This window comes from Solea senegalensis, linkage group LG5, assembly GCF_019176455.1.
Source record: "Solea senegalensis isolate Sse05_10M linkage group LG5, IFAPA_SoseM_1, whole genome shotgun sequence".
Taxonomy (NCBI): Eukaryota; Metazoa; Chordata; class Actinopteri; order Pleuronectiformes; family Soleidae; genus Solea; species Solea senegalensis.
In genome coordinates, this window is record NC_058025.1 from 7268715 (window position 1) to 7339363 (window position 70649).

A 70649-nucleotide genomic window follows, 5' to 3' on the forward strand; every position below is an offset into this window, starting at 1 on the left:
TATATGTGTGATACAAGCATTCTATGTCACCTTTAAAACGAATTAATAAATGCTATAAATAAATGTTGAAAATCTCAAAAATGCCACCCTTGCGTTTTCATGTGTGATGTCAGTGCATGACAAAGACTGGCACAGATGGGTCCCCAGAAAAATATGCCGAATCGTCCCAACACTTTTAGTGAAGATTTATGTGTACATGTTTTAGATAACGTGCATAAAATGAAGTTAATTTACCAAACACACAAATACCGATTTAGCTGAAAGTGTGTTGCTACATTGTGATTTGGGTCACGATTGTTTGCCATTTTTAAAAGATATGTAAAATCTGGGAAACCTTATGTGCTCGCCTCTGTTTCTATTTCAAACTGTATGAAAATATTTTGGTTTTGCATCAGTATCAGTCAATCAATGCACGGCAGCAGGCTGGTCTGGGAAAAAGAGACCGGGGTTGAGAGTGAGAGTGTAAGAAGAGAAGCGTCTATGATTATCTCCCAGCTCTCTGACTCACATTAAAGAAAAAAAAAACACACACTCTCCCACTGATCTGACTTCTCTGATGACGCTACATTTCTCCTGAGTGTTTTAAAAGATAAACTGACCACGAGATAAGCGCTCTTGCTTTTCCCACTCTGACACGTTTTACATGGAGGCACCTGAAACCAGCCTCGGCCTCTGTCCCTCTCTGTGTCTCTCTGTGTCTCTCTGTGTGTCTCTTTCTCTGCTTGTAACAGTGGAGAGAATGTGCAGACAAAGGACGGTCTGATAAGACTAAGTCAGGTGAAACATAGCATGATGTTTGGCCAGGGAAAGAAACAGCTATCCAACACGTTATTATAGGATTGGGTTTCCACTTGAGTTATGAGAGGCTGTGATACCGTGATTTTATCTTTGGTGTTATCACCTCACATCATAATATAAACATGTGCGCACACACACACACACACACACACACCTGCACCCACTTAGTTTACCATTTTACTCCCCTGTCTATCTGGGTCAGACTTTGGATGTGTGGGGTTTGTGTTGGTATGCTGCTTCAACTGACACCAACACTGAGCACAGAATAACTGAATATACTATGTTGAGTAGTGTCAAGTGGAAAAATGTAATTTCAATTCAATAAAGAATGACACTTTTCTATTATGTGAAGGCCAATGAGAGAACATCTCTCTATTTTTACTTAGTGAGATTTTTGTTTTTACTTAAAGCTGGAGTTTTAAACATTTGATTGTGATTTCTGTTGCTGTTGATTTAATTATTCTGCCTCTGTTCTTTGTGAACAGACATGATGAATAAATATAATATTATTATATCATATATATTATATATAATATTTATATGTTGTGTCCTTCATATGAAAACGGGCTCTGTCAAGCAAGACTATCAGACCCGACTGAGGGAGCATTTGTGTGTATACAGCAGCAGTGTGTTTGTTTTGAGCAGAAGTCGTTTCTTAAACGTTTTGTGGATACTTCTTTTTTGTTTTCAATCACACTCGAACCTGTTTGCAACAGTCTCACTTTACAAGTGCAATGTTGCAGTTGTCACAATTTGTCTTTCTTGACAACAAAGTGATTCATTTCCTGTGTGGGAATGTTGCTCCGGGAGATCTAAAACTGAGAAACACAGAGAGAGATACTCGCGTAGCGTTGATGGGCTTAATTAAACACACACTGTGAGAACTTCCTCTCAGTACGTTTGAATTTGTATTGTGAACGTTTGACAGATTGTTTATATTCAAAAGTTACACAATGCATCTTTAATTAGGGGATGTGAGTATTCCTGAGTGTATGTGTGTGTGTGTTCTAAAGTTGAGTGTCTGCAGCAATGTAGCCACTCAACGTTCAGACACCGCGGTGCGCGCACACACACACACACACACATGCACACTCACAGGTGTTCCATGGAGTTTGCGAGAGCCATTTGTTGAATGACAGGCCGCGGTGTGGGGGAGGTGGTGAAAGGCAGAAGCGGAGGAGGGAGGCAGAGGTGTGGAGGTGAAGACAAGCTGGAAGCTTTCAAAGAAAGAAACAGACCGTCTTTGTGTCCCAGTTTCTGTGTATGAACGGCTGTGTAACTAAGCAGAGAGGGTCTGCAGTGTGTGTGTGTGTGTGTGTGGCGAGGGGGAATGACAGGGTCCTGTGCGCCCTGTGTCTCAGCTGTGGTGTAATTGATTAAATTAATTAGTATGAAATATAGAATTAAACTCTGTGAATAGAGTCATTATGTTATCTGGGTCTCTCTCTCTGTGTATGTGTGTGTGTGTGTGTCTGTCGGCTGATGTGTGATCATAGTGAAATATGAAATTAGTCATGATCAATAGCGCCATATGCACACATGTAATTGAATTCAGCAGCCTGTGTTTGCATTCAGAGCACTGATGAGTGTGGCTCATCCCTCGGAGGTGTACTTCACTAAATGTACTTAATGACTTTCAACCGCCGCTCATCAGACATTCAACAAACCCTAAAATTCCCCGCACAGAAGCAAAGGCTCACTCATTATCTCCACACGTTCTGTCTCCTGCCCGTATGTTTATGTTTACCTCGTTCAGGCCTGCTATGAATACATGAATGATACAGGTAACATATGCAACATATGTCTTGTATAAAGGGATATCTTACTTGAAAATGAGTTTGGTCACCTTTTACAATATCCATCCATACATCCATCCATCCTACACCAGGGGGCGCTGGCGCTAATCCCAGCTGACATAGGGTGAAACATGGTCTATCACACGGCGGCATAGAGACAAACAACCTCTCACACCTATGGTCAATATCGAGTGTCCTATTTGAGCAAACTCAAACACGCGCGGGGAGAACATGCAAACTCCATTCAGAAAGAGACTTGTTCTGACTGAGGTCGTGAATGCGGGTCTTCTAACAGTGTTAATCATGTCTATGTCTTAACTAAAAATGCATATTTTTGTGGGGGAACCATCTGTGTCAGTCTTTGGGAATCGCTTCATACGTTTACATGCACAGTTGAATCGAGCCAAGGCTGTAGTCTGACTAAGACAGGCAAACGCCACCACTGCATGATTTTGAGCAACAGTACTGCAGTTTATACTTCGTATACTTCCTTCTACTTCCGGGTCCAAGACCTGGAACGACATTTTGGTGGGGCGACTCCAGTCCAACGAAGTGTATACATGCAGGAGTAATCGAACTATGAATGACTTTATCCAGGTATGTTAGTCCGACTAACAGGCTAGCTTGATTTACTAACTCCTATTCTGGTTTTATTTGGTAGTAATGAGTAATGAAGATGGTTAGAGGAAATGTGGTGGAGTAAAAGTAGTTACTAAGTTACTAGAAATATAAATGACAAAGTAAAGCGCAGCACTGTACTGTATATACAAGTGTACAGCGATTCATATGACTTCCTCACTTATGGACTCCACATATCCTCATTGGTGAGATCAGAGGATTCTGGCAGAAACAGGAAGCTAATGTAATCTAATATGAGAGCCTGTGTGAGTCGCACACATCATCTCTCTTACTGTCAAACCCTCGTGAGCTGTGCAGTGACTGTGCGTGTGTGTGTGTGTGTGTGCAGTTGAGTCATGTTGGAGTGAAAACTGTTCAGCTGTGACACACATGGCACATAAAATATCGGACACAGTGAAGCTCTGTTTGCTGCCCCGGCAAAGTTATGGAAACACACAATAAATAACACACACACACACACACGTACTGTAAATATACACACGTAATGCACATACTCACACAAACAAGTTAAGCTATAAGGCTATAAGGATCTGGCACAATGTAGCCAAAGTGCTCTCTCGACAGAGTAAACTGAGCATTAAAAGGAACAAACACTCAGTAGATAAGAACACTCAGTAAAATATTATCTAAATATTAAGCCGCTTCTGTTTCCACTTTAAAACTGGTCAAACTCCACAGCTCTTAACAAAGAGAGAGAAAAAAAGAGCATTTTGGCTCAAGTTCAACTTCGACAAAGTGGATTGTGGGTGTGAAGTTATTGATTTATGATCTGTAGGTGAAAGGAACAATAGTGATAGCAGTTTATGGGCTGTTTTGCATGGTGATCACTGTCTGTCCTCATTCCTGAAACAGTTTTATCTCTTCATAGTCTTCCTTCTGCAGTTTACGTTTTGTTGCTGTTGTGTGTTAAAGAACGTTGATTGACAGATGCATCTGTTTATTTATATGTGTCATGCACTCAATAGTGCCCCGCCCATAAAGGCTTATAAAACACCATGTAGTATCTGACAATATACACATTCCCAAATCCATATTTGTAGTTCTACAAAAAGAAACAGCAACAGAAAGGAGATCATTTTAACTGGACACAATATTCTTATACTCATCTATAATTCTGGCTAAGGCACGTAATAACACATTGTGTTATTATTTTTTAAAATAGATAAGAATTTTGTTGATCTTTGTTAAGCTATGTAAAATATAACCTATTATCTAGTACCTACCTACCTATATAACCTACCTACCTACATATATAACCTACTTATCTAGTACCTACCTACCTATATAACCTACTTATCTAGTACCTGTCTACCTACTTACTACTTATCTAGTACCTGTCTACCTACCTATATAACCTACCTACCTACCTTACACCTACCTACCTACCTACCTACCTACCTACATATATAACCTACTTATCTAGTACCTACCGACCTACCTACCTACCTATATGACCTACCTACCTACATATATAACCTACTTATCTAGTACCTACCAACCTACCTTCCTACCTATATGACCTACTTATCTAGTACCTGTCTACCTACCTATATAACCTACCTACCTACCTACATACATACCTACTATAGTTTTTTTAAAATCCACAACAATAACGTTCACTGACCTACTTCTACGACACAATACAATACAGGACTGTGTCAGACTGTTGATGCTTCTTGCATTTATTACATTTATTATACAATAATAACTATGGACCTGCTGTAAACCAGTCAAACCAGTTTTATCTGTGACTGTTGCTTTTAATCTTTTCATATGCAAAATGAAATCAGAGGACATAAAACAAGAAAACAACCATGGATGTAGCCACTTGGTAGTGAATGTCCTAATTTCCTAAATGTTATGTTCATAACATAAAAAAAGAAAAAAATATATATATTGTATTTTTATGCCCAAAGTTTCATGTAATAATCAAACACTTTCTTCCACTAGTTGAAAAATATGAATTCAATTCATTCACACACTCCAACATGTTGTTGAGTGGCTTGCTCAAGGACACCATTATAGACTAGCAGAGCCAGGAATCGAACCCACAACCTTCCAGTTCAAAAGACAACTCGCCCTACCACTGAGCTGCCATGGCTCAATCCTTACTCCTAGCTTCTTTTAATACTTTTACTTCTAAAACTAATAAAGGAGTATTTTATTTGGAATAAATCTGCCTCCCGTGAAAAAGTGACTTTGATTTTAACGATAATGGTTTTACTTCAACAGCTCAATATTGTCTTACAGGTGGAACTCGGTATAAAGAGTTTGAAAACCACTGATACAAAAATACAAATAATGTGAGCTCTGCTTTGTGTTGTATAGCTTTCAGTCAGTGGCAGTAATATAAGTCAGAGCTTGGCAACACTGCATCGGAAACACATTATTCTCCCCTTTGTACACAGTGATTTAATGGCATCTTACCAACGTTTTACAAGTTTTATATCAGGCCTCTCCACTGTTTCGCAGAATGCTCTCTCTCCCTCTCACTAGAAAGACTTTTGTAGGCGGGTTTTCCGCCAACAGTGTTTGGTTGATTCACTATTGATTTGTTGGTGAGGCAGAGGAGGAGGAGAAGAAAGTGAAAGGGGGAGGAGTGGAGGAGAAACCCCGACCCCGCGAGGCAGAGAGAGACGGAGAGAGAGGTGTGATTGTGCGTAATTTGGAACGAGGGGAGAAAAGCACAGAGTGATCCTGAAACAGGAGTCGTATCGCGCCCTGACTGGATTTACACAGGGGGGGGAAAGTGAAAGTGCTGTCGGAGTGACTTCTGCTTCTACTTTGTTTTGCTCCTCTCTCCTTCTGCCTCTCTCTGTCTCCACTCCTCCGCCCTGCATTCCGCGCTGCAGCTGTGCTTTAATGCGCACCCGAGGAGGAGAGGAAGGAGAGAAGAGTGAGGAAGAAGAGACAGAAGGAGAAGAGGAGGAGGAGGAGGAAGGAGAAGAGGAGGTGAGAGGGCCTGGACACCACCCCTCCTCGCCCTCTGGAGGTCTGACCACTCTCCCCTCCTGGCCCTGCATGGACGGGGATGGGGAGAGCCGGATGCTGTTGCCGCGGGGCTGAGCGCCTCGCCTCCCCGTCTCTGGTGCGCCGTTTCCGGCCACTGCTGCTGCTGATCATCGCTCTCTGCTGCGGTGCTCACATAGGTAACTGTAACACACGCTTTTCTCTGTCAACTGTGATTTTTTTCTTTCTTTCTCGCACTCAGTTTGCGCCACTTTGAACATTTCTGTGCGCCCCTGCAGCGGCAACATTCCCCTTTCCCCTCAGTCTGTTACATTTATTATCCCACAGTCATCAGAGATACTCTATTAGCCCAGTTATTAGCGTTTGTAATCATTGCGTTAGGCCCAGTTCTGCCTGACAATGGCTCTCTCTCCAGCGGCAGTGCAGCAGTCTGAGCACGGATCGAGTTTCTCCTCTCTCCTGGGCCGTCATTCTCCTGTCTGCCCCTTAATGGCTCATGGAGGAGGGGAGGAGAGGAGAGGCATAGAGAGGGTGACTGAATACTTCTCCTTATATCCATACATAACAGATCTCTGCTCTGCTCGGACCACTGCATAGAGAGAAGCAGGGAAGCAGAATATGGTAGAATGTTAATATGATTACAGAAAGTTTGTATTTGAGATTTTACAATGTTGTAAATCTGAATTAATAGAGCAGTTAATGTTCAGTTTTAGAGTGCTAAAAAAATCACATCACAACTGACTTAAGTCTGGGCTGAGATAAGGAATAAACGGATCATGTAAATTAAGTTTTGAATCATTAAAAAAAGCAGCTTCTTAAATTAGAATTTACTGGTTCCTTTGCTCCAAATAACAAAGAAGATTATGATTAAAACTGAATAGTTTTGGTTTGTGGACAAAACATTTGAGAATATCCTCATTTCCAGGTTTTTTTTTGTTGGATCATATAATAATGAACTTTTTTTGGACAGATATATCACCTACCTACATCATATATATCATATCTACTCTACTTGTCTTCCATTATCTTCTATATTCTATCGCAAGGACGAGAACTTAAAGATATGAGCTGTTTCTGACGTGGTGGAGTCACAATTTTGAATCAGCTCAAAGGCAAGAACTGTCCGTCATAGAGGAACTCAATTCCAATTGCATTGTTTTAAACTGCAATTTTGATTCATTGTTCACTTCAGTTTTTGTATTCCTGTTGTTTCTGGAAAGTCACATTCCAGTTTAAATCCACACCAGGTAGGAGAGAGATAAACAAAAGAAGACTGTACTGTGAAAGCCAAAGGTTAATAAGGTGTTTGTAAGGATTACTGACACTAATGTGACTCCTTTTGTGTGTGTGTGTGTCTGTAAATGATTTACTAGCTCCTTATTTACCACTTTGCTTGGACCGGTTTTTGAATTCCTTTGCTTAAGTTTAGTGAAGACACAGATGCACGTCTCATTTGGTGCAAAGAGCAACATGCTCTTATTATCTTTTTCCTGCTCGTGTGTGTGTGTGTGTGTGTGTGTGCGTGCAGGGGTGGGGGAGTTGGCTGTTGTAGCGGCTGTCTGTTGAGCAGTCACACCTTCAGTAATTAGTTTAACACGGCTCGGGCAGCGGGACAAAACGGCCCCTGCACGCAGTCTGACGGGAACAGAGAGACCCACTCTTTAAAGACCCTCTTGGCACCTTCTGCCACGTCTGCGTCAACGCGAAAGAATGTGCATTATTTAGTCTTTGTCGCCCAAACATGAGGTTGTTTTTGTCCAAATGTGTACATTTCAGCAGGTTTATGCCCATTTCATTGTTGCCCCAGCTGTCACCCCCCCATGCGGATGACACACAGGAATGTCTGTATTGTCCACCATTGTTTGCCGCGTCAAGGGAGAGAGAGAGTGCGTGCCCCAATAAGCTCCAGCGAAGCCTCGTATCTCCAAGCTCTCAGGGCAGTTTGTGTGGTTTGAGCTCAGCGTGTGAGAGTGCACACAACAAGGTGATCAATAAGCACTTCTCCAGCCATTCCCTCCTCGCTCGAGAGATGATCCCAGTAGAGGCCTCTCTCTGATCTCCGGAGATCAGAGAAGTTGGAAGCAGCTGGACAGTGAGACGCGAGGAAAATCACTAAACCCGTGGGAGATGCAGCTTGTGGATCTTTTGACCTCTGGCTGACGGTAGAGAAGGTGCCTAAGGATGCAGGGAGGAGAGGGTGAGAGATGACTAGAGGGTGAGGAGCCCGGTCAGGAGATTTGGCTGAAAACAAAGTAGCACTGATGGGGCAAACGATACACGGAAAAAAGAAAAAAAAAAAGCATGACATGAAGAGTTCAGAAGAGAAAACGCTCGGGAGAAAAGAATACATGAGATGATAAAGACACTTTGTGGGGGGATGGAGTGAAAAAGAGGTTGATATAGGGCACGGAGGGAATGGTGTGGGCTTTTTCTGACTGTTTTATTGTGTCTATATTGGATATGTATCCCAGGGGGATGGAACAAACCAGGCTGTGGATGTATTAAACTGCCCTCACATGAGGACTTTATTCTCTTCCTAGCAATACTGTCAAGTCAATTCAGTATTCATGACCCCGGCTTGATTCGATTCCCCACAAATTTCCAATGTAAATGCATAGGTGGGATTCTCCTTTGTACGCGTGGCCATGCATACTCAGAGAGAGAGAGAGGACGTTTTTTTATTAAAGACAGCACACACAAAGCTTAGACGATCAAGAAGTGTGAAGAATTGTCCTTAAAATGACATCATACTTAAATTATGAAGCAGAGTGAGAGAGAGAGCGTGCAGGAGAAGCTGCAGAGCAGCTCTGGTGTGAAACTGCTGACGCTTGTCATTAGCAAGGTTCTAACAAAGACTGAAACAGTTCATTGTTTTTCAATTGAAATCTCAGTTTGAATGAAGGCAATTAGCGGACTGCACAGGCAGCTAGTTATTTTTCGATTATTGTACTTTAGGTCTATGGGGAAAAAGAGCCTAGCTTTTATTTTAGATTTCACTTCCCTGAGGAGTTAATGGTCCTATTTGCTAGTTTCAAGTCTTCATCAACAACACATGACGTCAATTCTTGTGTGATTGACAGCTGGTATTGTTCAATAGGAAAAATGTCCTTTTGCGCTGGCCAAAATACACATCTGGTGACTTCAAGACAGGAGATCAGATTCTTATGGGTGACATAATTACCAGTTGCCACCAGGGCTGCAATGATTTTTTTGATGAATTGATTAATTAGTCAATTACTACATGTCAAACTATTTTGATAAGCAATTAATAGGTTTGAGTGGGGTTTTTTTTTCAATCATTTTAGTTTTCTGCTTCTTAGATGTGAATATTTTCTGGTTTCTTTGCTCCATATAACAAATGGTTATCATTATAACTGAATCATTTTGGTCATTGGAGAACACTGAACAAGAAGATGATCAAAAGATGAATTGATGAAGAAAATTAGCGTAAATTTACAGCCCTAGTTGCCACTTGGATCAAAAATACAATACATAAATGTTATTTCTATCTTTAAGTTCTCATTCTTGCGTGGTGATTTTGATGTTATCTCATGTGGTGATGCACTGAACCCGTATGGAAGATGATGACAAGGTGACTGAACCAGAGCGACACCAGGAGTCAGATCCACTGCCCTCAGAATCAGAACAAGACATTCTGATTAAATTGGACGTGGTCTTCAGGTTCTGCGGGGCAGATAGGAGAGAAAGAAGGAGGCTGTTGGTGCACCAGTCAATCACACAATGTGGCCTCAGTGTTCAGACTGTCTGAGCAGCGGTGGCTGGCATGGAAGGCAGCCTGTGTGTGTGTGTGTGTGTCTGTGGGTTGTGGTGTCAGTTATTTAACAGGCTGGGGAGAGATTCTGAAGCACGATGTGAGTGAGTGGGGGTCCGTGTACCTGCACCCTGATTCCCTAAAACTCAGCGCTCTACTGCCCCCAAATGGTGGCGTCTTGACTCCTCAGTGCCCCACACACACACACACATCTGATCAATGTACAAATACGAGCAGGAATGTGCTGTTTGCGTATGTGTGCGTGTGTTTATGAGCTCGTGGTAACTTCGTAGGCGAGGGTGTGACTTTGAGGGAATCTGTTGATTCAGGCACTGAAATCTTTTTCGCTCGGCCGTGAGATCGTGGCAGCATCTGAAGATTGTGCTCCTTTAATGAAAGCATGACCAGCATTCTTTCTTGGACGGCAAATTGCACGTGTGTGTGTGTGTGTAGCTGCCCATGCACTGCAGGGCCGCTCTCTTTCTCTCTCAGGTCTAATTTAATAGGAGCGTACTGTGACTGATGCATTAGGTCTGGTCTCTAATCTCGCTTTCTCACTCTGTCTCTCTCTCTGATGAGCTATGATATAAAAGGCTGGTTTTTACCCTTGTTACATTCAGAAATGAAGCGACAGTTGGTGCACAAGGATAAAATAGAATAGGATAGAATGCCCTTTATTGTCATTATACAGTTTACAACGAGATTGGAGAGCTTCACACAGTTTGTAAATAACAACAGTTAAAAGAAAGTGCAAATATGCTTTATATACACACACACAGGATAAATATTTAAATATATACGATGTCAAAAAAGAGGATCCATGGTCTGGGGAATCACAATACGACTGTTAACGTACAATAAACACACACGCGCACGCAAGTCAAAGTCGTTTTGATTCCTTTGTTGTCGTTTGTAACACACACTAATGTCTCAACACAGTTTAATCAACAGCTATAATAAGCTTTACACAACCATAGCAGTAGACGTGGATGCCAAGCACTCCCTGTATTGTCTAGTTATCTCTGTCACCATAATAATATACCTGTTAAGGGTTTGTAAATGTCGTTTCACTTGCGTCTTGGCTGTATAAGCAGTATTATCTAACTCCGTGTGGGAAAACGGTCTTTATCTCTTCTCTGGCTGCTCTTTGGTTTATTACACTCGAGATTTATTACACTTACAGAGCGGCACTGCTGATTGATCAAGACTTTGAACGAGCGGCTGCCTCTTTTTCTATTTTTTATTAGGCTGGATTGTAACTAGCTGGTAGCATTGTGCGGTTCACATCAAAGCCTTCACACCGTAACTTTAATTGTCTTCAGTGAGCACATTAAATTTCTGTTATGACGCTTTTCCATTATACAGTTCTAGCATGACTCGGCCCAAATTCTTTTTTGTTTTGCTTTTGCATTAGTGATAGTACCTGGTACCTGGTACTTGTTTTAGTACCTGCTCTGTTGAGGTTCCAAGTGAGCTGAGCTGACACTAAAAATGTGACGTCAACAGACCGCCGGCCACTGAGAGTGTTGTCACCGGCAGAGTCATGAGCGCGACGTCCAACACAAGAATCAAACCGAACAGTGCCGAACTGTAGATCAGTTAAAAAGACAAGGAAATGTCTAAAATGTCAATATTTAACAGAGGAGTCTGGTGTATTTAGCGACAGCATTGCTGAGAGCCGGCGATCGTTAGCCGAATCACAACCCGTTCAGCCGTATATCAGGTCAGTGACTGTGTCAGACACAATCTGCGCTCCGGTCACGCAGGAAGTTCTGAACGATTCAGTGAGCGAATCCTTTTAATTCACTGATTGTAATGATTCAGCTCTAGTGCTAGAACAAATGTATAATGGAAAAGTGCCATTAGTCTCTTAGTCTTAGTGTTAGGTTAGCTCTTAAATGATCAGACATCAACACACCAAGTAACTGGCAACTGATAGTGACCTCATCCATAAAAATCCAAACTCAACATTCTCAATTTTACAAGTGCTGTGTTTAGGTTTTGCAACTGGAAGTTTGCAGACGTCACCAGCTGTCCATCACACTGGTCTCCCCCTCATGTGCTGTACTTTATTAACAACATCCTCAGGAGAGAATTAAACACATTTCCCATAGACCATCATTTAAATTAACCTATTTTTGCAACCAGCTGAGTGGCCCCCCCCGGTGGTTATTTACTATATACTTACTTCGAGCGTATCTTAATCCAGTAAACCCTACATGTGCTCAGTCACCCGCCTAATAAGACTGTCTTGCAGTACTCCTGACCATTTCTTTTGTGTGTGTCCTCTCCAGGTCAGTGTCAAGTGGTCACCCCACAGTGTCGTATCCAGAAGTGCACGACTGACTTTGTCTCCCTGACTACCCACCTGTCACCGGCTGTGGATGGCTTTCACACTGAATTTTGCAAGGCTCTACGCGCGTACTCCGCCTGCACCCAGAGGACAGCCAAGTCCTGCCGGGGCAATCTGGTCTTTCACTCGGCCGTGTTGGGCATCTCAGACCTCATGACCCAGAGGAACTGCTCCAGAGATGGACCCACGTCTTCCACACACCCCGAGGTCCAGCCTGAGCCCTGCAACTACCACAGTCGCACCCAGCACGCGCACACACATGCGCACTCGCACGCGCATGCACATGCACACGCCCACAGCCACAGCCACAGCCACTCTCGGCCTGGGTACCTGTTCTGCGGGCTGTTTGGGGACCCACACCTGAGGACGTTTAAGGACAATTTCCAGACTTGTAAGGTGGAAGGAGCCTGGCCTCTCATTGATAATGACTATCTGTCGGTGCAGGTCACTAACGTTCCTGTGGTGCCGGGCTCCAGTGCGACGGCAACCAATAAGGTAAGAGAAGAACTGGTGCAGAGATAAGTGGGCTTTTTGAGTCCAATTTGCTGTCATTAAGACTCTAGGAGTTACCTAAGTGAGAGCAGCTGCATGTGTGTGTGTGTGTGTGTGCTTGTTTGTGTACCCTTGTGAGGACCGTGACCATAGCCATAGGAAACAAGGACATTTTGGTCCTCACTTTCTGTCACACCTCAGAACGACTGTTCATGGTTAAAGGCCTGGTTTAAGGGTTAGAGTAAGGTTCATATTAGGGCTAGACGTTTAGCTATGATGATGAGGTAAGGGAATGCATTATGTCTGTGAGTGGCCTCACCAAGATGTTCAGCTAAGAAGCCGTACAAACATTACAGCTGAGTGATTAATTATACGATGTAATTAGCAAATCACAATGGCTATAATTTAGGCTTAGGGTTTTTAATTTAGGATACATGTTATGCATCTTATCAGACCCAGACGTGATACTTTACTGTTAAGGGTTTCAGTTATGGTAATTCATATAATTGCAGTATCAGAAATAATGCAATGAGGTATTTTTGCCCGAATCTTTCAGCCGTAACAAATGTGTGTGTGTGTGAGATTGTATTTATATCTTTGTGAGGTCCACAAAACATACAACCCTTTTTTTGTGAGGACATTTTGACCTTGTGGGGACATTTTGTCAAATTTATAGTAGGGTTAAGACCTGGTTTTAGGGTTAGGGTTAGAAATGGGTTTAGGTTTATTGCATTATGTCTATGATGTGTCATGTGCGTCTGTGTGTGTTGAGAGGCCACCATTGATTGTAATGACATAAAAGTTACAGTGTCCCGGGGAAAGAAATGGTATCAACAGATTCGGGAAAACACCCTGACTCTCTCTCTCTCTCTGTGCTCTGCTCTACTTTTCTTTTCTTTCCTCCCCGTCTTTCTTTTGCTCAGAGTGTTTTTCACTCCCTCCTGACTCACAGATGTGAGGCAAAGAGTCAAAGATCTTGTGACTGTCTCCTCTGACTGAATGTTGCAAGTGTTGGAAAACCTATATTTGGCTAATGGCTGCATATTGCATGACCTTTAATAACACGGAGCGAGAGGTGTGAATGGACTCACTGTTTACTAATGCATGTAGTATGTGTGTGTGCGTGTGAGTCACTGTGCGATAAATGTGTGTCCTTATCTGTGCATATGACAACCATTTTCAGCATGACACTTATGGACACACTCCGCCACAAGGATGTCGAGCCACACAAGCGGATCTTTGTGGTGTTAAAGAAGCAATGTTGATGTTTCCCCCGATGGTCTACCCTCTCTAGTTTAGTCGATAGCTTTAATTATTAAAACACATACACACCCATGCATACACTTAGTCATTCACTCACACACACACATGCATGTATATTAAGCAAATAGTTGGGCTGCTACGCTGTGGAGCTGAAGGTCTAACCTTGTGTCAGAGGTGGGGCAAGTTATTAGTCATGATTATTAGAGACACACACACACACTTCTTGCGCACACACACACACACACACATTAACAGTCCTCCAGGCTTAATGGCCTGCCAGGCCTCATTCCTCACAGCTGTCATGTGAACAAAGCAGCCATTCACCGGAACTATGATGTTAGTGCTAACCGTAATGCTCACACCACACCCTGTATCCACCACTGCTTCCACTCACCCACTGGCGCCCTGCGTGTTTTCATGTGTGTACGTATGTACGTGTGTGTGTACGTGTGTGTGTGAGCACACGTGTGTCAGCATGTTTGCATAGCTGTGTCAAATTACAACTTGTTAAAAATCCATTTAGTGATTTCTCAAATGTAGTGTGATGAGAGTCAATAACCTGTGTAATAGGTGCGCGTTTATATACGCGCGTGTGTGTGAGAGGGGGTGGCTCTTTTACTGTGGGCTGTAACCACGGCTACTTTTAGTTATGAATTAATCTGACGAAAATGATTTAACACACATTAACTCGGGACTAATCTTCACCTTTTTTAAAAATCTGTTGCTCAGTTTAACGTCATTGTGTGACTGCACCTACTGTGCTGAACTCTACTTTACAGTGAGTGCACATCGAGCCCAAAGTTATGGCTCCGAGGTCTTATTTTGTTGGACGGAGCGGATTAAAATCACTCAGATTACACAGTGAATATCGGGATGACGCGAGCAAATATTTGAAACAATTAACTGACAATCACACTAGTTCCTTTCACTTCCACCGACTAGTTCTGCAAGTTGTGCGAGCTCCATGTGTTTCTTGGGTGAATGTTGTTTTTGTTCTGTTTGCCTGTGCTTTGTCTTTGTAGCAGTTGTAAACCATTATTTTTCGATTATTCTCTCGATTCATCGACTACTCGTTTGGTCCATAAAATATCCAAAAGGTTTCGAAAAGTGTTGATCAGTGTTTTTATCAGACCTGGAAATGATGATAGTTCTTAAATGTCTTGTTTTGATCCAAAGAATCAGAATGGAGCACATTTAAGAAGCTGGAAAATCAGCAAACATGTTTTACTTATTTAAAAAAAAACACTCAAACAGAATCAGTTAATGATGAAGAAATTCATTCCTACCGCAGTGCACTGTTTCAGGTTTTTTTAGTTTTTCACTGCTGTGCAGTTTTTCTTTAGTTGTTGTTATAATTGTATTATTATACAACAGATACAATGTTACATCATTTATATGCTGCGCCCTTCATCTGAAAACAGGCTCTGTCAAGCAATACTATCAGCCGTGACTGAGGGAGCGTTTCTTTGCATACAGTGGCGGCTCAGGGGCGGACGGGGACAAGAGGTGTTTATCTCATGAAACTGCCAAACAACAGTTTCCAAAACTTTTCGTGGGCACTTCTTTGTGTTGTCTGTCATACTTGACATAAAACAGATCACTTCCTGTGTGCAGTGTGGGGATGTCGACATGGGCGACATGAGAGCTAATCACGTGGAGCTGAAAATAAACTGCTTTAAATCAGCTTTGTGCAAACTTATCTGTCAATGGTTTAAAAGTAACAGACTTTTGTTGATTTTTACAAGTTATACAGTTTCTAGTCCCTATAACCAATGTCTCTCTCTCACGTGCACTACAGATCACCATCATCTTCAAGCCCTATGAGGGCTGCACAGACCAGAGGGTCTACCAGGCCGTCACCGACAACCTGCCCGCTGCGTTTGACGACGGCACCGTGAGCAGCGGCGACCCCATCCACACTTTATCCGACGTAGACGGCGCGACCAGGAGGATGCGAGCTCTGTGGATCTCTGAGCGCACGCCGGGGAACCACGTCGAGCTGCACGCCGGCTACATCGGCGTGACCGTAATTGTCCGCCAACTGGGACGCTACCTGACCCTGGCGGTGCGGATCCCGGAGGAGCTGGCTCAGGCTTACGACGCCACCCAAGACCTGCAGCTGTGTCTGAACGGCTGCCCCAGCGGAGAACGCATCGACCGAGCGGGGCATCTTCCCCTGCCTCTCTCGCCTCCTGCTCTCGGCCTCCAGCTTCAGCAGCAGCGTCGGCCCAGCTTCTCTTCACAGACACAAGCGTACCCCTACGGCACTGCACAGGTTTTCAGTGTGGAAGGGGCGAAGCAACTCTGCAGGGAGAAGCTGGAGGTGCAGGACATTTACTTCCTCTCCTGCGTGTTCGATCTCTTGACCACCGGAGATGCGAATTTCACGGTGGCGGCGTACAGCGCCCAGAAGGACATGGAGAGTCTCCACCCACACCAGGACAGGTGGAGGATCTACCCCAGCGGTTCTGCCACCTCCATTTTACACTCTGATTTTCAGCCTGTCCACCGGTTCCCCCTCCTTCTACTGTGCGCTCTGAGTTTGGCGTTGATGTGAGAGTGGGAGTGGAAATCGTCTTGTGCGCCTGTGTGCGTGTGGGCTTGTGTATGTCTGTGCACTAGCAACAAAAGTGTGTTTTTGGTTTGTTTTGTTTTTGCTGAGCACTGATATAGAGCACTGATTCATCATGCAGATACTAAACAGCAGGCATGACAGGTTCCAGTTTTTGTGGTGGCAGATACGAGTGACACTGACCACGTCTGACCTGCAACAATCAGCCGCCTGGAGGCGACGACGTGATGGAGACGCGACGGCGGCTCGCGCGTCCGTCTTCACCTTTCAATAGGACACGATGTGCAGTGACATGAACACTGGGTGAAGTGTGTGTGTGTGGATAAACACCACAAACTGTAAATATTTCATTTTGTCTTCAGTGCACAGTGTAATGGCGTAGAGTTGTTTTTTTTTGTTGTGCCATTTGATGTGAGTTTTCTTCAATACCTCAGACAGAGGATGTTTGTTTTAATGGAAGCACTTTATTTTGATTTTTTTCTCCTTTTACAAATCCACATCAGTGTTTTCTCCCTTCACTCAAACGCTTTTGCAGACTCGCTTCACTTTTTGGGTTAGAAAAAAAAGTCAGCCGACTTACAGTTTTCTCAAATGAATCATTCTTTCAGTGGCTGATTTGACTCAGCGTCTCAAGTCAATGTGAGTATTTCTGTTGAATGTATTGTGTAAAAGCAAATGCCATCATTACTCTTTTTTTTCTTGCTGTACATATGTGTTGTTTTTCCTCAGTCCTGATTTCAACTGTGCGTGCGTGTGTGTGTGTGTTTTCGTTAAGCAGCTGGTGACATACGTGCTTGAATCTGTTTTAATTTCACCTGAGAATCACATCAGAGGTAACGTTTTCTCTTTGCCAGGAGGCTGTGTGTCAGCACTGCTTCTTTGTTTGGATAGCTTGTGTTATATCATTTGAGCCAAAGATGGATGATAGATGGTTTTTTATGTACAAAGGAAATCACAACTCACCACCAGACCAGCACCCTCCTCCTCCTCCTCACAGTCTCCCACTCTCCCCTCTGTTTTTACACTTAACTACTGTAGACTATTTTTCTCCTTATTGAGGTATGTGTACGAGACTGGAGTGAAGACAAAACACTGCAAATCACAGAAGAAACGTTGGGATACATCTACAGTCCTTCATCACGTTGGTGGGAAGTGATTGTTTTAAATGCCAACCCCTTCAACTGTGAGCTTTCCATACAATATTTGTCATCCCGTAGTACGTACGTACGTACGACGACGATGACGCCTCCCCTCGTTTTTTGCTTTCTAAGCTTAAGTCTGTTTTGTGACCTCGTACATCGCGTGTGAGCGTCAGTTTGGTGAAGAGTTGACTGGTCAGTGTTTGAAATACCTAACTTATTTATGAACGTAGTGTCCTGTAGAGGAAGTTAAGCTCCATATTCTTGCTGTTGGATAATAATTTAAAAAAGAAATGTCAGATGTGATTGTACTGCCACCTAGTGGTGCTCTGTTGCTATGTGTGTTCTGCTCAAAAAAAGGAAAAAAAATGAGGAAACAAAACTGTGTGCAAGTGTTTTTATTTTACTCTCTGTTAGTTATTTTATTAATAGTATGTAATCATTTTATATTAGGGAGTTTTGCTAATGCAATTTCCATCTAGAGCCATGGTTCTCAAACTGTGGTACACAAGCTGCCTCTGGTGGTACTTATCAGAAATACTGTTCCACTGTATAAACCAGGGTGTGTGATTAGAGTGTAGTAAAATTAAATAATAATACATAGAGAGTCACCGTATCTCTCGCTCTGTCTTAATCTGATGTCACTATAGCGGTGTGTGAGGAAGAGGAGGATGATGAGAGAGCAACTTATCTTTTTGGGGAATTTATTTTGTATGATGCAAAATAAATCTATGAATTTCAAAAACAGAATTAAATCTGGACAACTGTAATTAAAACACCAAACAGGCTTTTATATATGCAACTAATAATGTCATTTAATGTTGAAGGCAATACATTTAATACTGTGATAATTACAAGCAAATGTCTTATTACTATTATAAAAACATACTGGTAACAAACACATTTAGTATTAAATTGTTTTTGAACACATGACATTAAGTGGTGGGCCACATGTAATCGATTGGGGGGCCACCAGTTTGACACCGCTGGTGTAAAACCTTCACAGGAAAAAGTATGTGAGAATCTAATCCCTGAGAAATGTAATCCCCGTGTGAAATTGGGTTTTGTTACAGTTACTCTAACAAAGAATAAAAAAACATTTTTATAAACGTTCAATTACCGTAAGCCGTGTTTACACTCTCAATTTTCAGTAAAGATTAGTGGCCATGCTGTACAAACTCACACACACAAACACAAACATGCTGTACATACAATAGACAACGTTGTATTTGTAACCCATTTGTCTGAGGTTAGGTTTTGAACAGATTCCAACGTTAGCTTCTCAAACTGCCACAGCCAGCGCTGTATCACACCTGGCATCATGTCGGTGTGTGTCGACGGCTCTGAAAATGGCGCGATTTAGAGTATTTCACTGTGGGACAGTAGGAGCATCATCATCCTCAATTCCCTCATGTGTCTCGTGTTCCATGTCAGAGGCTCTCCGTCTGAAAAGTCACACAGACTCAAAATGAGTCCAAGAAACCCACGGTTACGTTCATTTGAAGACAAAGCACAAAGCCCCCTCACCACTTAATAACTGCGTACGTCGTCATCAGAGTGTTGAAGACCACGATCTTCATGAGGAGCAGCCTCATTGACAGGACGACCACCGTGTTCGTCCACATGACAACATCTGCAGGTCAAACCACACAGACTGAAGCAGAAGGAACTATTTCTGTGCAACAGGAGTTACAATTTATTTACAGGGGGGGGGAAAAATTAAATGTACCGTTTATCTCTTTCTCTTCAAAGCAAACCTTGCCTTCATGACCTGGAAATATAAAAAAATAAAGAAACATTGATGAAATGAGCTGGGAAATCTAATATATGTGTGTAAAATACTGTATATTATACAGTTATTATGCAATAGCCCTTCATTTCTCTTTATCACAATGTGTGCACCTTCTATAGTTGCAGAGTGTACGGGGTGAAGAAGTTGTGGTTGTGGTAAAAACAGAAAGGAAAATGAGGGATTAAAGGTAAATTACACTGGTAGTTTTTGTCAATGACGAGGCTACTGCTTATTCACTGTTATTTATCCAACATTAATATTGTAGCTATACAAATTAAGTGGTGATTATACAGTAATACTATGTTGTTTCCAATTAAATATCCTGGAAATAACATGGTAACCGTGTGAAAATGAGATTATTTTAGTCCCATTGTTTTTACCACATAATTAAATGTTGATTACATAGGAAAAAGATGGTGTTATGATAATAAAACTTCTTTATTACAAAATACCATTTTGTCCCACCTGACGAGGTGATGTGGTGTCGCCTGTTGACCTTTGGACGTCGTCTCTTAGTCACAGAGCAGCTGTACGACGGCCAGTCCCTGGTCACCACCGTGATTATGGACACGGGGCCGTGGCCGCGGCGCCTCCTGCTGAGAGCCACGCTGTTCGGCGCAGTCTGCGCCAGGTCCTCTGACGGTGACCTCCAGCTGACCTCCAGGTGACCCCGCCGGAAGTCGCTGACCATACAAACCAGCAGAGTCCAACCGAGCCTTTCCCCTGTCAAGTGGACCGGGGGACCCAGCGATGCCAGGACGTGACCTTTCACCCCTCCTGATCACAGGAAGGTGAGGGATTGTGCACATCACTGAACGTTAATGTTTCAAATCTTAATATATAATACCAGAACATTATAGTCCATGATCACATGGAGAAGAATATATTAGTTTTATTGACTTAAAAGTATAAAACATTAACAGCATTAAACAAAATCACAACATCCTCTTTGTATTTATGCTACAATCCCTAACAAGCCCTTAATAGAGATTACTACTTTGTAGATTAGCTCATATCTAACTCTGGGGCAGATGTGCATTGTCCCTATTAATTATAAAAATCAAAATTAATAATTTACACAGTAGTTACTTCAGTCAATTTGGAGGATAAAGTAGAAGATAGGTGGATGGATTCTTAGTTAGTCCCATTCAGAGACCTGGTCAGATTGCAGATTGCAGGAGAACAGTTCCAGTAACGGTCAGAAAACATGAAAACTTGCTCATACACTTGCACACAGAGAACCTGGACTCCCACATCTGTACCAGACGTTTAATCTTGTTCAGACTGCAACATGACGTTCACACAGTGAATTATTCCAAGCACCAGGTGTCAAAAACTGAGACACTTTCTTTCCCAGTCAACATCTTCAGTGTTAGAAACAACAAATCACAAGATCAGGATGACGTGTTAGAGATTTTAAAACTCTTACCGGTCCACAGATAGATAATAGGAAGGTAGAATAGACTCTTTGACGCCTCAGTCATGTTTGTCTCAGTCACACTGGCTTCTGTGGTAACTGTCCCTAGTGTGTGTGTGTGTTTGCACCTTGACTGTGTGAAATGGGGGCATGCCGTTTGGATTTGGCAGGAGCATTGCATTATGGGGGATTGACATTGTTGTGCCCTTTCAGTTACAATGGTATCCCCTCATAGCACACACACACACACGGACAGAGGGAGCAAGTGGGAGAGAAACACAGAGTGAGCTCAAACATAAATGAAGCTCTACCTACATTTAAGAAGAAAGGGGAAAACAAGGCAACAGGACATTCATGTGGACAAGAGACAGTGAGTGACTGGAGACACACCTGTGTGTGTTTGGCTGTTAGATCTGAGGTGAGAAACTGATCATATCAACACACCCACCTGTGCGGCACACACACACACACACACACTCACATGCATGCACACACACACATGCACAAGTTTTCGGGGTTTTGTTGAACGATTGTGAGGATATTCATCGTCCTAATGCATCTCCTAACCCTTTACTCATTTGATCATTCACACATTTAAACAGCTGCCACAAACCTAACCTAGACCTACACTGAATTCTACCCTAAAACCTAACGATAACCACTTAATCCCTAACCCTAAAATTTTAGCCCTAAACTTTACCAGTTCCTCATTGGGATCAGGTTTTGGTATCCATGAGGACTAATGGCCCTTACAAGGTCAGTGTTTATGCCAGAAATTGTCCTAAAGATAAATAAATAATAAATACAAGTACACACATGTCACTATAGGATAGACCCTAACCCTAATCCTGAGGACACATTATCGATACAGTGAAACATGGCAATATTTTGCATGGTGATATATTGCCTTTAAAACACCAAGTATTTCATTGTTTAACTGATGTTACAAATAAACATTAAACCATTTGTGGATTAGCATTAAAAAAAAAAAAATCAAAAATCAATTCATGTTTCAGACCACTAGATAGCGCCAAGTGCACACACTCATGAGAGTTGGTGTAAACGCAATATATGATTTCAAAAATACTCGTGATAATATCGCATCTGTGGTGTCTCTGGCAATTAGGACACATCATAGACATCATGCCTTCCCTAACCCCTTACCCTAACCTTAACCATCACAACTCAGTGTCTAACCCTAACCCTTAACCTCACCCTAATTTAACCTAATTCTAAACTCAAGTCTTTGTGAGGACCAGACACAATGTCCCCACAACCAGTGGCGGAGCTGGAGGGGAGTCAGTTGCATGTTGAATCCTCCTGTACAGTAGTTGGCGCTATGAACCACAGAGAGTTGTAATCCACCTTACTAGGAGGAGAAGAAGAATGAACAGAATTGATGGACAGTGAAGTCTTCATTCTAAGGTAGGTTTTACAGTGGTTGCCTAATGACCCTAACCCTAGGTCAAAGGTCAAACGTCCTCACAAAGATAGGTTTTCTCAGTGAACACACACACACACACACATAAAACCACACAATGGCAGTGGGAGGGAGGAGTTAAAAACAGAAAGTGAAAGTCAACAGCACTCTCTATGAGGAAGTATGATGAGGCCAAACTGACTGAGGTAAAGCTATTTTTTACATTTCTGTGAACACGAGAGCTTTATTTTACTTAACTGTTGTTACCTTTAAAAACGTACGCAACTGTCCTTTTATTGAAAAGCCTCGGGGTGTTTGTGAGGCAGCAGCAGTAGCAGCAGCAGCAGCAGCAGCTTCATTTGTTCTGTGTGACTCCACATGTCATGTACTGCTGCTGCTGCTGCTGCTGCTGCTGCATGTGTCGACCTGCATGTTACAGTTATGCTCGTGCAGCTGTTGTCTCCTCACACTTTTAGCTCTGTCCTCAACTTGTTTTGTTTGCTTTGAAAGTCAAGCAGTTATGAAAGTAAAGCAGTTATTGTATTCATCCATTTATTCATGTCAAAGTTTTACTGTGACCTTAGCGACCGTAAGACAAATCCCGTCTGGAGGAAGCAGTGCATTACATTCAGACTTTTATTAGTTTAAGGAAAGAATTATGAGTGTTTTTAAAGGAATAATGTGTCCTTCATCCTCTGCTAATGTCTTTCAGATTCAAGCAGAAGTCCTGGGTACTTACAGTACGTGCCTGATGCGTTTGCTTCAGCAGTGTCTCTGACGGTCCTCAGTTTCTCTCCCCGAGTCTCAGTTGTGACCTAAGGATTTAAATACCAGCTGTCACACTGTCACATGATAGGTTTGCCTTTTTAAATCAAGCACCGAAAGGACATCACCTCCACAATGGTCTCGGCGAGGCTGTTGGCACTGTCCCTGTTTCACGTGTCTCTGGTTGCGTGTCAGAGTTCACAGCAGGCGTCAAACATTACAGGAGGACAACCTATGGGTACAGATCATCTGTCTTTCCCATGGAGTCGTTTTCGCCTGCCTAGGTACCCTTCACTCTCGTCTAGTTTTACTCCCATATATGCAGGAAATGTACAGAAAACTGATTTAAAAAGGCTCCAAACATTGTTTTGTGTTATGTGTGTGTTACTGTAGGTACATCATCCCTCTTCACTACCGCCTCCTCCTGCACCCCAACCTCACAAGTCTCAGTTTCACTGGCTCAGTGCAGATCCAGATCGATGTCCAGAACAATACAAACTGGGTTGTATTACACAGCAAGGGTCTGAACATCACCAGAGCCACGATACTGAACCAGAACCTCGCTCATCTCTCTGACCAGGTAGTGTATCCTGAACGTCTTCCTGTTTCACACTCACAGAGCATTAAATGACTTCTTCCCTTTTTAGGTTCTTCCAGTTCTTCACAACCCGTCACATGAGCAGATTGGCATTTTCTCTCCCAGAGTGCTCAGCAGTGGGCAAAAGTACTTCCTGTATATTGAGTTTGGGGCAGACCTGGTAGACGGCTTCCATGGGTTTTACATGAGCACGTACAGAACCACCACAGGGGAGACCAGGTAGGACTTCTGATTGATTCTTCCGCAGAGTTTGGTAAAATACCCAACGCAGTACAATGCACAGACAATCTGCTTATGTCTCTTTCTCAGAACCTTAGCTTCAACCCATTTTGAGCCGACAAGCGCTCGGACGGCGTTCCCTTGTTTTGACGAGCCGATCTTCAAAGCCAACTTCTCTGTACGGATTAGGAGAAGCCCAGAGTTTATTGCTCTCTCCAATATGCCCATAGTGAGTGTTACATAGTCCCTGTGCTGTACACAACATATGAAGATGGACATATTCTTCCAGTTTGCAAAATTAAGCCTCAATATTTGCATTTTGACAACCAAAAATTCACCTGCAAACAGGCACATCCTGGATGATCCCAGCTGTCAATCACACTGGGGTCCACACATATGTGCTGCTCTTTAGCGACTGTTTCCCAGATTATGGGAACATCCATCTTCTACCATGTTATCATCCACAGCCATCCATCCATCTTCTACCACTTTACATCCATCCATGCATCCATCTTCTACCACTTTATCCTCCACATCCATCCATCCATCTACTACCACTTTACCCTCCACATCCATCCATGCATCCATCCATCTACTACCACTTTATCCTCCACATCCATCCATCCATCTTCTACCACTTTAACCTCCATCCATCCATCCATCTTCTACCACTTTACCCTCCACATCCGTCCATCCATATTCTACCACTTTATCCTCCATCATCATCTACTCCATCCTCCACATCCATCCATCCACTCCATCCATCCATACACTTTATCATCCATCCATCTTCTACCACTTTATCCATCCATCCATCTACTACCTCTTTATCCTCCACATCCCATCCATCCATCCTCCACATCCATCCATATTCTACATCCCACATCCATGCATCCATATTCTACCACTTTATCCTCCACATCCATCCATCCATCTTTACCCTCCACATCCATGCATGCATCCATCCATCCATCCATCCATCTTCTACCAGTTAATCCTCCACATCCATCCATCCATATTCTCCCACTTTATCCTCCACATCCATCCATCCATCTACTACCTCTTTATCCTCCACATCCATCCATCCATCTTCTACCACTTTATCCTCCACATCCATGCATTCATCTTCTACCACTTTATCCTCCACATCCATGCATCCATCTTTTACCACTTATATTTGAGAATATCATCATTTCCAGGTTCCAAACTAATTTTCTGACATTTTACGGCCCAAACAAGTTTTTGATTAATCAGAAAATGTTCAGTGTTCTCATTTTCATTTTCTCGTAGACTTCTATTCAAACTAAATTATTATCGCCTCTTGGTGTCTAACTGGTACCTCCATTAGACTTCCTTGGCTTCACTTTTCAAACCAGGAGACCACGTCCATATGTGTACGACATGATCCATCGTATATGTTTTAAACGTGCTTGGCAGATATTGTTCCAGTGACATACGTTTGCAATTCAGGTGAACTCGGTCCAGATAAACGCTGACCTGATGGAGGACAGGTTTGCTGTGAGTGTGAAGATGAGCACTTACCTGGTAGCATTTATCATCTGTGACTTCAAATCTGTCACTGCCTCCACATCCTCTGGAGTGAAGGTACAGTAACGCTTTGCTTTTTCATCTCAGTCCTCAGGTCACATTTTATTTCCTCACTCATTTCTTGTGCATTTATAGGTTTCCATCTATGCCTCCCCTGAGAAATGGTCTCAGACCCACTATGCCCTGGAGGTTGCTGTCAAAATGCTGGACTTTTACGAGGACTACTTCAACATCCGTTATCCTTTACCCAAACAAGGTAACATTTCTCTTGTTTCCTTGTCTTTACCCTGTCACTTTTTATTACCTGACCTGTTGTTTTTTTTCTTCTCAGACCTGGTAGCTATCCCAGATTTTCAGTCTGGTGCGATGGAGAACTGGGGTCTGACCACCTACCGAGAGACAAGCCTTCTCTTTGACCCTGCCTCTTCCTCGCTGTCTGACAAACTCTGGGTTACTATGGTGATCGGCCACGAGCTCGCTCATCAGGTGAGAGCATCTACACAGAAGCAAGTTGCCTGTTTATTTACAGCAGCTCAAATGTTTTATTGTATTTATTGTTTTCTAAAGTTATTTGTTGTTGTTTATGTGGTTATTCGTTAAGTGTAAACGGGCAGAGTATTTTTGTGTAACAAATATATAATTTATAATAAATGTAACGTAATAAATGCTCAATAAAAACCTGCACTTTTGCCTGCAGTGGTTTGGTAACTTGGTGACAATGGTGTGGTGGAACGATCTCTGGCTGAATGAAGGATTTGCCAAATACATGGAGTACATCTCAGTGGAAGCCACGTACCCTGACCTCGCAGTGGTAAGAGCGTTATTATTATTATTACTATGAGGATTCACAAGAGGGACAGGTTTTAAAGTGATTTTCTGTGCACAATCTTGCAGGAGGAATATCTTCTGCATGCCTGCTTTGCAGCAATGAGCCACGATTCGCTGAATTCCTCTCGACCGATATCCAGTGCGGCAGAGAACCCCACTCAGATCAAAGAGATGTTCGACACAATCTCTTATGAGAAAGTATGTTTTCCGTCGTGTACGCGTGTTTCACTCTACGAGATTACGAATCTGGACAATCACTGAGAAATTCTCCTGATTTTTCATTGGTCTGTTTAAAATAGAACCACTTGTGATTGTGCATGTTAATCTTTGACATCAGTAATATGACTTGTATACTGTAAATCAGTATGTTCTCTTTCTTCCACCAGGGGGCCTGTGTCCTTCACATGCTGCGACACTTTCTGACCACTGATGTGTTCCAGAGCGGGATAGTGCGATACTTACGCAAATACAGCTACAAAAACGCACGCAACCAGGACCTGTGGGACAGTCTGGCCAATGTATGACCACAAATGACATTTTCCTGTTGTTTGTTTTTGTTTCAGTAAATCAATTTGCAGCCTTCAAGCTATAGTACTTAACTTTTCATTTGAATTTCAAACAGTTGTCAAATGAGTTCAATGCTGCCCAAAGTCTATCAGCTCCACGTGATTCTCCCTGTGTTATGAGTATAGCTGTACATAGGAAGTGATTTGCTTTAAATCAGCAACATTGCATTAGTGAAGTGAGACACCTGGTTACAGGTTGAAATGTGACTGACGATGCCACAAAAACTCTCAGAAGTTAACTTGTAACAAACAAAAAAGGAAGACCACACTGCTTAAGTGTGAGGTCTGCAAAACCTTCCATGCATTTCAACAGGAATGAATTCCGATTCTGTTTTGCAGACATGCTCTGAAGAGGACTTTATGTCAGGAAAACACTGTTACAGCAGCAGCCAGGCTACCAAGAATGCAGTGAGTTAACAGTTCAACAGAAACTCTCTGGTCTCTCTCTCCCGTTCACCTGTGTTGATATCCAGCTGTTTCCTGCAGTACCTGTTTGCAGGGGAACATCTGGACCTCACAGCCATGATGAACACTTGGACTCTGCAGAAAGGCATCCCTCTGGTAACGGTGACAAGGAGCGGTTCTCGTCTACTGCTGAGACAGCACAGGTTCCTGAGGACAGTCCTGCCCTCTGACCCTCAGTGGTCCAAGTTACAGGAGGGGTGAGCGTTGGCCTACAGCTGTGCAACCTTTTCTGGAATTGTCATGATTTCAAATAACTCTCAGACATTATCTGGAACTTATAGTTCTGGGCTGATTTTTTGCTCCTGGTGTGTCACGTGTCAAATCCTGTGCATCATTTTTGATTTTCATATGATAGTAATGACAAAATAACCGATTGTTTTTGTACAGTTTCTTGTGGCACATCCCTCTGACATACAAGACTGACACCTCCAGCACAATGCACAGACACCTGATGACAACATACACAGGTAAAACCATGAGAGAATGTTCAATTCAGCTCTTATCTTCATGTTTTCCTCCTGCATTTAATTGTTTTCCTTCCCATTATTTTGCTTTTTTGTGTGACTTTTAGACAGTATACCCATAGGAGAGGAGGTCAGCTGGGTGAAGGTAAACACTGACATGACCGGCTATTATTTGGTCCACTATGAGGATGGTGGCTGGGATGACATCACCAAACTCCTGAGGGAGAACCACACGGCTCTGAGCTACAAAGACAGGACTGACTTGATACACAACGCCTTTCAGTTGGTCACGTAAGCATCAAATGTGGCTATTTATTATATGTATACTGTATTACTGTATGTATATGTATGTATATATGTATATGTGTGTACATATATATATATATATGTCTTGTTTGTCTCTGAAGTGCAGGTCACCTGCCGATCGATAAAGCCTTAGACCTGATTGGTTATGTGCAAAAGGAGACACACACAGTCCCTCTCCTCCAAGGACTGGGATATCTGGAGACCTTTTACTGGATGATTGAGCACAGGAATGAGCAGGAGTTGACACAAGTCCTGGTGGTGAGAAGACACAGACACAGTGTGATATTTAAGTCCGTGTCAGCACAAAACTGAGGTCTGTGTGCTTCGGTGCAGATGTACATCCTGCGATTTTTCCGCACCGTCATCGACCAGCAGACGTGGAGCGACGACGGCTCTGTGTCAGAGCGGCGGCTGAGGTCGGAGGTCCTCTCTCTGGCTTGTCATCTGGACGACCCTCCCTGTCTCCAAAGGGCCCGTCAGAGCTTCAAGGACTGGCTCGAGTCCAACGGAACTCTCAAGTATTTACATTTCAAACACATTGTTATTAGCCAACATCCACTGGTTTAACTCACATAAACAACAGCTCTCTGATTTTGCATGTTTGTGCTTGTGTTTGCTGTAGTTTACCCACGGATGTTGCAGAGACCGTGTATGCAGTAGGAGCTCAGGAAGACCATGGCTGGGCTTCACTCCTGCACACATACAACACCTCGCTCTCTGAAGCACAGAAAAACAAAATCCTTTTCGCCTTGACCTGCAGCAGAGACATCAGCAAGCTACAATTGTAAGTATTCCCTAAGCTACCTTTTTCCACAAAGATAATGTTGCCACCCTGTGGCTCTCTTGGGGTACTGCTGCCAACACTGTACCATTTTTATTATTGGTCTATATAACAGAAATGAAAAAGCAACTATAGGTAGACAGTAATAGATACATATACTATGTCATAAATGTATTATTTTATCTTTTAAGTCAGGAGCTTGTATGTGTGCTTGTGTTTTTGTGGCAGACTGCTGGAGCTGGGTCTGGAGGGGAAGGTGATTCGAACGCAGGATCTGTCTCATGTCATCCTCATGGTGTCCAGAAACCCACGGGGACAACACTTGGCCTGGAACTTTGTCAAAAACAACTGGGACACACTGGTTAAAAAGTTAGTATAATAAATATGTACATAATACGTTACCTGTTATACAAACCAAGTCTTAAACACAGTTTGATACAAATGCTGTGTGCAAACCATAAGTTGACCTCTTTGTGGGTTTTGTGTATTCTAATACAGAGTTCCCACAGGTCCTTTAAATCCTTGAAAGTTTGTAAATTAATATTTATTTGGAAATTGCCCTAAACTGACATGGGTCATTGAGTGCTTGAATTTTGTGCAAGAAAGAAGTTGAGTTGATATTTAGGTAAACGACTCCCTTGTTTGTTACAACGCCACCTACTGTTTCATGCCCTGCATTGCTCGATGTAGGTAGAATAGGCCTAAGCAGAACAAATAATTACTAGTGGTGTTGTGGACACGGTCCACTGTCTCTCTCCACTGTTGACGTGAGATTCTGTGCAGAACAATGAGCAAGACGGAGCAAAATATGTGATGCCTGAAAAATAAAAAATTCCAAGATTTCAGTCTCACCAAAGAAAATTACAAAGACTGAGGTGAAGTTGTGTCAGCACATTCTGTCCTTGAATTTTAGGGAACTGGTCCTGGAAAGTCCTTAAATTTCATGTCAACTAAGGTGTGAGAACCCGGCAATAACAACTGGAACAGTTTATTTCCCCATTCATGTGAGTCAAGTATCGTTAGTGTGTGTTTGCTCATGCTTGTCCTCACTGTTGTGTCTTTCTGACCTGCAGGCTCCAGTTGGCCTCATCTTGTATTAGACACATCCTCATCGGCACGACCAGACAGTTTTCCTCTGTGGAGGAGCTCACTGATGTGAGTATACTCCTCAATCTTCAATTTGTCTTTATTCTACAAAGAAATGTCTTATGATATCTAAGGTTTGATCATAATTGTTTCCATTTGTGTAAATGTGTGTTTTTGTGTGTTTGACCCGCAGGTACAGCTTTTCTTTGAATCCATCGAAGAACAGGCGTCTCAGCTGAGAGTGACTCAGCTCGTCCTCGACATTGTGCAGAAAAACGTTCGCTGGATGCAGAGGAACCTGGAGACTCTGAGGAACTGGCTGAATGAGCAAGTGAAGTGAATAAAATTCTGCAGGAGCGTTGGTGGTGGCAGTTAACAACAAAGGAAGGGGAAGTTTAAGGTTGAAATCACTGGACTGCTGGTAGTTTTGTATGTTAAAAGTATTTTGTAAACTTTGACAAGATGTGTGTTTGAATACAATTACAGCAACATTACTGATGTTGAAGTGAACTGATAGAACATTTGAATATTTGTCTTTGTGTGTGTGTGTGTAAGAGCGAGAGAGAGTAGTAACACAAACTTTGTGAATGGATTCTTCAGTAAAATGGCTCACTTTACCACATTTGTGTGTAACTTGTGTAACTTGTGTTATTGTGCGTAAGTATAACCTTTTCGTTTGTGTGTGTGCGTTTGGTATTTCTTGTGTTATCTACGGTTAAGATATGATATGGTTTTGAGGCTATAGAATTGTTTTTTTTACACTATTGTATAGTCGACATAAGCTTAACATAACTTAAGTATTAACTAAAATCAACATTAATTATGTTTTTTAATAATTAACTGTTCTATTTACTAATTTAGTTATTTATAAATCAGTTTATTCGTAGTGTATAATTTAAATTTCAGGACACATTGTCAATACAGTCACTTAGAATAAGGGGTCATGTTTTAATATTTATTTATTATTGCCATTTATTGGGTCATGGAGACATTCTTTTCAAGATTTAAACCCGCGATTTATTTAGTAAATATGCATAAAATTAAGTTATGACCCATTTATCTTGGAAATGGCTGGATTGCCATTAAAAAATATTAGTTGCGAAAAGTTGTTTGTTTTAAAAAAAAATGATTTAATATACACAGATTTGCTCTTGTGACGATTTTTATTATGAATTGAGTCACGATAACTTGTTATCTTTTACAGTGGGTTCCTTCAAAATAAAAGTGTTAGTTTTGAGATGGAACGACATATAGTTCACAATAAAAGACATTTATTGTAGAAATAATAAATAATAATAATAATAATAAAACCATACAGAAATAATTTGATTTTAAGCGGTGGACCGAATAAGATTGATTGGGGGCCAGAAATGGCCCATGGTCCGCGAGTTTGAGACCCCTGATTTAAAGGCAACACAAAATTAAAAAAAAGGTGTGTGTTGAGTGCAGCACCCTGGCCCCGCCCCTCCTCAGTATATCACCCAATCCGACGCGAGCATCGTAATATGATGGGAGGTTGTCAACAACTGCTCGCTTTGGAAACAAAGTGACATTCACTCACTCGCTCGCTCTGTCTTCTTGATGTCCGTGTCAGAATGACAGTTGTTTACATGTTTCCGTGCTAAGGCAGACATTTTAAACAAACCCCTTCCGTGATTTGTGTGACTTTCAGTCAACAGTTATGGACGACAAAGTTGTGCGGAGCAGCTAGCGTTAGCTGAATGAATGTCAGCGTGATTTGTTGGAAGTTGGTTGTCTCACCGCTAGCTCGCCTGCCGTTGTGTCCACAGAGACCGTGATTAAAAAGCAGCCACATAACATCTGCGGAGCTGCCGTGAACGTGCGCTTGTTTTGTTTTCGGACGCGAAGAAGCTCTGTGAGATATATACATATATTTTATTTTTTTTATTTTTTTACCATGGATCCATTTGACAACAACAGCACAGGTAAGCAAAGCCTATAAGAATCCTCTCGGTGTGGGTAAGCTAACAGCAGCAGGCCAGCTAATAACTGACGTTAGCTGCCTTCAAGCTCCCACAGAGTGACATTTACCGGAGGACATGTCCACGGACATGTGGCCTCGATTGACTTTAGACAAACCAAACGAAAGCGACGTCTGTGTTTTCAGAGTCATGTGTGTCTTTATTGTTGTCCCTTTACAGTTGAGGAAGTGTCGGAAGCTAACTTAATCGCATTATCAGTCTGTTTACAGTGGCATGATACTGTTTTATTGTACATGAGACTGCTGCCTCTTTACTGTCAAAATCCAAAGCAGGAATCAGAAATCTAAATTAGAGCGCTCCATGACGTATGCCCCTTAAAGTTGAGCAAAACGTCTAATAAGGCTCATGCCCAGATATGAACATTAGCAAGAATGAAATAAACAACCTTGTAATTGTTTTCCTCTCCTCGTTCTTCTTCTTTTGTGTTTTTACGTCACCCCTTCTTATTCCTTATCCTAATATTTACGATTATAATGTAAGCCATAACTGAGAAGCCATATGTTTACATGTAAACACAGCATTTATCATTACAAGAAAGAATATACACACTTTGGGAGGCATTTTAGAAGTGCTTTATATATGTTATGTATATATGTTATTTAAACTGAAGAATGCTTTCTCACTGTTCCAACAGTGGCTGTCTTGGCCCTTCTGTTGTTCTGTTGTAACACAGCAGCACTGTTGTTTTTGTGGTAATAACAATGTTTTGTCTTTGGTGTGGAGCTGCAGATAGCTCGTGCTCGGCCCTGGCTTCCAGCTGCCAGCTGCCATGGCTCCTTTATAACCCATGTTATGGTCCCAGGGCATCAGGGGTTTTATTAAAACAAACACATGCGCTAGTGCACACACTAGAACAGGAACCAGTTGTCTTGAACCAAATAAAGCTAAGACCAAATCACAGTAATCTCACTTCCCTTTTTTTATAACTTGGTGATTTTTTTTTATTGTTGCTGAAGAAACAATCATCCATTTTTACTTTCACTTTTTAGCCCATATGCTTTTCATTATCACAAACTTACAGAGAACTGTAGACTATTTTTTACTAGGCATGAATCAGTGGTCAAAAACTCAGACCGATATGTAAGTGACTTTCAGGAAGAGCACAGCAGCACAGACGATATCCTGCTTCCTGCTGTGTTTACATACAAACTAGACAAAATGCACTGAAGTTGTTTGTTATTCCCATTCACTTAATTGTAGTCTAGATAATAACCGTTACATGAAGCAGCTCTGTCATGGAATTTAACTAGCAACATAACATCTTAACAACATTGTAGAGCAGTAAGAAATAGGTGCGTCTTATATTTATAATGTTATCTGCCCTGGACATTACACATAACCTACTACTTAAACACTAGCCTATTTTTAAACATTCGTACCACAGTAATGAAGTCCAGACATGAGACAATGATAGCCTATATAGTCATATCAGCCACTCGCCTTCCTTTTAGGGAGTTTTAGCTCACGTTTTTGTTGTCATTTTGAATTCTGAGAACAATGTGCTTTCACCTTCTGTTATTTACCAATTCCCAGCCCATCTCCATCACCAAGACTGAAAATGCTTTGTCTTTACCTTGTAGATAATGCAAAAGGAATGTGGTGCAAAATGGGAGACATGCACTGCATAGCATTTCCCCTACTTATTATTAAATCAGGAAGTGGAGCATGCCTCTTATTGTTTCACAAATTACGGAGGAGAGAATCTGGCAGCCAGCAAAACCACGTAGATCGTAGAGGGAGCTCCTCCTATAATGCTGAAGATGCACATTATTTTGTGGAAATGCAGACTTTAAAATGCAGTGTCACAGAAGATGTTTGGAAGATTAACATTCATTATATTCGCCAGGTTTTGAAGCCAATTTCAAAGTTGTTGGTTTTTTTGTTGCACTGTTATAAAATGAGTGTACTCTGCAAGATACTGAATGATTCATCATGTCCAAACAAACTTAGTTTATCATACTTCTTGTGTCTGTTTTACCAGTTATGTAGGTCAAAGTATCAGGAAATATCGCAGGAGGTTTTTCTTACAGGAAACTAACCCAAACACCTCTCCCATCGAAGTAGTTTATGAGTTTTATGTTGTCGTTGTTTTTAGAAAGCACATATACATTCATACTGTAAGTGTGTGTCAGTGTAGTTAAGAATCTGCTCTTTCTCACACCTTTCACTTCCTCTTTCTAAAAGTCCTCTATCTGATTTCTCTGATTTCTCCTTTCTCAGACCGAGCAAACCTGCCGAGAAACATGATTGAGAACAGCATGTTTGAAGAAGAGCCTGATGTCATGGATTTAGCCAAAGACTCTGCAGCATTTCCGGTATGCTCAGTTCCTCTAATGCTGTGTATGTTATGCACATATGCAAACCACTTAAAGGGGCTAGTCTATTAATTTGCATAGCTCTCATTTCATATTTGCTCCACTCTGCACATTTCTCACGGGCACTTTTATTTGTAAATCTTACATATTCATGATTGGCTAAGGATCCGATCATTTGAGGATGGCTTACACCGTGATACTCTGCTCATTTGCAGCTCAGCCCGTTTGTCTATAAATTCATTTTATGGGGTCTTTCATATCTATAATAAACACAGAGTATATTACTTTGAGCTAAAAGGAAAGCGACTTTATTTCAGTGTAGTGAAGGCGCTGGATCCTCACAACGTTTAAATTTGATCTTATCTTTACAATGCACTTGCCCTTGTGTCAATATCTGTTACTTATCAGATATCGGCTTACTGTATCAGTCACCCAACAAAACCTCATATTTAATTTCCCTTTGTGTTCTCTTTGGCCAATATTATTATTTTTGCATTTACTGGATGAAATTACAATAAAAAAACATTAACTTGTCATCTGTGGCCTGCTGTTAGACATTTCTGTCTTGATCATTTTCATTCATGATATGATATACCCCCGTGCTAATTAATGTACCTGGCTGGAAATTAAATCCACTTGAAAGCGTCATACTGCACAGTTTAAAGGTATTACATGTAACATTTCTTTAACTCCATAGAAATTCATATTAATATTGAAGGTACTGGGCTGTTTCATTCATTTTGGTTGTTTTTTTTTTTTAAATGTGGTACTCCTGCTACATTTTGCACGGGGTTTGCCTCTGAAAATCGCCAAAATGACAACATTTTAACAGCTCTAAATGCTGCTCTGTACTCAATATAATACCAGCACTCTTAAGTGTGAAGGTGCACCTCCATTAGTCCTGCAAGTATTTTACAAAATAAGCTTTTATCACAATAAATGATTGGGAACAGAACAGAGACACTTGAATGGTACAAAAATTGGTACGGGATGTGTCACACTGATCAACACAAAAAAAAAGGGTTGTAAAAAAGGAGGATTATTCCCTCAATCAGGAAGTGAGCTGAAGCTCGTGATCACACTCTGCTCCCCAATGTCATCAAACTAGGCCTTATGTTATTATTTAGATTGAGAGAGAGATGAAGTGGCAGAAATGACGTACTGTGCATTTAACTTGAGAAGTAAGGCGTGTGCTTGTGTGTGCTCTCTGCAGACATTTCCCACCCTTGACCCAGACGAGGTGGTGTTTGAGCCCAGTAGTTCACGGCTGCTCGTGCGAGGCCTGGGAGAGCACGACATTGACGAGGACGAGGAGGACTGTGAATCTTCGGCCCGTCTGCTCGGCATGTCCTTCATGAACCGCAGCTCGGCTCATAGGTCCAGCTCCTCCCCGTACACCAGACAGTCTCCACCCAGGTAATGGCCCGAGAAAGGTCATCTTGAGTGCTGTGTAGTAGGTTGGTGTACGAAACATTTTTCCAGCGAGGTATGTCTCAGTAGAGGGTTATGGTTAGGTAAAGTATTTTTTCATGACCCTAGCTTTTACATAGAATTATCATTATTATTAAAGTAACCTGTGGAGGTGTTGGTGTACATCCTGTTTCTAGATCAGCAGAGAAACATTTCTCATCTCCACCTTTCGACATCCTGCCCAAAATCTTGTGGTTACAGTTGCTAAGTAAAACGGAAATTGTGTGGGATTACAAATATAGTGCTTTTGAGACTCTATCTTCATCAGAGTCTCTGATCAAATAAAATGAATGTCTAATGCGTCATGAATTGGCCTAAAAAATGAAGCGCTACTTAATATACAACAGTCCATTTAATCTCTTGAGCAGTTTAAGTGCATGACGATTGTAGCTGGGTAAGATTCAGTTTACTACATCACCATCAATTAAATGTAGTAGTTAAATGCAAACAGTATTAGACAAAGTATTTCGTCTACTACACAGAAACAAAGAAACATTTGCTAGTCTTTATTTGACTGAACATTCTGAAGGATGGTTAGTTTTTTTCCACAGTGTGGCTTCCTCACTAACATCAATTCTAACCGCGTGTGTGGCTTATAGTCAGCCTGTTACTGTCTGTTATCTGTTGAGTTTTATGATGCAGATATGAAAAAACAAACATGCAGGTTTACATATGTGGGGCAATGAGTAACGGAGGACCAATTTTGCACTGCTGATCCTTGTATGTACCTTTTTTTTTCTTTTTTTAAGGTCATGTTCACGTCCCTCTGCCCGGACAATGGTTGTATGTGTGTTATTACTGGTGATAGTTGCATCTATGACTATGGTACTGTACTTTTTACCTGGATGCACCTTTACTAAGGTAAGAAAAATATTCAGTTATTTTTGTCACTTGCTCAATCTCAAAACTATATCCTTGGCTCAAACCAACCCTCTGTCCTCCTGCAGGCAGGCTGTCCTAAGCCAAACAAGGCCGCGCCTCTCGAGCCCGTCTACCCCGTCTCCACAAATGGCGAACCTTTTCCATGGGCCCAGTTCCGGCTGCCTTTCAGTATACATCCTGTTAGCTATGACATCACCCTGAACCCGGACCTGGACAACATGACCTTCACTGGGTGCACCGTCATCACTTTGTCTGTCCATCACAACACTTCGCTCATTGTCTTTCATGGTGCCAACCTCAACATTACCAAAGCTTCCTTCAAGGTGAGGGTGGAAGGTGTTTGTGTTTACAATGACAAACTTAAAGTGGAACTATGCAGGATTTTTACCCTAATATAACCGCTTTGGAGTCCTTGTGACGGTTGTGAACGGCTTGATGTAGGGAGATTGGTCTCCTGTCTTTCAGCCGGAAACCTGGGGAAAGTCTGGGGTCACGTGGCATTACACACACACGGCTCCCAGCTGTAAGATCAAGGCAGCGATAGCATTATTTTGGACATTCATTAAGGCAGAGCCGGGGAAAAAGAAGTATAGAAAACTGTTGTGTGAGAAAGCGATGAATAGGAAATGGCTGTCTGACAGAGCGTGGGGCCACACACGAGTAAACATCAACCAGTTTGCACCAAAGTCATGCCGAAGAGGTCCGGAACAACCTCTTCTGTGATTATTTTAAACTACAAAAATGATTTATCAAAAACTCTCATCCGAATAACAAGAACTAAATAACACGGAAGCATGCAAAGGGGATGCCGACCTGGCGTTTTTGCTATTGCACTTGTAAGTCTCTCTGTTTTCTATGTATTTATGTGTGTTTGCACATGGCTCTTTGTCTTGTGTTTGGCACATGGCCAGGAGGGGGAGTGTCAGCAGTGAGTTTTTACCACAGTGAGGATAACAGAAGACACAAGGGGGAGCTCCATAGAGAAAAGGAGACTTGCAAAGTTCTGCTTTAAGAGTGACTTGAATGTCATTCCTGAATAATTGACACAGCTTTTTGCTTTGGTCATCTTTTTCAGTAGTTGTCAACTGTTCGATCCTCTCTTCCAGGTGGGTGATGGGGAGGCCCATGATGTGACTCTGCTGGAATACAAACCCAGGCAGCAGTTAGCCTTTAAATCGGCTGCAGAGCTGAAGCCGGGCCAGCTCTGCGTTCTGACCCTGGACTACTCTGCCAGCCTCTCACACACTTACGATGGTTTCTACAACAGCTCGTACACGGATAAAGATGGAAACAAAAGGTACGCTTGACTAAACGTCTCTGCTGTGAGTATTTTCACCACTGACTCAAAGCAGTTGCTGTAAGATCTTTTAGCACAATCGTCCTCATGTGCCTGTTGTCACTAGGGTCCTGGCTGCAACCCAGTTTGAACCTCTGTCAGCCAGGAAGGCCTTCCCTTGCTTCGACGAGCCTGCTTTCAAAGCCACCTTTCTGATTAAAATCAACAGGAAAGCAAACTACATGACTCTTTCTAACATGCCCAAGGTACTGTAATAATACTGAATCAAAGAAATGTGCTCAGTGTCTCTATCTCAGGACAGATTTTTTAAATGCTTAATGTGTTGTCAGCAGAATGCTGGTATTTACAGTAGAACAGCATTTTCAGTCTCCCTCTCTCTCTGTATAACGTCTCTTTTTGTCCTGAAGAAGCTGTGTCGTTCCTGTGCCCGATGTCATTTTAAAAGCTTAGATTGAGAAGGATTTTATGAGCACAGTTGAGTGAAAGATGCATGCGTTTCATTTCAGGCCAAATCCACGCCACTTTCAGGAGGCTTCGTGCAAGACGAGTTTGAAAAGACCTCTGTCAACATGAGCACCTACCTGGTGGCGTTCATTGTTGCTAATTTCTCCCCGGTCAGCAAAAATGTCTCAAAAACTAAAGTAAGTCTGACACATATGTAACTCTGTGATGATCTGATGATGATAATATATGTTTTATATTTAGTATTCAGCGATTGTTTGACGGCCGCTTTGCTTCAGGTGTCGGTGTATTCAGTGCCGGAGAAGGAACAGCACACAGGCTACGCTCTGGAGACGGCCGCCAAACTGCTGGAGTTCTACAATAATTTCTTTGAAATAGACTACCCCCTCAAAAAACTAGGTGAGTACACACACAGACATACATATAAACTTGTTGTCATATCTTAGCGAGGACACCTCATAGAAAATAATGCATTCCCTTGCCCCTTACTCTAACCTTAACCATCACAACCAGGTGCCTAAACTGAATCTTATTCTAACCTTAAGCCTAGGAACCAGGTCTTAACCCTGAAAAAGCGCTTTAAAGTTGTGGGTCCCAAATAAAATGTCCTCACAAAGATATAAATACAAGTACACAAACACACAGAGTTAATACAATATGTACTATATGCACATGCTTGTGCTGGCCCCTCTAGGGTTGTGTACTGTTCACATTAGAACCAATAAGTTTAACTAATCAACTTATTTATTAGTTAAAGTTTTTAAACTTTGCCTTTAAACTAAGTTTTTTTTGTTGTTTTTTCATAGATTTAAAGCTTTAAAGTTTAGGTCTCTTTTATTCAATTGATACTTTTATATAATAGTTGGTTTTAAGAAGTTGGTGATTGATGAAGTACTTTCACTCAAAGTGTCTCTTGTAACAGACGGTAAAAAAATGTTAATGTGTTGCATTCTATGACGCCATGAAATGTGTTTTTGTGTGTTGTGTCACGTTAGCCGGTCTTATTATTTGTCTATATCTATGCATATTAATGCTCGTTTGACACAAAAACAGAAACCATGTTAAGAGACAAAGCAGCTCATAATTCTCTGTGACACATGAAGCTTCTCTCTTTCTGTCTCATTCGGAGTTTTGCTCATTCTCTTTGCTCAGATGCACATGTGGTTGGTACAAATGACCAAGTTGGGGACCTTTGTTTTTTCTTTACTCACCCAATATGCTCCGTTTCCCTTTCACCAGATTTGGTAGCCATCCCAGACTTCCTGGCAGGTGCCATGGAGAACTGGGGGCTCATCACTTTCCGAGAGACCACCCTGCTGGTGGGCAAACAATCGTCGCCCCTGGAGAAACAAGTGGTTGCGTCCGTCATAGCGCACGAGCTGGCTCATCAGGTAGCTTTTGTCCTCCTTTTGTGTTTGTGAAAGGAGCAGTGAGTGTGGTTTTAGTGCTAGTTCATGATCTTGTATCTCTCACCTGTTGTGTTTCAGTGGTTTGGAAACCTGGTAACGATGAGGTGGTGGAACGACCTGTGGCTCAATGAAGGCTTTGCCACATACATGCAGTACACGTCCCTGCAGACAGTGTATCCCCAGCTGGACATTGTACGCTGTAGCATCCGTCTCATGCATCACTTGTCACGTACTTTGAAGCAGATAAAAACGTCCTCTCCGCTGTGGACATGCGCAGTTCATTTCTTGTGTTTCTTTGCAGGGTAACTTGTTCCTGGCAGTGCGTTTCAGAGCGTTGGACAAAGACGCTCTTAACTCATCCCATGCTGTGTCAACAGAGGTGAACGCAGCAGAGCAGGTGGAAGAAATGTTTGACTCCGTCTCATATGAAAAGGTGAGGGGGGGACTGCAGGAATTGTTGTTTTAATCACCTTATCAAACTTCCATGTCCTCTGGGCGTCACACTGAGCTTCAGGTGTGACCACAGACTCTTCCGGCCTTTTTCTCTGTGTCTTTAGGGTGCGTCTATACTTTTGATGCTGAATGCTTCGCTGCCAGGGGATCAACAGTTTAAAAAGGGTATCATTCAATACCTAAACCAGTTCCGTGGTTTAAACACAGACACCAATGACCTCTGGAACAGCCTCACACAGGTATGTTTGTGTCGTCTTCACAGTGCTCTTTAAATCTAACTTTTCTCAATCCCGGTCCTCGGCGACCCCTGTCCTCCACGATTTAGATGTTTCTCTGCTCCAACACATCTGATTCGATTAGTCAGCTCATCATCAAGCTCTGCAAAAGCCTGACAACAACCCACTCATTTGAAAACATGCAGGACAGGGGTCCCCGAGGACCAGGATTGGGGAAAAAAAACCTGGTCTCGAGAAATGTCAGTCAACACAGATTTCTCTTCCCATCTTTCAGGTTTCAATGCTGAACCAGAATGTGTCAGAGATGATGAGCTCGTGGACTTCACAGAAAGGCTTCCCATTGGTCACTGTGAGCCTCAAGGGCGACCAAGTGACCTTTACCCAAGAGCACTTTCTACTCACATCTGATAATGCGACACATACGTCCACGTGGGTCGCGTTAGCACAAACTGAGATCAACTCACAGATCATAAAAATGCTGTAATCAACCTGTAATAACCATGGAATGTGCTCTCTCTCTCCAGCTTGTGGAATATTCCACTGACGTACGTAAACGACAGCTGTAGTTCGGCCCCTGAATGCAGACAGGTGTTTACGCTGAAGACCAAGACAGGTTTGACTCAACACTTTGATTCATCTGTTACTTCTCAAGATAAACCGGTGTTGTTGTTTTTTTACAACAAGACACTAAAAGAAGAAAAAGAATGAATGACAACAGTGACGTCACATTTTAAGCAACATATTTAAAGTACTGTCTAATTGCCAGAAGTGGATTATCTTAATCCTGACAAGCTGGCTTCTTGTTTTAAGATCCTATGCCATATTATCGGTTATTGGTTTGCGGCATGCAGACTGCTGTGTGCCCGGGTTAGACTCAAATCTTTAGTCTTCCGTTTTATCGCCGTTTCACCGCCAGAACAATGTGAGTTTCCTGACCGTGTGCGCGTGTGTTTCTCCATGTCTTTGTCATGATTTCAGGCACTCTTAAACTGCCGGGCAGTGTGAAGTGGCTGAAACTGAACTACAGGAACACAGGCTTCTACGTCGTCCACTATGGAGACGAAGGCTGGGCTGCTCTTAGGGAGGCTTTGTCCAACAACGTCGGTGTCCTTACAAGTGATGACCGGGCCTCGCTCATACACAACATCTTTGCTCTCTCCAGGTATGAGAGACAAATTCTCCTTTCCCGTTTTCACTCTTCTCCACCACTTTTCCCCTCACTTGCTTTTGTGTTCATCAGACTGGGACGCGTGTCCTTCCATCAAGTCCTCAACCTTTTATACTACATGTCCAATGAAACGGAGACCTCTCCAGTGATGGAGGCCTTGTTGCAGCTTCAAAACATTTACAGGCTGCTTGACAAGAGACAGGAGGGTGGTCTGGTGGTTCGCATGAAGGTAATAAACACACACGCTCTCCTCATACTCAAATATAATCATTATCGTGGTCAACCAAAAGTGAAATAGGATTTCACTTTTGGTTGATGGGGCAACAGTTCCTGTTGCCCCATATAGTGTTTAAATGATAGTCCATGATAACATTTCTACTGTTTTAATGTTTTTTTGCGTACTAATTTTTTCCTATAACAGAATTACATTCTGCGTCAGTTTGGTTCACTGATGGATAACCAAACGTGGGGAGACGAGAACAGCGTGTCTAAACAGGAGCTGCGCTCAGCCCTGCTGGAGACGGCTTGTCGTCTGAAAGAAGAGAACTGCATCAAGCGAGCCAAGGCGCTGTTCAAACAGCACGTCGAGTCCAACGGGACGATACGGTACGTAAAGACACACAAGGGAAAACCTCCGGGAACAGAGAGGTAACACACGTTCACACGTTTTCCGTTCCTTTGTGTAGGATACCAGGCGATCTGCAGCGAGTTGTGTTCACCGTGGCTGCTCAGTCAGACGAGGACTGGGTGACTCTGCTCAACATGTACGCGAACACCACATATGATGCGGAGAAGCGGAAAATGATACGGGGCCTAGCGTCCACGCAGAACACACGCCAATTAGTATGGTAAGCTAGTGTGTGTGTGTGTGTGTGTGTGTGTGTGTTCCAGGTAATACTCATGTTACTTGTCTTCCTTATGGGGACAATTACATTTTAAGGCAAAGGCATGTTGTATGGTTTGGATAAGGTCAGGGTAAGGTTAAGGTTAAGGAGTTTGTTTAGGTTTCTATATCTTTAGTAGCTAACTGGACTGGCTCAAGTCTACAGCCCAAGTACTGGAGATGGCTAAGACCTGGATGACTGAGAACTGTCACAGACTTCATTTAACTTATTGTTGTTCATTCAACTAAATCTAATCTTGAAAGTAAATGGGACATTTGACACAAGTCTCATCAGTGCTCTCTGATGCACAGTCTATGTAGTGCATGAGTTGTAACTTCTTGGCTGACACATGTAGAACAAAGAATGTTTTTTTTTGTTAAAATGAAAGATTTCTGATTTTTCAGCTCCTTGAATGTGAATATTTTCTGGTTTCTTTGCGCCGTATAACGAAGAAATCATTAAAAGTGAATCATTTTTGGTTTGTGGACAAAAGAAGAAGATCATAATTTCCAGATCTGACATTTTTCAACATTTTATGGACCAAACGATGAATAAAATTGTCGTTAGTTGCAACCCTAGTTTGAACTACAAACGGGCTGTTTTAAAGAAGTTTGACAAATCATTTGAGGCGACGGTAGCGACGTGAAGAGCGCTTGAACAGAGCACTTACTTCATCCTGTGTAGGATTCTGAAGACGGCTCTGAACGGAGACATCATCCAGACACAGGAGTTGCCCTTGGTCATCAGCACTGTGTGCAACAACTTTGCTGGCTACTTGTTTGCCTGGGATTTCATACGAGAAAACTGGGACCGACTCATAGAAAAGTAAGCGTTGGCTCTCTGGCTTCACGTATGTTCTAAAAACGAATGAAAGAACAAGATGAAAGACGCTTTTATTACATTGTTCTCACTCTAGGTTCCCTGTGGGCTCGTATGCCCTCCAGACAATCATCAAATCTTCCACCTCTCAGTTCTCCACACCAGCACACCTCGATCAAGTACGTGCTGTAGCATATGCCACAAAATGAATTGAATCTTTTCATGCACGTAATGAAGTCTGAATTGAACCTGGCCAACGTCGTAACATGTGTTTTTGTGTGCGTGGTGCAGGTGCAGTGTTTCTTCTCCAGTCTGAAGGAGCGCGGCTCTCAGATGAGGAGCGTACAGGAAGCTTTAGAAACCATTAGGCTGAATCAGCGATGGATGGACCAGAACCTGTCTACACTCCGAAAATGGCTCTAATACAGACACTCCACCACGTGTCGGGCTCAATGACAGACGAACGGAGAGAGTGTTGGAATGATAACAGCAGTGTTTGCACTACTGTAGGGACTGTGTCTCCTAACTTTATCCACAGAGAAGTAAACAAACCCAGAGTCTGTCTTTCACCTGGCTGGACAAGGTGTCAGATTTTCTGAGACTGGGACCTGTAGATCACGAGCTCAGGGTGCCAGTCCTGGTATCAGTTTCAGTCCTCATTGAGGATAGCGACTGATCACTGACCACATGAGATCAGTTTGACACCACTTCCCCCCGCCCCCTTCCCTTTACTCAAATATACACATAGACATCAAAACGACAAAATGTTGTCTGTGCACGTGATTGTATGTGTCCATTCAGACCTGTACTTGGTGTAATCCGGATGTGATTTAAATCACTCAGGATGGATGTTCATACCAGGTCTGAACGCGGCTCAGTGCGTTTGACAGCGAAGCCCAATGTCTAACAAAGTGGTACAGTTCGGTTTCGTATGACACCTTTTGCAAAGTATGCGCTCCTTCGATTTTCAGAATTTGTGACGGTACCAAAATGACCATTCTGTACCTCCCCACCTCTCAGTACCCTTCTGCTGGGCTGCCGAGTGCAGAGGTCCAGCACCTGAAGAGTGGAGCTGGAACTGGGAATGTCTGTTTGTCTGTTTGTTTGTTTGTGCGTGTCATTCTGGTGTGATGTCACGCTATTTATATACAGTAGCTGGGTGGAAACACAAGTCAGACCAGGTTTTTGTACCACTGTGAGCTCGAGCGCTCTGAACTGCTTTGTTGAAACGCAGCCAAAACGCAAACTCCTCAGCACTACGTTGACCAAGCTCTCACATAATGCAGTCCTCACGCCTGAGCAGACGATCAAGCTTCTCCCAAACTTGGGCTCAGCTCGCTCTCAGGCATTTCACTCTATGAGCTGTTTGATGGCCACTTCACAAAAGAAAAAAGGAGCAAGTTTGAAGAATGTCTGTGCGTTTGTGTTGTCTGTCAGTCAGTGCTGGACTTTCTCTCAGCTGTGTGAGACGTGTGTAGACGCAGCTGTCGCTGACCCCTCAGTACTCGAGATGTGTTCGTGTTCTTAATTAAGCTACGCTCATGTCACTGTCGTACTACTGGTGGTTTATTTCACCGATAGCTTTATATTTCTGCATCACATGAATGTATTGACAGAACCTCCCCACTGTGTACATTAGATGGCGCGCTGCTCACAACAAGTGCAGATTTGAATCAACAGCCAATGTGTCTTAGACGAGAGAAGGCCGCGCACACTGGAGCCAAATGTTTCCTTCCTGTCTTTCCTCCTTCCTTCCTTTCAGCCCAATTTACCTCAAATTTAAAGCGTATCTATTTTAATTGCTCTCTCGCGGGCATTGCGGTCTCTGTAAACTCATTCTTTACGTCCGCGTGCTTGTATAAACTTGTAATTATGATGTAAATATGCTCAAGCCGACTGTACAACCCTTTCCCATCGCAGTTTTAGATGTTAAACATTTTTAGATATGCTTTATTTTCTGTACGCACACTATATGTGTATATATGAATATATATATATATATATATACATACACATAAATATGTATTTATATATATATATATATATACATACACATATAAATATATATATATACAAATAATTTTGGCGACGAATCCTGGTCCAATACTTCTTACCGTGTTCCCTGATTTTAGAGCACCCACCACAGGGAGGTACGTTGTTGTTGAATGTTTTAGTTTTAAGGGCTCATGTGCAAAGTGTATAGAAGGACATCTGTATTGGCCATAATGAGTCTGTCCAGCTCATTGGCCAATAAAAAATACAGAAGATGAACCCGCTGCATTGCTCCTGATAAAAACAAACAAAAAAACATTCATTTGCTCCGAGATGTTATTTAAACACAGGTGTACTCTCTCACTCCAAGCTTTATGTTAAGTCCGTACTCGTCGACTTCATCCTCTTGCGTTAATGAAGATAATTGCTGTTTTATTTCGATTTTTTTTTGTCACGCTTGTGTTTTGAATTTGTGGTTCTCATATTTGTGTTACAGCCTCTATGTGTGAATAATGTGTTTTATAGAAGGAATACAATCATTAGTGTAAAAGAACCCCTCGTCCACCTGACCATGTGCATTAATGGGATCATTTGCTTATGTGTGCCCTTGTCACTCCTGCAGGTTATTTAGTTAGTTAGTTGGTTAGTTGGGGTGGTTGTAATGTTTTGGCACAGGTTTGCTGGTTGAACCTCAGAGCAGTTCCGTTTTACTGAAGCTGTAAAAGAAACGACTGAGTCCACACTCTCCCTAGGTTAACAGTGGAGCGACTCACTCCAATCTTGTCCGTTATAGTTTCAGAGACTGTGACCCTGTGATCCACGCCTACCTATGCCTTTAAGTGCACATCGAATAGTTTAAAAATCCTGAATGTATAAAGGATTATATTATATACATATATATATGAAGGATTGTACTGTTGTGGAACACATCGTCATTCTAGACACTTTTCCTTTTAAATTGACAGAGGAGATCCCCTTTAACGAGTGGGACATTGCAATTAGCATGGTGGCACATGATGATTTACCCTTTATTTTTCGGTTAGTAAATGAAAATGATCAGGTACAGGGTTCAGTCAGAGCAGAGGTGTAGTAGAGAAGAATACCTTATGTATTCTGCCTTTAATGTTTTCTTTATCCTTGCACTGGGAGAAATACTGCAGATGCTTTGACAATGTGTTGCTTTTCATGTGAATGAAAAATAATATAAATAAAGTTGTTGTTTTTTTCCTGAGAGTGAAACTGAACGCTTCTCAGTCGTACCACTAGATGTCTTTCTTGCTCTTCTAGAAACTTGCATGTTTTGGCTGTTTTCAAATGGTTCACGTGAGAGACGCACAACTACAGTTTAACTAATTGTCCTCTGTCTGTGTGTGTGTGTGTGTGTATACTTGTGGATCGCTGCAGGATCTTGGTCAGGACCAGCAGTCCTCACGGAGACCAAAACCTGACCCTAATGATTTCACAATTAAGATTTGAATTATGATTGAGTGAAGGGTGAAGGAAGTGTTCAGGGTGGAGTGCTTGAGCAAGAGAGCGAGGGAGTGGTGCAGTTTGGTGTGTGTGTGAAGTGGGAGAAGCCGTGAACATCACAGTTTATGTTTGCAGAGCCACAGTAAGGCGGTAATTATGGGTTAGGGTTAAAGTACTTTGACGGAGTGACATCGTAACTAATTGCACACACACACTCGCTGGTAGAGCGCAATGACGCACACACTCCAACAAACTGCCTGAGAGAGAGGATGAGGGGCTTACTTACCCCTCATCCTCAGGTCTGCAGCATTCCAACATCACATCAGTGGCACACTTAAATGATGACGATGGTGGGACGCTTAGAGTGACGTCACTATTGTTTGTAGTTCTAGTAATTATCTATTAATTTTGTTTATTAAAGGTGGAGACAATGTTTATTGTGGCACGGTTAATTTGGGTAAATATTTTGGCTTTGTTTTCATCTGGGTTATTTATTGTAATAATCATGCTTGTGTTCATTTATTGTGTTTTTGGGATAATTGATGTTTGGATGGGAGGGGCAGAAGACATGTGTATAAAGAGTGGGCTACCTCCCACTCAGGCAGAGTATATTGTGTTACGAATGAAGTAACACTTATTTTTGCTCACCAGTAAATTTAATTATTTTGAATTACTTTTGGCAATAGCACTTTGGGACATTTCATGTTTTTTCACCTGTAAATATTTTTTCACTATGCATCTTGGTTTGGACAAATAAACAGAGAAACAATATTAGTCGACTACGCCATCATCTTTGGTCGATTAAGGAGTTGCAGCAGAACCCCGTGACATTTGGTGTCAGAAGTGGGATGGCTAGTCGGAAAAGATTTGTTAATCTCCCAAAACAGCGCACAGGGCTGTGTTCTCAGAGGCGACAGCAGCAGGAGGACGTAGCGGCAGATGAGGCTGACCCGGCCTGGGATACTGTTGAGGAAGATGAGGGAATGGCGGGAGCGTGGGTGGCATCTGCAGCCGAAGCGGCAGCAACAGGTGGACCGGGGCCATGATGAGACACTTCCTGTTAGCACAGGACTGAAGAGAGGAGGATCTATTAGCAGAGATCTGAGGCCTGAGAATGTCTCTTCCACCGTGACCACCACCTGCTCCATCCCTACCGGTCCCAGCAACACCAAGTACAGTGACAGCAAGCAGCCCCAGGCTTCAACTTTTTACGGGGGAACCCAAGATACCACCATATCAGAGAGGTGAAGACATTGAAAATTACTTGTTACGCTTTGAACGCATAGCCAAAACGTGGCAATGGCCAGAGACTGAGTGGGCCTGTAGACTCGTTCCACTGCTCTCAGGGAAGGCATTGGAGGCCTACACAGCCATGGATGAGGAGAGGGCCCACTACTACCATGACTTGAAGGCTGCACTGCTAGCCAAGTTTGACATCTCCCCGGAGACCTATCAGCAGCAGTTCCGGTCGACGATGCTACCGCCTGGAGAGAACCCAACAGAGACCTACCACCGCCTCAAGGGTCTGTACCGACGCTGGATCCGGCCGGAGCAGCGCACCAAGGAGGAGGTTGGCGAGGCTATCATCCTGGAGCAGCTACTCTGCGTGCTACCATCGGAGGTGAGGACCTGGGTGAAGGAGCATGAGCCAGCAGACAGTCTCACAGCGGCCAAGCTGGGTCTACAATACCTCAACGCCTGCAGAGGAGCACCACCTACACGACAGAGTGCAGTGTCCAGACCAGCACTCCTGCCACTACCACCCAGACACGCAAAGAGGGAGAGTCCTTCTGGACTGGGTAACACTAACCAATTCACAGCACATCTGGCAGCTGGTAAGAGCCTTGTTTGTTATTACTGCCAGCAGCCAGGCCACAAAGCTTCTGTGTGCCCCATACGCAAAGCTAAGTTCACCAGTGCTTGCTATGCACCACGGTTGGAGGCTCCACTGGAGACTTCTGGGGAAGGAAGACTCCAATGGTATAAAACTGTTGTCATCAATGGTCAACAAGTAACAGCCCTGTTGGACAGTGGTAGCTTCACCTCATGTATAAGGCAACATCTTGTGCCATTAGCAAGCTGTGATTACATTAGAACTGTGGACATTATGTCTGTACATGTGGATGAACATAAATACCCCACAGCAGATTTGACTGTTAGTATTAATGAACAGCCTTACATGTTGAATGCTAGTGTGATGGAGAAATTATCAGTGGATGCCCTACTAGGTTGGGACCTACCAGTTCTCTTGGATTTACTGCTGGAAACAGAAACACCAGTAGAAACAGACTCTGGGGAAAATGGTGGTGGTGGTGTTGTTGAGGGGAATGTTACTTGCCCAGTAATTACCCAAGCCCAGGCAAAGACTGGTGTCCCACTGCTCACTGACTCTGACAATAGTCTGTGTGAGGGTGGCACTCCAGAGCCAAAAGCTGAGGCCACTGATGACCAACATCTCTCAGACTTTGACAATAGTTTGTTCGAGGGTGGTACAAAGGGCCTAAGAAAATCCAGACGTCAACGACGCTTTGAAAAGCAGCTACGGTCAACAGTGCCTGATAGCAAACAATGTGGGATGTATCTGACAATATTTCTATTTTGCAAAGTGGAGATGGCAAAAAATCTTTTTGCTAAGGTAACAAATGGAAACAGTGTGGGGGAAAAATTTATGGTTGATGAGGGGGTGTTGTACACCATTGACAATGATCAGAAGCATCTAGTAGTGCCTGTCCAATGTAGAGACATCATTATGCACCTTGCAAATTCACTACCATGGGCTGGACATCTTGGCCGCCACAAAACATATCTGCGCATCAGTTCACGTTTTTACTGGCCCTCCATGTACACTGATATTCAGAAATACTGCGCTACATACCCCACCTGTCAGAAATCATGCACTACCCGTAGACCTGGTATGACCAAAAGGCTCGACACCGGGAGTTCCAGCCAGGCCTGAAAGTCTTGCTACTTCTGCCATCATCGAATAACAAACATTTGGCCAAATGGCAAGGCCCATATGTCATTACATGGAAGATGGGCCCAGTCACATATGAGGTACATCATCCTGGGAAGAAGAAGCCAAGGCAAAAGTACCATGTCAACCTTCTGAAGGAGTGGAAGGAGCGTCCAGCCTCCATTTCCAGCCAGGTCCTGATGGTAAGGAAGGTGGAGACAGAAGAAGAGCCGGACACAGGATTGGAAACCCTGGCAACATCTGCTTCTCCTGTGCTAATTCATCTCGAACAGCAACAAGCCAACTCCTCCAGGTTTTCAAGGAGACCCCTACCTTGTTCACTGCCAACCCTGGAAAGACGACATATGTAGAACATGCCATCCGTTTAAAGGATGGACAACCCGTACGCCAGCGTCCCTACCGGATTCCACAGCATCTGGTGGGAATTACAGCAGGAGGTGGAGGAGATGCTTAGACTCCAAGTGATTGAGCCATCCAACTCAGAGTGGTGCGGTCCGGTGGTCATCGTTTTCAAAAAGGATGGATCGCTGCGGATATGCATTGACTTTAGGAAGCTTAATTCAATTTCTGAGTTTGATGCCTACCCTATGCCAAGGATTGACGATCTACTTGAGAAGATCGGAGCAGCTAAGTACATCACTACCTTGGACTTGTGCAAAGGATACTGGCAAGTGCCATTGGCGAGGTCATGTCGACCATACACTGCCTTCCGAACTCCAGCAGGAAATAAACAGAGAAACAATATCAGTCGACTACGCCATCATCTTTGGTCGAGTAAGGAGTTGCAGCAGAACCCCGTGACAAGTACCTTAAAGGGAGTGAAAGTACAAGTATCTTACCAGAAAATGACTTCGGTAGAAGTTGATGTCACTTTTTTTGTAATATTACTTAAATCTCAATCTCAAGTGTTGCTTTATCTTTAAAATCTTTAAAATTTCCCCATGCATTATATTTTACATTGCCACAAATATAAAGTTTAACCTCAGTAATCCTTGACCAGTACCAATCAGCTTACCTCTCGTGGACATAAACCATAATATGCAGCAGCAGCAGCCTTTATCAGGTACTCTCAGTTCTGGCTCTTGTTTATCAGTGAAGAAAAATCATTTGATGCTCTCTTCAAAATGTCTTTAGTCTTTCTTTTCCAGGACCTAGGCATACTGAAATTTAAAGAAAGCATGAAATATAAAGAAAACGTTGTTTGGGGGTCGGTCGTAACATTTAAGAATGTTGTTCCAACTGACCCACACTCTTGTATCCATGAACTAGCATACCTTACAGCTAACATTTTAGCATGAGCAACTTGCATGAGAAATCTCTAAATAGACAAAGAATGAACATGAATTGAGTTTGATGAGTTGAAATATAACACAGGTAATGCCTTTACCAAAGTAAATGGCGTAAAGTGGAGTTTTCTTTACCCTCAAAATTAGTTTTTTTCTATATTTTATTTGAAGTTTGCTACATGGTGCTAAATCTTCTCATGTGGTATAAGTACTGAAAAGAGCTTGTGGAAAGTGAATCAGGTGATTCCTAACTTCAATGTGTTACAGCTCACCCATGTTACAACTATCCCCGGTCTCCCCTCATCATTTTTAAATATGTTTTTCAAATGGAAATGAGGAAAAATTATGTAATTTCACCCTAATCCTGAGACTAACCTTAACCCTAACCTCACTTTAAAAAGTAGTAATTTACATTTACTTTTTGTGTGTGTGGGTTTTCTCCGGGTTCCTCCCACAGTCCAAAAACATGCGATATGGGGGTTAGGTAAATTGGTCACTCTAAATTGACCGTAGGTGTGAATGTGAGAGTGAATGGTTGTTTGTCCCTTGTTGTGTGGTCCTGCGATGGACTGCCGGACTGTCCAGAGTGTACCCCGCCTCTCGCCTTATGTCAGCTGAGATTGGCACAGCACCCCCCGCAACCCTCCAGTGGAGGATAGATAATGAATGGATGGATGGATGAGTCCCCACAACATGAGGAATACCAGGAACACACAACACATGCAAGTTCTTGCAGCTATTCTTTAAAAAAACACTGTTGACTTCTTCTGATTTGGACAGCATGACTGAAACACCTCCCCTAACCTTTACCACAACAAGTTGTTGCTTAACCCTATCATTAACCTAACCACATTATAAATCTTTGCCTTAAATTTAAACAGATTCTCAGATATGGACCACAATTTTTCTCCAACGGTGTCGTGTTCTTAACATAGTGTTTGCAGGACAAAACTGTGTCTGAACACAAGCGACAACTTTATTATCCTGCCTCACCCACACATCGGCCTGTCATCACCGGACACCAATACAAAAAGTGGTACTTTCCTTTTTAAAAAGAAAGTACCACTTTTTTCTCTCGCTCTGTCTCTTTTCACTCCAAACGTGAACGGAACAACAGAGTAAAGACTGTAACTTTCCAAAACAACAGCTCTTTTCTGCATACTCCAGGACATATTCAGGGGTATCAAGTGTCCACGGTTGTGTCTCACTACTTCCTGAGGTAAATCCACAATGTAGGATCTTGGCGTGGAATGGCTCTGGACCACAATTCCTGATGTTTTTACTGTTGGTGACCCATGCTTGCTCTCCTGGAGACAGGTCACTGAGATTTCTTTGCCACGAGCAGCATCAAACATCCTCCTCTCCCTTTCCTGGCGAGACGGCGAGCTGCACTCTGGCAGCGCATGATCCAGCTGTGAGGCACTGTGGTGCGCAGACGTGGACCCATGAGGAGTCGAGCGGGGCTGCAACCATCCTGAAGAGGTGTGGCCCCGTAGGCAAGTAGAGCCATATAAGGTTCATCCGCCTTTTGCAGGAGATTCATCACTGTTGGGGCCCGCTCATTCCGCCTCACCCTTACCTTGTGGAACCTGTGGCTGCTGTGGCTGCTGGTGACATGTTTGAAACCATATGAGGCTGCAAAGGACGTGAAAGCTTGAGGACATCAAAGTCTCAGGAATGCCATGACGAAAAATTGAAGTGTGTGATTACATTAGTGAATACCTGGAATAGTCCACTACAAGCGCATACATTTTGAGATTTATGCCAAGGCCTGTAAGGGTATTGTGATGGAATGAATGAGCGGCTCCCTGTAATGGTGTTTCTCTTGGTGTTTCTCTCACGTCACACGTCTTCTACCGCTTTATCCTCCCTGTGAGGGTTGTGGAGGTCAATGGTGCCAATCTCAGCTTGACGTAGTGCGAAAGACGGGGTTGCAATCAGCGGTCCATCACAGGGACACAGAGACAAACAACCTTCCACTTTCAATTTTGAGTGTCCATACCCTCATTTTTGGACTGTGGTTGGAAACTGAGAACCCAGAAAAAAACCCACGCACACATGGGGAGAACATGCAAACTCCATGCAGAAAGACCCTTGTTCCGACCGGGTCGTGGACCCCGGTCTTCTTTCTGCAAAGTCAAGAGTGCTAACCGCTCCGCCAACCCTGTGGCCCCTAATTGTTATTATTAATGTTATTACATTTTTGAAATGCACCTCGTCTCTCCGTCTCTCCTCTCATGTTAGCTGCCGTCGTCATGCCTTCTGAACATTCTGCGAGATTGACACAAAAATGTGAATCTTCAACTTCAGTGTCAGTTCTACTCAATGGTTCAAGGACCTGGAGGGAAACCAGAACAATGCAACAAATGTCAAGATTCTTTCTTCATGCAGGTCCAGATTCTGTCTTCACGCAGGTCAAGATTCTTTCTTCATGCAGGTCCAGATTCTGTCTTCACGCAGGTCAAGATTCTTTCTTCATGCAGGTCCAGATTTTGTCTTCATGCAGGCCCAGATTCTGTCTTCACACAGGTCCAGATTCTGTCTTCACGCAGGTCCTGATTCTTTCTTCATGCAGGTCCAGATTCTGTCTTCAGGTCCAGATTCTGTCTTCACGCCAGATTCTGTCTTCACGCAGGTCTTCTGTCTTCACGCAGGTCTAGATTCTGTCTTCATGCAGGTCTATATTCTGTCTTCACGCAGGTCCCATTCTTTCTTCATGCAGGTCCAGATTCTGTCTTCACACAGGTCCCGATTCTTTCTTCATGCAGGTCCAGATTCTGTCTTCACGCAGGTCAAGATTCTTTATTCATGCAGGTCTAGATTCTGTCTTCACGCAGGTCCTGATTCTTTCTTCATGCAGGTCCAGATTCTGTCTTCATGCAGGTCCAGATTCCGCCTTCACGCAGGTCCCGATTCTTTCTTCATGCAGGTCCCATTCTTTCTTCATGCAGGTCCAGATTCTGTCTTCACGCAGGTCAAGATTCTTTATTCATGCAGGTCTAGATTCTGTCTTCACGCAGGTCCCGATTCTTTATTCATGCAGGTCCAGATTCTGTCTTCACGCAGGTCCCGATTCTGTCTTCACGCAGATCCAGACACGTAACATAAATAATAATAAACAATATGCATGACCAGTGTACCCTCACAAAGACACATACAAACATACACAAAGATACATTTTCGCTACAATTTAGTTTCAGTTAGTTATCGTGTAAGTGTCCGCATCTGGAGTTTGAAGAGTGGGTGCTGGAAAGTAGGTGTTATTACGTGATACAACTGTTGTATATCTGCTCCTCTCTCTTCTGTCCCCCATTTTTCCTTTCACCCCAACCGGGCGAGGCAGATGGCCGCACATATTTGTGTCTGGTTCTGTCAGAGATTTCTTCCTTTGTGATTGGGTGCTATACAAATAAAATTGAACTGAATAGAATTGAATTGAATTGAATCAGAAAGAAAATAAATGCCGGGAGGAGTTGGCCACATGCATGGTTACATAATATGAAATTCAGGGAGGGAATCACCAGCGACAGCTGACGAGACCTACACCCAAGACTCTGCATGAGCCACGCTGATTGTAAACTCTCCGAGACAACAATGGCCAGTAGGAAGGACAGGCACAAGGCAGTATGTGAGACACATGCTGGTTGATAACACACAGGTATTACAGCATTTTAGACTATGATTAGACCCTGATTAGTAGGAGGGGATGAGGGATGCGTGACACACACGCGCACATGCTGGCCAAAATCTTAACAGGTGTGAAGAAAGAAAACCGACCTACATGCAGATAAAAATCTCCACCTGCACCTGCAATGTGTAACATTTGCTCCAATACTCCATAATAATGAAAAGAAAAGAGGAGGAAGTACTGCATGCAGAGATAATCCGTCGTTTAATCAAAGAGGAAGGAAGGGTGGGTTTCATTTATTTGTAAGTCGCCAGTGAGTCTCCATTTGTTTTTTGTATTTTTGGTTCATTGCTGCAGGAAGGAAAAAACAAACTGTGGAAAATTTTGAGTCCAGCTGCAGAATGTTAGTGTCAGGAGTGAGGAGCAGGTGCCGCGGGCCTCGAAAACAGGTGCTCTTTTGAGAAACAGTATGCAAAAACCAAATTCCTACCTGGTCCGACAAGCAGCAGGTGTCGGAAAGCTATTTTGGAAAGGAACTATTTGCACACTCGGTTGAAACGACAATCGGATCAGCTCACCCCCGCTTTATAATAGTGTGGAATACTTCACACGATTTTCTTGAGGCACAAGACAACGCAGATAAATACCTTGTCGTCAAGCCGTGATTGATGTGGATCATTTGTTAATGGAGTTATAATTACCCGCCGCGTTTCTAACCAATGTTGCTCTCAAAGAGACTCACACTCTCACACTGTCTTCATCTTTTGAATTCTTCTGCTGAAGAACAGAGGATGCATTATGTTGGAAGGGCTGTATGTGCAACTGTAAAAAAAAAGAAAAAAAAAGTGTAATAATAATGTAATAATGCAGCAGTGGAAATGGTGCCAATCCCACCTGACAAAAGGTCACACCCTGGACACATCGCAGGAAAACATATAGAGACAAACAACCATTCACTCTCACACCTACTGGCAATTTAGTCCAGTTTATCTAATCCCCAAAATCTGCATGTTTTTGGACTGTGGGAGGAAACGGGAGAACCTGCAAACTCCATGTAGAAAAACCCTTGTTCTGACCGGGTCGAGAATCTGGGTCTTCTTGCTGCAAAGGCAAGAGTGTGCCAGGAACTATTTATGTCATTAAACTACTGAATGACCCGGTTTTTAAGGGCAGCGTCTTTGTGTTTGCAGTCGTCTCGCTTTACTAGCGCAATGTTGCCGTTTCCTATTGTCTGTCATTACATAAACAAATTGCATTTCAAAGGTCAATTTAGAGTGCCTACTCAAATCTGAATGTTTTTGGGTTTTTTGGACTGGGGGAAGGAAACCGGGAGCCTCACGAACAGTACGAATAACTAATTCGTACACAGGGCATGGGCAAATACTCTTTTTCTAGGATTACATAATTCTCTCGCCATATTGCGTTGTTGAATTTAGCACAGAATTTGACCAAGTTCAGACTCACGTTCACTTTTATCTATCACATGTGAATAGCACTTATGTAACATTGTTCACCTGGTATGATGATGCGTCATGGATGTGTCCCATGTGACCACACGAGATCACATCTGACTTTCCTGCCTCTTTGTGGGCGTCTGCACTAGTCAATCGTTTATACTCTGATTTGGAGTTTATCAACCATCTGTTGCAACCTGCATGACGCACTGCAGTGATGGAAGGATACCACAAACTTTCCTCCCTAACTGAATTCTCTTTGCATCACATTTTTATTAGACAGTTCTAGCACTACTCTGCTCGCCTCGACTCGACCACAGCAGATTCCGGCAATGTCTGATTTACAAGTTAAGAACTGTAGTGTGTAACTTATACACGTTATCATTAACATTATATACACTCAAACCTCTGTCACAAAAGTTCACATAATTCTGATAGAAGCCTTTCAGCTCCAAAACGACTTTATGCAGTTTTCTCTCTCTCACGAAAGCCCGGCAACACTCCTGCACTGCGCACAGGAAGTGATAGAAAGACGGAGGTGACAGCAACAGTGTGCCGGTAAAGCTAGAGGACAGCAAAGAGGATGCAGTGAGACAGAAAGAAGAAGTGAATTCTCCTGCTCCGAAAACTAAGCATTGTATCAAATGGCATTAAATACTTTGATAAACTTTCCTTTTCCCTTTCCTGATTCCCAAAAAATGCAGCATAAAAATCACAATTCCTAATTTCTGTTGACCAAGACCAAACAGAGGCAAAATAACACCAAAAATAATCAAAGGTTATGCTTCAGGCAAATGCTGCAACCCGTCATGCTCCTGTGTCAGTTCTTTCAGTTGTTTCACAAACCTGTGACTGCCTTACCGCCAAGCTCCCAGAGAGCGAGTCACGTCCATTGTTAGAATACTTTTCAGGTCATATTGCTTGAGGTTAAAACTGTGAACACTGTACACGGTGATTTCGTTTTCTAAACAAGTAGCAGGAAGGAATCTGGATGACACAGGATCGGTTATCTGATCTACGCAGAGTGTAGTTGACACGTATTGACATAGAAAGAAAGGCCTATAGAAGCTTATGACATGATTCTTGTCTAAACACAGCATCAAAAAACCATTACTGTAACAGCTACTTAAACTTTGCATGGCTTCATCTCGTGAATCTTAAAATAAAATAGGCACGGGGCCAATCGAGATAGTCTCCGCGTGAACCTCTCAAAACACAGACTTAACAGCGTTTTTAACTAACCGTAACCAAGTGTTTCTGTTTAAGTTAAGCATTTTCTGACTGTGGGAGTATTGATGATGACGGATGTGCTGAGATCTGTTATTACATTGTGAAGCAAGCAAAAATAGGTTTCTCCTAATCATTTTATTACATCGTGGAGTGAGTCAGCATGGAATGACGAGGCTTGTGGAATGACATTCAAACCTTTATTTCTTTTTCAGTGAATGTTATGGCAACATTTGATAGAAGAAGTAGTAAAAAGTCAGAAGTCAGTGGCTCTTATTTTGAAAGCCAGGTTGAAAGGAAGTGGTGCTAAGTAAGTAAGGTTGTATAAGTGAATATTCCGTTGAAGTAAAAAAAAAACAGTCGGCTGGTGACTGGTTCACGTGTTCATAGCGCGTGTTTCGCGTCTTGTAAAGTTCGTTTTAGAAAAGGTACAATCCCTTTCCTTAAGGTGTTTTCACGTTTTGTAATAATGGTTTGCACTTCCAGGCCACTGTAGTTAATTAACTCCCATCTTTCACCTTTAATATTGTTCTGACAACAAAACCACCATGGACATAGACAGAGTGCATAAAAAAATATTTATTAGAAATATACGTTTTTGGATTTGTGCAGTATGCTATTTACATAGACTCGGTCGCAACGTCATCGTTGTGTGTGGTCTCCTCTTCGCTGGCATTTTCTTGGGACACAAATATTTCCAAATCGTTATAATCTGATGCCTCGCTATCAACTCTCCCTTCCTCTGCCATGGCGAGCTCAAGCCTCAACTGCTCCTTCTCATTTACCATTTCCCTTTCCTCGTTGGCTCTCTGCTCCTCCTCCTCCTCCTTTTTCTCCTTCTCTGCCTTCTCCCTCTTCTCGTCCTTCTTCATTTTCCAGAAGAAGGCCAGGTTCTTCTCGGGGTAGACGACTTTGGCCAGTGGGAGTTTGAAGATCTTTTTGGTCTCGGTGGTTAAGTGAAGGAACGTCAGCGCAGAGAGGCAGAAAGGCCAGGTGCAGGCGGGCAGACCAAACTGTGGATGAAAAACACATCATATAGCTGCGAGTCTGATTTGATGACGAGCTGTTGTACATTTATGTGAACATGCGCTCACCGTGGACATAATGTTGGCAATGGCTGAGCCGAGGTATGCACAGAAAAATGCTGTGGAGGAAAGAAATACAAGAGATAATTGTTGTTTCCTTGCCAGCCTTGCACATGACGACATGTCACATGTTTGTCATGTTTAGATAAGATGCACTAGATAGATAGTGAGTCTCTCCTCATCACATGTACTCACCACATGTAAGTGCGAGCAGGTGTACCTGCCAGGTGAGAGCATAAAACATCCCCCCTATAGCGATGCAGGCTAACACACAGTTGTATCCCCAGAGGCCAAAGTAAATGTCTCCAAAAGGAGCAGCCAGAGCCAGACCTGCAAAACAAACACTCAGTTTAAAGTCATTCTGGAGTTTGGACGGACAGTGTTACCCAGCTAACAATGTCTGGTTCCCAGAATGTTCCCTGAAGGTTCCCCCCACAGGTTTTCCTTCGTACAACGTTCTCTTTTGGTTCAAAGAACATCCCCCTAAAGTTCCTATGTCACAACCTTCGTACAACCTTTATAGAACGTTCTCTTTTGGTTCCTAGAACATCCCCCTAAAGTTCCTATGTCACAACCTTCGTACAACCTTTATAGAACGTTCCCCTAAAGCTCCTATGTCACAACCTTCATACAACCTTTATAGAACGTTCTCTTTTGGTTCCCAGAACATTCCCCTAAAGCTCCTATGTCACAACCTTCATCCAACCTTTATAGAACGTTCTCTTTTGGCTCCCAGAACATCCCCCTAAATTTCCTATGTCACAACCTTCATACAACCTTTACAGAACGTTCTCTTCTGGTTCCCAGAACGTTCCCCTAAATTTCCTATGTCACAACCTTCATACAGCCTTTACAGAACGTTCTCTTTTGGTTCCCAGAACGTTCCCCTAAAGTTACTATGTCACAACCTTTATACAACCTTTACAGAACGTTGTCTTCCGGTTCCCAGAACGTTCCCCTAAAGTTCCTATATCACACCCTTTATACAACCTTTATAGAACGTTGTCTTTTGGTTCCCACAACGTTCCCCTAAAGCTCCTATGTCACAACCTTCATACAACCTTTAGAACGCTCTTTTGGTTCCCAGAACATTCCCCTAAAGGTCCTATGTCTCAACCTTCATACAACCTTTATAGAACGTTCTCTTTTGGTTCCCAGAACGTTCCCCTAAAGTTACTATGTCACACCCTTTATGCAACCTTTATAGAACGTTGTCTTTTGGTTCCCAGAATGTTCCTATGTCACAACCTTCATACAACCTTTATAGAACGTTCTCCTTTGGTTCCCAGAACGTTCCCCTAAAGTTCCTATCTCACAACCTTCATACAACCTTTATAGAATGTTCTCTTTTGGTTCCCAGAACATCCCCCTAAATTTCCTATGTCACAACCTTCATACAACCTTTATAGAATGTTCTCTTTTGGTTCCCAGAACGTTCCCCTAAAGGTCCTATGAAGACAACCGTCATAAAACTTTTGTAGAACGTTCTCTTTTGGTTCCCAGAACATCCCCCTAAAGTTCCTATGTCACAACCTTCATACAACCTTTAGAGAATGGTTGGATTTTAACATGGAACTGAGCAACTGAGTGGATTAGCACAGTAAGACAACCTTAACTAAATGATGACTCCTTAAAGATTTATTTTCATATTTATATTTATTAAATTATGAATTTTACCAACCCAAAAAAAACAAATCGAGAAAGTGGGGTATACATATATTCCTTTGTAGTTCATGAGAACAAATGTCTGTAAAAACGTTAGATATAACCTTAAATTTTAACCTAAAGGTGAACTTGATAAGTACGACCCAGGCCACGTGTATAACGTCGTGGTCGCTTGTGAAACAGATTCACTTTTAAAGGCGACATAGACCGAAAGCTCCAATTAACGCTGCGTTTGTGTGTGTGTATCTGCGTCATTACCTCGTTTATGAAACCCTAAAGTTTCAGAACAAACAGTTCAGCCACTGCTGAGAAAATAGTGTTGTATTGTTTTCCTGGGCTCTGCGAAGTGGATTGGCACTTCCTTAATTTGATGTCGTCATCAGAAATCCTCACCACTCCTCTCACCACCGTAGCGCCTCCTGGTGCGGGCACTAGTCCGGGCACATCCGGTTGCGTACATTCAACCGCAGAAGAAGAAGAACTACTCTCGTTGTAGCTGCTGAGATGCAGAGCATCCACCGTGCCAGAGGGGGAGCTGTGTATGTGAGAGCTGGCCTATCTATTACGTCACTTCCAGGTACCTGGCCAATCACAGGACAGTGGGAAAGCTCTCGTTGGCTGACCAATCACAACACAGTCCACGTTCTGGGGGTGTGGTTTTGGTCTGAAACAGCGCGGCTGACGAGAGCGTCAGTGAGGAGATATTTTGATCGGCTAGTTTGCAGCGATTAGGAGGTTTTTAATCATGAAAACAAGTTAATATATGTAAGTAGACCTCCATAACTAACATATATGTGCAATACAAGCATTCTATGTCGCCTTTAAAGCTGCTCACTATCCTGCATCCTTCCATTCTGAGGACCCCTCACCTGAAACCATGCCCACTGCAGATCCCAGGACAGCATGAGCACAGGTGATTGGAGAAGAGATGAAGAGTGAGATGATGAAGATTCCTCCTGTCCAAGGGTTGTCACAGCCATAAACCTGGCCTATTCCCACAGGCACTGACATGAACAGCTACAGAAAGACGCACAAAGAGGTCAAACACAACAGCTCATGTCGCCGTATGAGACTTATTGTTTGGGCTGCGTTGGTGAGCAGACATCTCCCTTACTCCCTCATAGTAAGTTATAGTTCATAGAAAAATCCCGGACCGCCACTGACCTTGGCAACATCGATTTCAGCCCAGGTGATGTTGGGCAGCTCCGAGCGAGGCTGAATGAGAACCTGAGGGAAGTGGTGGTTGAAGTGACCGGTGGCGACCATGTGGAGACAGACCAGGATGTTGAAGGGCAAAGTGAACACGGGCAGATCCCAGCGACTGTTGATCGATGCGATGGCGCTGGTTAGGACTGGGCTGAAACACAGGAAAGAAACACCATCTGTGTAAGATTTAATACATTTTTTCATTTTTTTATTGATGTCTAAGTAGTTGCTTAATCTTCTTTTTATAATCCAACATAAAACTATACCATCCTGTGCCAGAGATGAGTAACAGGGTGTCACCAGGGTGTCTGTAAGCTAAGTGCTTAGCTGTTATTGGTTACGTTTATATCTTCTGATGAGGGCATCAGTGTTACTTCATATATATCGTCACCTCTCCCTCTCATTTACAATCAATGCTTAGTCCTGCTACTCACCACATCATGGACATGAAGATGTTGGGTAACAGAAGCCACCAGTACCAGTCTCCTGCACCGGAGAACACAGCCATCAGCAGACCCACCAAGATGCCGTTGTACCCATACAGCCCTGCAGCTATGGCACCCCTAAAGAACAACAACAACAACAACAATTGTGAAGTCCATCACCCACACAACAGCAGACTCTGTCTCTCAGGTAACCCTGCCACACTTTCACACTTTGTCTCAGGTGAAACCAACCACCTGCAACAGACAGGGGTGAATTTAACAACTAAAAGAAATAAGACCAATAATCAGATGTTCTGACCTGTTCTGCTGCAGAATGAGGGCAGAGATGGTAGAAAAAAGTGTTCCCACAAAACCATTGAGGGCCCACCAGTAGTTCTGTAGGATAAGGCCGGCAAAGATGATGAGGCCACTCAGAGGGTTGTTGACAAACATCACTTGGGCAGCTCCACGTAGAACCCAGTCCAGCAGCTGCAGCAAGAGGAACTGTTCTGAAAGATGCAGAGAGAGAGAGGGAATCAGTGTTTGTACAGAATATAAATGTCACTGTGAATGTGAATAAACATGTAGAGAGGCAACATTTTCCCGACACATACTGTGCACGTGCACAGAGCTTGTGTAGCTACATTCCTGCCCCTCTCTCTCCCTCTTTATCAGCGCCACCTGCAGCCTCACAGCAGGAGTATAGTAAATATTACATTGTTGTTTAGTCTTATTCAGACAAAACACCTCAGTCCATGAAGCTTAGATTTAGTAAAGAGTGGAAAGGCTCTGGAATCTGTGGCTGTTCCACAGTGATTTGGCTCTCTGTCTTCTGTCTTGACAATATTTCATTTACAGTTAAATAATCTAATTAAGAAGGATTTCAATACCATAATTATATCTTTTATTTCATGTAAATCTCACTTGAACATAATATTAGTTAGTTAATTAGTTAGTATTATCATATGCAGTGTCTAGATGCAGCTTGTACACCCCGAGGGGTACATGCACACCACTTTGGGTGGCTCCTCCAGGGGGCTCAGTCCACTCAGCGACCCAGGTTAGGTCCTCCCCTGCCTGGACACAAGTCTGCCATGCCCCCTTACCTCCATGGAGCTCTGCTCTGCTCCAGGGGGCCCAGTACTCTCGCCTACCAGGGCCAGGCACCCCCTAGTGCCCCATGGCCCCCCTTAGTCTAGCTGAGACTGCTGACCATGTTCCAGGAAGCCCCAGGGGTTCCCATGCCAGACACTCCTCTCCCTGCCCTATGCACCTCCTTACTTCGATAGAGCTCCACTCTGCTCCAGGGGGGGCCCAGTCCACTCTTGCTACATGGGCCAGGGACTCCTCTGCCCATGCTCCTCTTAGTCTCCCTGGAGCTTCACCAAGATTCAAGATTCAAGATTCAAGATTTCAAGCTTTTCAAGCCCCCTGCTGTGCACCCAGAAACAAACAAATAAATCCTGGACAAATGCTCATGTGCAGTGAATAAGAAAAGTTGTGCATTCTTAAACACGGCCACAGGGAGTGAAGGTTGTAGTACTAACTTACTTTCCATCCATTTTCCAAACACCTCCATGTTTCCAGAGAAGTACGAGACTCCCTTGAGGAATCGGGCCCTGGCCCTCTGCAGACATGTGGGTCCTGCAGGCTGCACTGGGTCTTTGTCCTTCGTCTCCTCCTGAGAGCCATGGTCAGGTGGCAGATGTGGTTGCATCATCAGTGGACGGAGTTCCTATAGAGTCATGATTAGAGTTTGAAAAAATGCTCTCTTTGGACCCAAGAGGTTTTTTTTTTATTTATTTAATTTAATTTAATTTAATTTAATTTAATTTAATTTAATTTAATTATTAGATGACATCTATGATGATTTCTTCTAACATACTGAAAAGAAAAAGAATAAAAGATAAAATCTCAAAATTCGATACAGTAAATTTATTGAACTGTAAATTTTCAGGTTTATTTAAAACTTAATAAATAAAATCATTTAAAATGTGCGCGGGCAAATGGAATATATTTATATAGACTCGGTTGTCTTGATGACCAACCTTTGATCCACCTTTGATCAACCTTTGCTCGTCTTGATGACTCTCACTCAAAGCTCTTCCTCATACATTTCATAGGCAGGTGCTGGCAGAATGTGGATGAGGGTGACTTACAGAAAAGGTGGCTGCAGGAGCGCGAGTGGGGAGAGCGGCGCAGGTGGACGCGATGATATTCTTCTGAATATCCTGGAAAAAGAAAAGAGTAAAAAAAAAGTCCTCCTTTGGCACTTTTTTCTAAATCCACTACACGCACATACACACAAACTCCAATTCCAAAAGAAGTTTGGACACTTTCTTCTTCTCCTCTGGCGTTTGTGCAGTCCAGTTCTGTCTTCCACTGAAGTTTTCTGGTGCATAATGAAGTGAGTGGCGACAGTGGACTGTGGAGTCTTGTTTTTGGCAAGAATGGACAAGCGTTCCACTTGCAAAGTTGCCATAGTTAGTACATTCACTTCCATTCAAAGTCATGAAAAGAAAAGGTGAAGTAAAACTTGTGTTGTTGTGTTGCAGGCCTGGATTTATACACTTGTATTGTGTATGTTTGGAAACACTTTTAAATGAAGGCCAAACTTCTCTGGAAATGGATTTGTGTGTGTGTGTGTGTGTGTGTGTGTTCTTGGACCATAAATACGGGTAGTCTCTAAAGAGAGCAAAACCTGGTCCTAATGAGGCATTCACTGGGACCCCCTGAATACGACTCTTAGGTACGTTTTTAGCGAGTGTTAATGAGGTTATTGTTATGGCAATGACAAATAAAAATAAAATGAGCGTGTTGCGTGTGTAAAAGTCGAACTTGGGTGTAGACGTTACTTGGTGACGACACACCAAGATTGCTACCAGATACCAGATTGCTGTTATTTATACTACCACTAGGGAGCGCTTATTTTAAAAACGTACCCTTGAGTCGTAATTCCTGTTTATGACCCATAGTTATGTTTCGTTGGAGGACAGTCTCCTTTGTTATTTGTCTGTGTGGTCTTCGTCTCCCCTGTCTCTCTTTTTTGTCTACTTATTGTTATGAAAATCAGTTGAACTCTTCCCTTGTGTCTGCTGTCTGCATTGTTGGGTCCAGTTTTGAAGTAAAGCCTGAACAGTTTCAGGGTTAGGCTTAGATTGGGTTTTAAATCAAAGGTTAGGGTTAGGTATTTTGCCTGTGATGGACTGGCGCCTCGTCCAGGGTGTACCCCGCCTCCCGCCCTGTGTCAGCTGGGTTAAGGTCAGGGTAAGGGATTAAGAAATGCATTGTGTCCTCACATAGAATGCTGCACGGACGTGAATTCATCCAGACTCAATCGGGCTGCCTTCTGATATCGATCATTATCTTTAGAAAGATTACTTCAGCGCACTGCTTTGTAAATGGTTATCAATCTTCACTTTCTCTTCACGTCCCTGCCCCTTATATAAAACACACTTCCTCTCTCCTTTTTTCTTCTGTTTTCAAACTCACTCTCCGCAGGAATCACTGTTGCCCAGCAAGTTTCTCCACACTCGCCCCAGACTCAGTTTAAAAGGTGAGCTCAAGGTCATTTAAAATCACATTCTTCACTTTTCTTTTGCATGAAGTGATGACTGTGATCTGCAACATGTTACCGGCTATGTAGGTTTTATGTAACTTCTACTAGCTTTGTAAACGGTTTACAGCAAGGTAAGCTGCCATAATTAGGAATAGAGCTGCAACTATCGATTATTTTCATAATAGATTCATCTGTCGATTAATCGTTTGGTCCATAAAAGATCAGAAAACCTTAAAAAATGTTGATCAGTGTTCGTCAAATCTGGAATCTGGAATGTTCTCAAATGTCTTGTTTTGTCCACAAACCAAAATGATTGAAGTCTAATGATTTCTTTTTTATCCAGAGCAAAGAAATGAAGAAAATATTTACATTTAAGAAGCTTAAACAATCAGAAATCTTGTTTTAATCAAGAAAAAAGCTTCAAACCGATTCATCGATTTTTTGTTGATTAATTTAGTAATCGGTTAAAAATCGATTACTAAATTAATCGTTTCATCTCTCCTTAGGAAATGAAATTCCCAAACAATTAAAAACTGTCACGTAAAAAGAAAGTTGACTAACGTTTGCAGGCATCTGTTTCTCAATGTCTGGAGTCACTGACCACGATGTAAATCTTTTCTGTGTCCTCATGTCTGTTACGTAAAGGTTCAAATAAATGAATGAATTACAGACCTTCAGGTTTTATTGTATTTGTGTGCCACCGTTACTGGAAACGTGTTACGTGCATAATTATATATATTATTATATTATAATATATAACACACACACACTCATCAGTGTACTCGTATGCATTGATCACAGCTACCACCATCTCGTCTCAATCTTTCAACAGCTGCCTTTCTCATTATTTACAATAAAAAAATACAGTTCACTGCATTTTAAAGAATCATCCACATAACATGTGACGTGATCTGCTGTCCCTACCTTGGTGCCGTGTGATCCAGGCATATGTCCCAGAGAAGACACGCGTTTAAGGTTTGGACTCAAGCTGTACTACAGACACTTTTATAGCAGCATGCCACAGCGAAAACCCCACCTTTTCTCCACCTCTTCACCTCCCTCTCTCCCCCCTCTCTTTTGCTCTCTCACTCACATCCACATCGCTCTCGTCATGAAGTTAATGCTGCTCAGCGAGTTTCCCCACACCCAGCCAGGTGTACATACAAAGATGCGGCACGTCTGTATCAAGGACGGCGATCTACAGGAAACACTTAAGATGTTACGCAGTTCTCTGCCACACAGTCAAGACTAAACTAACTGAGATCAAGACATGACCGAGACCTTCAGGGACCGAGACCATATAAGCACCATCAGGATCTGCATTCAAGCTCCCTGATACAGATCTGGCATCAGTACCAAAAACTGTCAACTGACTAAAATAACTTTTGGTTTGTTTTTCAGCTTCTCCCTCAATGGACTGACGACATTTACAGGATGGACCCCACCTTTCACTCTTTGTCAGCAGGGATTGGCACCAGCAACCCCCCACAACCCCCATGTGGAGGATAAAACAGTAGATGAATGAATGAATGATGTATGAGCTGCTCCCTCTCTAGGGGTCGCCACAGCAGATTATTCCTCAGAGATTTTTACACGGGTTGTCTTTCCTGACACAATCCTTCCAATTTATCTGGGCTTGGGACTGGTGTAACAGACCATAATATACCCCCAGCCCAGAATAAACCTGGGGTTAAAGTGACCTATGCTAGATATCTTATGGCCTAGGCCACTTTAACTCCGGAGCATGTATTAGCCTAGGCCAGATTATACCCCTCTTGGCCAAATTATATCCCTCTAGGCCAGATTGTACCTACTGTATATCTTGTGTAAAGAGGTTTTGATCATATTCACACAAGAATGACTTCATTGTTCATCATTTTATTGGCCTTTCAGCTGTGTCATGTAAGTTAAGTGAGAAAACTCACTGACTCAAATCTTGAAATAAGACCACAGCCTTCACGACTCTTATTACTTCAACCACAGAGATCGAAGATCTCAAGACCACAATTCTCAGTAGTGTTTGCACAATAAAATAAAAGCACAGACTCAAAACAGCATCGTTAGAAGTACTAGTGAAGTACTAGTGAAGTACTAGTGAGTGAGTATACTATAATGTGTACATACTACAATCAAAATCTCTTTACACAAGAGGGCACATTCTTTACACAGTGGCCTGGACCCACTGGGGTCAATTTAGAGTGTCCAATTAACAACGACCAATGAGGTTTGGGTATCTTGCTCAGGGACACCCCAGCCTTTTACCCGACGGGGACTCAAGCCAGCAACCTTTTGGTCACAAGCCAAGTTCTGTTTGCGTTTAGCCGCGGTCTGCCCCAAATACTAAAATAATAGTGGTGCACTAAAATAGCAAATGGCACTGAAATTTCAACACTCATGGTTTTCTGCAAGCCTTTCTTTTTTGCGTTAAACTGAACTAACGGTATTCCAGTTATGGATTGCATTTGGAAAATAACTGACAGAAACAAGCCGATAGAAAGATAATAGAACATACATAACTGTATGTGTTAATATCCAACTGAAGCAACAAAAATCTTGTCTTGTCTCACTCTCCAGCCGATTATTTGCATCAATCATTGGAAAACTCCATCTTTAAAATAAATGAAACCAGTGACATAAGTCGTTTGTGTTTTATCGCTATAGTAACGGCTGCTACCCGTCCTCACCTCCAATTCTACAGAAAAAGAAAATGTGTGACTACACACTAAATGTGTCCAAATACACTGTTACCTTTCAGTGAGGTGAATTCTGTTTGAATTCTTACAGAAAACGAAGCACAAAATGTTCCTTTATTGCTTCTTCTCTCCCTCTTTCTTTCAGTCCCTTCTTTCCATGCTTCTTTAATTCTGTCCATCCCTTCTCCCTCCTTTCTTTTCATCCATTCCTTTTTTCTTTTATCTCCGTTTTCTGTCCTTTCCAACATCTCTCTCTCTCGCTCCTTCTTTTAGTCCTTTCTTTCTATTGCTTTAATTCTTTCCAGCCCTTCTTTCTTTCTGTCATTACTTCTTTCTTTCCATTCCTTTTTTCTTTCTTTCCTCCTTCCCTTCTTTCATGTCACCTCCTCATGTTCATTCTTTCCTTCTCTTCCGTCCTTTATTGCTTTCCTTTCTAGTGTCCCTTCTCTCTCTTTCTTCCAGTTACTTTCTTTCTTTCTTAAAAGACGTTCAATAAATGCAACATTTACACGTAAACAGAAACATTTAAATATTAAATATAAACAGTGATACAGAGCGGAAAGAAATTATTAGAATGAAGTGAAAAACAATATGATGCTTAAATGTAAAAATATATTATTGATTATTGATTAAGCACCTTTTTACAGGTGCTGTCACAGACCAGATTAATGAAAGACATCCTAAAATGTCACACACTGGTCCTTTAACTTGACTGTAATCTGAAGTAGATTATTCAGCATACTTTAATCTACAGTTGGATTTTCAGCATTTTAAATCTCTTAAATAAAACTAGATTGATAATAACTTGATAATCACTGTCATTGATTTTAAGTCAGTCACACACACACACATGCACATGTTATTTCATGTCAATGGAGTAACACGATTATTCGTCAGTTTAGAATTTAGAATATTTTGGTTTCTGTTCTGTTTTGCAGTTTTTTATGTAAAAAAATAATAATTAAAATCATGCATTTGGTTTTATTTCATGTTTTTAGTATTATTTCTCTTCTGTTTTTATTCTTTCATTATTTAATTACTTATTTATTTGACAATGTTAAACTTTGTGTTTTTATTTGTACAGCAATCTGTATCTATATCAACCTTTTTCCCCTGCAATGATGCTTTTATATCTCTAGGTGGCAGCAAAGGTTTAGTTTATGTCAAATGCCAACTCTCTGTGGTTGGATTTTCTTTATTTACCCACAGTTTTCATTGTTGTGTGTTGTCACTGTCGTTTACAATATAACATACATTTGAAAGAATACACGTTCTAAAAATAATTTTTATGTTGTTTTTTTTTATTTTGGACAAATTGCAGGTGGGAAACTGGCGAACGGTCCAGGGTTTGACCCCGGCTATTGCCCTATGTCAGCTGAGATTGGCACCCCCCACGACCCTCCTGTGGAGGATAAAGTGGTAGAAAATGGATGGATGGATGCAGGTGGGAAAAGGTGAACACAACAGATGTTTAGTACATGGTTACGGAAGAGTATTAGGACCACATGTAAAAATATATAGATAAATAAAACAGCATGAATTCTGAGGAAAAAAGTCTGACTTTAAAATCATAATATCACCTTTTCTTTTTCTAATTCTGAGATTAAAGTCAGACTTTTTTCCTCATAACTCTGACTTTTTTCTCAGAAGTAATACTGTTTTATTTATCTATATATTTTTACATGTGGCCCTAATACTCTTCCACTCTTCCACTACACTTCCACTCTTCCATCAGAATTCTGCAGAAAAAAGTCATAATTCTTAGATTAGAAATATGAGATTGAAGGAAAAAAAAAATCAAGAAAAAAGTCAGGACTAAAATTGAAAAAAAACATGGGACAGGGGACACGGGACAGGACAGGACACATGAATTGTCAGGTGTGAGTGGAACCACTGTTTCATGGCTGCAAAATGCAGTTTAAAGTAAATCTAGTTTGATGAATAATATCCAAACTTCTAACTTCACATTTCCAATGATGTCTTCTGTTTTTCATCGCTGTTAAATTGTACATTTTTGAAGGAGAAAAAGGGTTTTTGGGAAATCTGAGCGTTCATCTGTAAGGAGTAGTCAAGAGAAGGTCGATGCTGACATCTTGTGGAATAATATGAAAGTACACATCAGCTCTGCCTCTTCTTCACTCCCTCCTCCTCCTCCTCCTCCTCCTCTGTGACTATTTAACCTGCGGGCTCGAGCTGGATCAAATTAACAAATTCTTCTGGAATGATTTGCCTTTGCTCGGTCTCGGTGTCACACTTTTCTCACTGATAAAAACACAAATACACAAACAAAATGAAACAAATCCGACCAAGCTGCGTTCAAGATCAGACACCTCTGCGCACAGATTTTTAAAACCTAACCTAAAACCCAGTTTTACTCTTATTTGTGTTGTTGCTATACTTTCTACAGTGTTTTTTTAATTGTTTGTTTTTAGATCTTTTAGGTGTTGTGTTTCTTTATCGTATTTGTTTTATTCATCTCGGATTTGCAGCACGTTGCTTCAGCTGTTGCTGTGTTTAAATAAAGTTGGATTGGATTGG

General features: G+C 42.5%; 5 protein-coding genes across 9 annotated transcripts in view; 3 read left to right on the plus strand and 2 right to left on the minus strand.

The window, feature by feature from the left end:
* Positions 1-5843: 5843 nt before the first annotated feature.
* rgmb (repulsive guidance molecule BMP co-receptor b) lies at positions 5844-17754 on the plus strand. The gene is made up of 3 exons (XM_044025836.1): positions 5844-6382; positions 12270-12823; positions 15882-17754. Exons 1-3 carry the CDS (start codon positions 6265-6267, stop codon positions 16638-16640), a joined length of 1431 nt encoding a protein of 476 aa, XP_043881771.1. The 5' UTR covers positions 5844-6264; the 3' UTR covers positions 16641-17754.
* Positions 17755-18727: 973 nt separating this feature from the next.
* Positions 18728-21789, minus strand: LOC122769360. 2 transcript variants are annotated; one of them, XM_044025839.1, is made up of 5 exons: positions 21016-21789; positions 20052-20363; positions 19524-19565; positions 19322-19427; positions 18728-19239 (listed from the first exon to the last, which is right to left on the minus strand). In XM_044025839.1, coding segments are annotated over exons 1-5 (630 nt in total). In that variant the 5' UTR covers positions 21185-21789; the 3' UTR covers positions 18728-19238. The 2 variants fall into 2 exon arrangements, with proteins under 2 accessions (XP_043881774.1, XP_043881772.1); XM_044025837.1 differs by lacking the exon at positions 18728-19239 and having other exon boundaries at positions 19283-19427.
* Positions 21790-22353: 564 nt separating this feature from the next.
* On the plus strand, positions 22354-30671 carry erap2 (endoplasmic reticulum aminopeptidase 2). 3 transcript variants are annotated; one of them, XM_044025835.1, is made up of 21 exons: positions 22546-22629; positions 23136-23472; positions 23582-23768; positions 23836-24005; positions 24096-24234; positions 25476-25610; positions 25689-25809; positions 25885-26039; positions 26251-26364; positions 26448-26579; positions 26768-26899; positions 27287-27355; positions 27434-27609; positions 27800-27879; positions 27984-28167; positions 28284-28440; positions 28516-28700; positions 28805-28966; positions 29192-29332; positions 30037-30118; positions 30243-30671. In XM_044025835.1, exons 2-21 carry the CDS (start codon positions 23324-23326, stop codon positions 30387-30389), a joined length of 2817 nt encoding a protein of 938 aa, XP_043881770.1. In that variant the 5' UTR covers positions 22546-22629; positions 23136-23323; the 3' UTR covers positions 30390-30671. The 3 variants fall into 3 exon arrangements, with proteins under 3 accessions (XP_043881769.1, XP_043881770.1, XP_043881768.1); XM_044025834.1 differs by lacking the exon at positions 22546-22629 and adding an exon at positions 22354-22428 and having other exon boundaries at positions 25689-26039; XM_044025833.1 differs by having other exon boundaries at positions 25689-26039.
* Positions 30672-31573: 902 nt separating this feature from the next.
* On the plus strand, positions 31574-45467 carry LOC122769635 (leucyl/cystinyl aminopeptidase). The gene is made up of 22 exons (XM_044026331.1): positions 31574-31995; positions 34273-34367; positions 35581-35783; positions 36587-36698; positions 36785-37042; positions 37826-38016; positions 38123-38261; positions 38523-38657; positions 38757-38877; positions 39718-39869; positions 39966-40079; positions 40189-40320; positions 40445-40579; positions 40851-41005; positions 41101-41189; positions 41555-41738; positions 41817-41973; positions 42166-42350; positions 42431-42592; positions 43313-43453; positions 43545-43626; positions 43739-45467. The coding sequence occupies exons 1-22, from the start codon at positions 31968-31970 to the stop codon at positions 43868-43870; spliced, it is 3102 nt and encodes a 1033-aa protein (XP_043882266.1). The 5' UTR covers positions 31574-31967; the 3' UTR covers positions 43871-45467.
* A 12564-nt stretch (positions 45468-58031) lies between these two features.
* Positions 58032-70649, minus strand: part of slc14a2 (solute carrier family 14 member 2) — a 23408-nt gene continuing 10790 nt past the window's right edge. The window contains exons 1-10 of one of the 2 annotated variants that reach the window (XM_044025475.1): positions 66343-66378; positions 64019-64090; positions 63411-63594; positions 62179-62368; positions 61869-61997; positions 61393-61585; positions 61098-61245; positions 58759-58893; positions 58573-58622; positions 58032-58491 (exon numbers count right to left, since the gene is read on the minus strand). In XM_044025475.1, coding sequence (XP_043881410.1) covers positions 58099-58491; positions 58573-58622; positions 58759-58893; positions 61098-61245; positions 61393-61585; positions 61869-61997; positions 62179-62368; positions 63411-63594; positions 64019-64090; positions 66343-66366 — 1518 coding nt within the window. In that variant the 5' untranslated portion in view covers positions 66367-66378 and the 3' untranslated portion in view covers positions 58032-58098. Of the gene's footprint in view, positions 58492-58572; positions 58623-58758; positions 58894-61097; positions 61246-61392; positions 61586-61868; positions 61998-62178; positions 62369-63410; positions 63595-64018; positions 64091-66342; positions 66379-70649 lie in introns of those variants that run through there. The other variant, XM_044025474.1, reaches the window with a different exon arrangement.

Coding starts and splice junctions, on each gene's coding strand:
- LOC122769635 (XM_044026331.1), top strand. CDS start 31,968: ATGGATCCATTTGACAACAACAGCACAG. Junction 41,006..41,100: donor AATGCGACACATACGTCCAC/GTGGGTCGCGTT, acceptor CTCTCTCTCCAG/CTTGTGGAATATTCCACTGA. Junction 42,351..42,430: donor GAGTCCAACGGGACGATACG/GTACGTAAAGAC, acceptor TCCTTTGTGTAG/GATACCAGGCGATCTGCAGC.
- rgmb (XM_044025836.1), top strand. CDS start 6,265: ATGGGGAGAGCCGGATGCTGTTGCCGCGGGGCTGAGCGCCTCGCCTCC. Junction 6,383..12,269: donor CTGCTGCGGTGCTCACATAG/GTAACTGTAACA, acceptor TGTCCTCTCCAG/GTCAGTGTCAAGTGGTCACC. Junction 12,824..15,881: donor GTGCGACGGCAACCAATAAG/GTAAGAGAAGAA, acceptor CGTGCACTACAG/ATCACCATCATCTTCAAGCC.
- erap2 (XM_044025834.1), top strand. CDS start 23,324: ATGGTCTCGGCGAGGCTGTTGGCACTGTCCCTGTTTCACGTGTCTCTG. Junction 24,235..25,475: donor CTCTCTCCAATATGCCCATA/GTGAGTGTTACA, acceptor TTTGCAATTCAG/GTGAACTCGGTCCAGATAAA. Junction 26,365..26,447: donor CGTACCCTGACCTCGCAGTG/GTAAGAGCGTTA, acceptor ACAATCTTGCAG/GAGGAATATCTTCTGCATGC.
- LOC122769360 (XM_044025837.1), bottom strand. CDS start 21,184: ATGCAATGCTCCTGCCAAATCCAAACGGCATGCCCCCATTTCACACAG. Junction 20,364..21,015: donor TATTATCTATCTGTGGACCG/GTAAGAGTTTTA, acceptor TCCTGTGATCAG/GAGGGGTGAAAGGTCACGTC. Junction 19,566..20,051: donor ACACCACATCACCTCGTCAG/GTGGGACAAAAT, acceptor TTATATTTCCAG/GTCATGAAGGCAAGGTTTGC.